The 53,864-nt window shown below is 37.2% G+C and overlaps 3 protein-coding genes across 9 annotated transcripts; 2 read left to right on the top strand and 1 right to left on the bottom strand.

The window, feature by feature from the left end:
• Positions 1-7,332: 7,332 nt before the first annotated feature.
• Positions 7,333-26,762, top strand: LRRCC1 (leucine rich repeat and coiled-coil centrosomal protein 1). 7 transcript variants are annotated; one of them, XM_039345473.1, is made up of 19 exons: positions 7,333-7,471; positions 10,762-10,967; positions 12,894-12,959; positions 13,874-14,041; positions 14,165-14,331; positions 14,430-14,630; positions 15,046-15,230; positions 15,700-15,874; positions 16,053-16,201; positions 16,961-17,165; positions 17,623-17,762; positions 18,545-18,746; positions 19,908-20,093; positions 21,010-21,184; positions 22,769-22,932; positions 23,666-23,874; positions 24,090-24,227; positions 25,345-25,480; positions 26,501-26,762. In XM_039345473.1, exons 1-19 carry the CDS (start codon positions 7,413-7,415, stop codon positions 26,621-26,623), a joined length of 3,054 nt encoding a protein of 1,017 aa, XP_039201407.1. In that variant the 5' UTR covers positions 7,333-7,412; the 3' UTR covers positions 26,624-26,762. The 7 variants fall into 7 exon arrangements, with proteins under 7 accessions (XP_039201407.1, XP_039201408.1, XP_039201409.1 ...); XM_039345479.1 differs by lacking the exon at positions 7,333-7,471 and adding an exon at positions 11,589-11,968 and having other exon boundaries at positions 10,830-10,967; XM_039345474.1 differs by lacking the exon at positions 12,894-12,959.
• Positions 26,763-30,530: 3,768 nt separating this feature from the next.
• On the top strand, positions 30,531-48,448 carry E2F5 (E2F transcription factor 5). Its single transcript, XM_039345470.1, has 9 exons — positions 30,531-30,886; positions 34,189-34,298; positions 35,292-35,453; positions 36,378-36,421; positions 36,940-37,004; positions 41,235-41,460; positions 43,321-43,512; positions 45,051-45,095; positions 47,741-48,448. The coding sequence occupies exons 1-9, from the start codon at positions 30,710-30,712 to the stop codon at positions 47,848-47,850; spliced, it is 1,131 nt and encodes a 376-aa protein (XP_039201404.1). The 5' UTR covers positions 30,531-30,709; the 3' UTR covers positions 47,851-48,448.
• On the bottom strand, positions 45,795-53,147 carry RBIS (ribosomal biogenesis factor). The gene is made up of 5 exons (XM_039345471.1): positions 52,529-53,147; positions 51,348-51,475; positions 49,384-49,500; positions 48,454-48,560; positions 45,795-46,652 (listed from the first exon to the last, which is right to left on the bottom strand). The coding sequence occupies exons 2-4, from the start codon at positions 51,459-51,461 to the stop codon at positions 48,492-48,494; spliced, it is 300 nt and encodes a 99-aa protein (XP_039201405.1). The 5' UTR covers positions 51,462-51,475; positions 52,529-53,147; the 3' UTR covers positions 45,795-46,652; positions 48,454-48,491.
• Between the last annotated feature and the right edge of the window lie 717 nt (positions 53,148-53,864).

The following is a 53,864-nucleotide window of genomic DNA, read 5'->3' as shown; positions in this document are numbered from 1 at the left end:
CTGCTTTAACTCTGGTCCAGTGAATCCAAGATTTAGATTCTGCAATCTTTATTGCTAAAGGAGAGGCCATTATTACTTCATAAGGTCCTTTTCATCTCCCCTCCAGTTGTTCATGTTTCCAATGTTTTACCCACACCTTATCCCCTGGTTTAAAGGGATGACATCTTGTTATTAGTTTAGAAGGTGTTTGTTCAACAACATAGTCCCTAAGTTTTTCCACTTGCTTATTCAGTTCCCCCATACTCCCCCCTGATGGCCCTTTACAATGCATAACTGAAACCTTTGCTGGCTTTTGTACTGCATCGAGAAGATGCTTTATCAAGTGTCCATGTAACCCATGTTTGCCAGCCGAATCCCTGAATCCCCTCTCCTTATACACAGCACCATGAGCATGCAGAGTTAGAAAAGCATATTTACTATCAGTCCAAACATTCAAAGTTTCCCCTTCAGCTCTTTCCAATGCTCTAATTAATGCCCACAATTCTGCCACTTGAGCACTGCAGTTTGCTCCTAGCGGACTACTTTCCACCACTTCCTCATCATTCACAATCGCATATCCAGAAACCCTCCTCCCATCCTGCATGTAACTCGAGCCGTCTGTATACCAATTTAGGGCAGCATCCTGAAGAGGAATATCAGATAAATCCGGATGGCTTGAATATACAGTTTCCAAAACTTGCAAGCAGTTGTGTTCTGAATCCACTTCTGTGGGCAATAGGGTGGCAGGGTTTAGCCGGTTAGACACCACTAATTTCACTTGAGGATTTTCAATCATCATCGCCTGATACTTAAAAAACCTTTGACTGCTGATCCACAAATGCCCTTTATTATCCAAGATAGAATGAACTGCATGAGGGGGTGGACACTTATGGGACATGAGAAGGTCAATTTATTACAGTCCTGTAAAAGGACTGCTATAGCAGCAAGAACCTTCAGGCAATGTGGCCAGCCTTGGGCAACCCCATCTAATTGCTTAGATAAGTAAGCCACCAGGCATTGCCACTGTCCTAATTGTTGAGTTAACACCCCCAAGGCAACATTCTTCCTGGTATCAATATACAAATTGAAAGGCTTTTCTAAGTTAGGCAAGGCTAAAGCTGGAGCTGCCCTAAAGGCATTCTTTTGTTCTCCCTCCCATTCAAAAGGTTCTCTATCACCTCCTTTTGTAGCTGAATAAAGAGGTGTTGATAATAGAGCAAAATTTGGTATCCATATCCTGCAAAACCCTGACAAACTCAAAAAGCCCCTCAGTTGCCGCCTATTAAGGGGTTCAGCAATAGCTAGCACAGCTTGTTTCCTCTCCCAGCCTAAAGCCCTATGCCCCTCCTCAATCTCATACCCCAAATACTTCACTTTCCGTCTGACTAATGCACAAAATGCTGTAAATCTTCTGCTAAGGCTGTTCCAAACAGGGTAGGTGAATTTTTAAAGCCCTGTGGCAGCCTGGTCCAGGTATACTGTGCTTTTTGCCCTGTATTTGGATTTTCCCACTCAAAAGCAAACAATGGCTGGCTAGCCTTGTGAATAGGAATCGTGAAAAAAGCATCTTTCAAATCCACAACTGAAAACCACTTTGCTGAAAAAAGCATGAAAACCACTTTGCTATGAACAAGTGTATACCTCCTTTAGGTTTCCTGATTAAAATTGTCCACACTTGATAAGAAATGCTAACCACCAAGATGTCCCCAAATGTCAATTTTAGATAAAAATGCCACTGGCTGCCTTTCCCCCCCCTACGCACACACTTCTGGGCCAAAACCTCCTCCAACCTTTGTCCTTGTTTATAAATAAATTACCTAGCAAAGAACCAACAAAGGAGAGCTCACCAAACCCTGTTTGCATTTATTAACACAAGCTCTTTTTCTAACAGTTTTGCATACAAATCTTTACTCAAAACAGCATAGCTATTTATAATCCCAAAATTTTTCTCAACTTCGTTCTAACTTCACACAAAAAATAAACAAGTTTAATAAGATATTCTGAGTTACTGAAAGTTTTTTTTTTCTTCTAAACTCTAGTATTGCTTTTAATATAAAATTAGTCAAATTCCAATTTAATCAAATTCCATTCAGATGGAAACAGATTTCCATTAAATTTCCATTAAATAGGGAGAACATTTACAAATCTAAGCAAACTCTTTTGGTTGATATTAAACAATTTAAACTCAAAAATTTCCCAAAAAAGTTGTCCAACAATTACTGACTCCTCTTTTGAATAAAAAAAAATTGCAAAAGTGGGCATTAAATTTTCACAGCCACCCAACCTTTCTCAAACCTGAATTCTAAGCAGAGAAAAAGTTAAAAAGATCAACCCCCCCCTTTCTCCTTTCTCTCTCTATCTCTCTCCCTCTCAAAGCAACACAGCCAGAAAAAAAACAGGGGGGTTAGGGGTTGTGTCTGCAGATAGAGTTTGAAAAGGGCATTAACACACTAACATTTGCAAAAGGGAGAGAGCAGAATGGGCAAGAAAATGGTATAGGATTTCCTGCCTGAGCAGGTAACTTTGGGCTGTTCTTAAGAGGGAGAGAAAAAAATAAATAAATAAACAAACACATCTTTCTTCACCTTGTTTGTTGGCCAGACAAACAGAGTGAGGTTATATATATATATATATTTTTCTTTTCTCTTGAGGTTAGTAACAGTCATATTTACTTCACACACAAAGACTCTGCTTTCAAATCCACAACTGATCTTCCTGCTCCAGTATCCACCAAAAACGTTGTCTGTTTGCCCCCTATATTTAAAGTAACCAATGGCTCAGGGGGGGCTTTCTCCAAGCCAGGTCCCCGTCAATCCGACCAGTTAGTTCCTGCCAATCCAATTCCTTCAATCTCCCTATTTCTATTTTCATCTGTCACATTCCTCAAACCATCTCCTACATTCCTCAGACCATCTCTTACCATCCCTGGAGCCCCTCTCTGCCCTCTACCCATGAAGGGGGAGTGCATGGGGGGCCCACTGCCAACACCTCCACATCCTCTGCCTTCTCTTCCTCTCCAACCTCTACCTCGCATCTGCCTTCTTGGACATTCTCTTTGCTAATGACCTCCCTCCTTGCAATTAGCACACTGGTTGGGTCCCAGCATGATCCCTCCTTGTAATGCCACCGCCAACAACTCAATTTTCTTATGCATTTTAGCATCTCTTTCCTGTTTTTCCACCTTATCCCTATTAACAAACACTTTCCTAGCCACCTCCAACAATTCTGTAGTGTTCTTTCCTAATGCTCCTTCTAACCTCTCCACTTCTTTCTTATATCTTCATAACTCTGTGCTATGAACCTCTCATTCAACATTCGCACATTGTCTGCACTCCTTGGATCAACCTGTGTATAAAGCTCATAAGCCTCAATCAGCCTTTGCAAAAAAAAAACTTTCCGGACTTTCATCTGCCTCCTGCATCACAAAAGACGGCTTTAACACATTCACTGAAGGCTTTCCAGCCTTGCAAAGAGCCTCTACTACTAAATTCTGATATTCCTTTAACAAAGTCATGTGTGCTGGGTTTTGTGTATTCCATTCAGGGTCCTTTTCTGGTGTCCTGGCTTCCATCTCTGGCTGTGTATCTCATACAGCCGGCAACCTATCCTTCAAACACTGCCTAACAGCAGCCTTCCCCTTCTCCCTTTCCTCGGGAGTCAACAAAATATTCAACAATTGCTCCTCTTTACTTGCTTCTCCCCTCACATTTACAGAGAGACCTTCCAAATCCCCTTCCTCCTTGGGGGCTGACAGCCTCCCCCTTTCTGTTTTCATCTCACAGCTGGCTGCCTTTCTTCGGACACAGCAGGGGCAATCAGCCCTTCCTCCGTCAGAGCGGCTGCTGCCACAGCCGGCACTGGGGGGGGGGGAGGGGGAGAAAGGTGGAACGTAGGGAGGAGGTCTGAGAATCAACTCCTCTACCTCCATCCTTATCTCCTTCTTAACATCTGACACCTTAGTTTCTGAAATCTTCACATCTTTCACTCTTTTAGTTTGTACTTGAAGCTTTTTTTTCCTTTGGGTCTAGCCACACACAAACGAACCATTTCAGCTTGACATTGCAATAACTCATCAGCTCGTCCTGCTACTGCATCCCCCCACTGATCTATATACTAAAATTGGTTAGGATAGTTTTCTTAAAAGTCCCCTCTGGGGGCCACCCCACACCCATATTACGCCCCCCCCATCCTAACACACTGCCAATGACCTACAGCGCCGGCGGTCATTCGTAGGGAATGCACTGGCTTAACCACCCACACAACCTAACACGGACTTCATTAGGATCGCCGTCCCGAGTCCAGGGGAGTGATCAGGCCCCCTCTTCTATCTTCAAGTGAGATAGGTACCATTACTTTAAACACATACTCGCCTGCCTTGTAGTTACACCCATCCTGGCCAGGAGTTGGTTCAGACTTCCTTTCCTTTCCCAAAGGGTTCTTGGACTGGCCTTCAGTACTGTCGGCTCTGCTGAGAAGCCACAGCTGTCTCCTGGAGGAAACACACCCCCATGGCGCCTGGAGAATTGTTCAGAGATGGCTTACCAGCAGGTCCGAAGGGTCCAGCCGTCCTCAGCGAAATATTGCCTCACTCAAGCTTTTCCCGGCCAATGCACCAGAAAATGTTGTAGAAATCAAAGACTTGAATCAGCTCTTTCAGGAAAGGGAAGTTTATTGCGTGCAGGTTCAGAGAGCCATCCTGGCTTAAACAGTCTGAACTCAGATTGTACATTGAAGACCATTTTTATAACCCTTTCTGGCGGGGGTTATTTTTAGGTCACATTACATTCTATAGGTCCTTATTCTAACATAGGAAAACTACTAGACAGATCTATAATCGATAGCTCCTCGTTTACATTGGAATGTTTTTAGCAATCAGCAATATATCAAGTGTTAAGCAATTTAGATATACCATGTGACAGGCAGTTAGTAATATATCATGTGCAGAGCTGGGAACAGGATGTCTGGCCATGCTAAATTTAAGAGTTGTCTTGTAAGCAAAACAAACCTCTCTTTTACCCACATTTTTGTTGGGCCATCTGCTTTTTATACACATCCTTTGTCGGACCATCAGTATTTTTCCAGGTACCACTTTATTGTCAATGTGATAGTTCTAGAACAGACATGTCAAACACAAGGCCCGGGGGCAGGATGCGGCCCACAAAGTGGTTTCATGTGGCCCGCGAAGCCATGCTGGAAACAGTGAGGGAACGGCCCCCGCTGCCTTGGTCCTGGTCCAGGCTGGCCGGGAGCCAATGTACAATTTCGTGGTGGCCATCTGTGTTGAAACGCATTCAGTCTTAGCTCCACAAGGCCGTCTGGAAACAGCGAAGAACCAGCCCCTGCCGCGTCGGCCCCGTCCCCTGGGTGCATGCTGGGGAGATGTCACCCTTTGTGAGGAATGAAGAAACGGACCATGCCTTGGCGCTTGCCTCGGTCCCACCCCCTTCGCCAGAGACCCTCAGATCTGTCCCACTCCTGCCCAGGTCCCCACAGGCACCCTTGACGCGAACAATGAACAATGTAGAGCTGGCCATGCCCACCCAGTAGGCCACATCCACTCCATCCACGCCCACCCAGTAGGCTGCACCCACCCTGGCCACACCCACCCGGCCCAAGGGCAACCGCAATGCTGATGCGGCCCTCAGTGAAATTGAGTTTGACACCCATTCTAGAAAAATTGTTCTCCTTAAAATAATGAAATAATCTCTCACCATTTGCAGAAGGTAAAAATGTCTCACTGAAAATATTCATTGAAGTTGTGTTTTGACTTGTAGAACATAATTTAATTTTAACCATCTGGTTAGAGTCCTAGCAATTACCAAGAGTAATTGGGAAGGAGGCTAAGGGTGGCAAAAGATGAAATACAGGAAGAAGAGGAAAACAGCCTCAACTGTATGTGACTGTAGCAGGAATTTAGGTACACAAATAAGGCATTTGTAATTTATGACATTACTACACATCTGCTATTTTGGCATTGCTGATGAAGTTTATTGTGGATTCTTCTGAGAAGTAGTTAATCCTATTTCTGCCATTTCCGGTTTGACAGGTACCCATTTCTCTCCAAATGCCACTTTAAATGATCCCCTTGAGCCATAGGATTCCCTTGTTTTGCAAGATTTTTCCAATTTTCACTGGCAACACAAATAGAATTCGCAAATATTATTACTGCAAGACAAGAATATCCAAGCTACTACCAACACATATATTGGATTGTATTAGAATTCCTCCCCCCACCCTATCAGCACTGCAAAGCTTATTGTATGTGCATTATGCAATGTTTATTTTAGCAATAGCACTTAAGAGTATATTTCGTATCTCCCCTCATTGCAGGTTGGGAGGGAGAGAACCCTAAAACAGTAAAAAAAAAGTATACCCCCACCTATGTAGTGCAGTACTATTAGCTTTTTACACATTAAATTCTAAAAAAAAAAAAGTTTGATCCTTGAGATTGTAGTTTGCATCGTAGCTATAAGCAATCCTCAGAACTGCGGTTTAAATAAATGCTCCCGCTCTTTCAGAGGTGGTTTGGACTTTGAATCAAGGAATCCTTCATTCGAAATACAAAATATTTGCACGAGCAAGTCAGGGCTATCGGATAGGGCTGCAAACCTTCCAGCGATCGCCAGACCACAACTAAGAGGTAACTTTCCGCTGCCATCTGGTGGTCGTATGAATCTCTGTCCAGTTCATACAATCCTAAACTTGTTCTCCAAAGTTCTCCCAAGCCCTTACCAGTTGTGTTTTACGCCTCTAGGAATGTACATTAGAGTATTCAAATCCAGTAACTCTTATTCGCCCTTTCAAGCGCTTAGATGTCCCTTCGACAAAATGGGAGGCACATCACTGACAGTTTCGATTTCAAACCCAATAGAGACGGGCTCCACCTGCAAAAACAGCGAGTCCTTCATATTTTCAACTTGGTGCCCTGCCTCTCTCCCCCCCCCCCCAAGAAATAAAAATAGCCAATCTTATCGCTCAACAATTTCGGGTTCATATCATGAAAATAACAGGCTGAAACTGCATTGCCAGACTGCGGTTTTACTTAAATAGTCAAGTACAGAGATTTTTTGCACGTGAAACTGTGGAATCAAAGGAACGGCAGGCGCTCTCTTGCTCATAACTTACTCTTTCCTATCATGCGTTCACAACTGCAAATCACTTTCTAAACTTTCTAGGGGATTTTTCTCACTTCCGCCTCTGGAGCAATGAGGGGATATCGAAATTTTTTTCCTACATCCGTTTCCAACCGCACTTCCTTCGGTTTGCAGCTACCGGGATCCTGTGCCGGAGCTGGAACAGCCCATTCCTCCCGTCATGCTCAGCGATGCCGTTGGCTCAGTCACAGCGAGGACGGCCTGGTGGGCGGGGGTTCAAAGCGGAGGGCGGCAAGCACCGCGGTTAAGGCTGGTTAGGAGGTCGCTAAGCGGAGCAGTATGGCGGCGGTCTGCGCAACTTCAGGGGAGCTCAGCCTAATGGATAAAGGCATTAAGAGGTGAGAACTGTAGGGAGGAAGTGGAAGCCCTGCAGAGGGGGTTTCGGAGCTTTTGTTATATCCTGTCCGAGGTGTTGCGACTGCGAGGCTGCATCATTTTTGCACACTTAGCGGTGCTTCCCCTTCATCTGGTTGTCATGCAGAAAAGTGCTGTGGTACATTTGGGAAAACAGCTCCACCTTTGAAGATTTCCCCCCTCCCATCCCCTGGCCATTTTAAAGTAGACTGGGAGATGATAAGCCTGAATTGTTGGCCAAATACTATTTCGCCTTTTAAACTATTGGAAGAAATTTAAAAGGGATGCTTCACAGAATGTGTGGTCTTATTTATGTGGAAGAAGATGGCAAGTAAGTTGAGGCCATCCTGTTTAACAAAAAGTCTTTCCATAATGTATAATTTAATATACATCTGCTATCATAATGTCACTACCATGGAATTGATAGCATAGAATTAGAATTCTTCACTTTGGTGGAGAAAAATTCATCAAGGGCTGCAAGTCATGGTATATTTTTATTCATTAATATATATTTGATAAAGTAGATCACAACCTACTCCTTGGTAAGCTAGAAAAAAATAGAATAGACAATATTACCACCAGATGGATCTGTAGCTGGCTGGCAAACCGTACTCAACGAGTAGTCCTCAATGGCACTACATTAACATGGAAAGAAGTAAGCTGTGGGGTACCACAAGGTTCTATCTTAGGCCCAGTACTCTTCAATATCATCATCAATGACTTAGATGAGGGAATTGAAGGGGAACTCATCAAATTTGCAGATGACGCCAAACTGGAAGGCATAGCCAACACGTCAGAATACAAACTCAGGATTCAAAAAAGATCTTGACAAACTTGAACAATGGGCCCTATCGAACAAAATGAGTTTCAGTGTGGAGAAAAGTAAAGTTTTACATTTAGGGAGGAAAAATCAAAGGTACAAATACAGATTGAGCAAGACCTGGCTCAAAAACAGTAACTGTGAGAGGGACTTTGGAGTCCTAGTGAACGATCACTTAGCATGAGCCAGCAGTATGCAGCAGCAGCCAAAAAAGCTAATACAATCCTGGGTTGTATAAACAGAGGCATAGAATCAAGATCGCGCAAGGTATTAGTACCGCTTTATAAAACCCTAGTAAGACCACACCTGGAATATTGTAGCCAATTTTAGTCACCATATCACAAAAAAGATGTTGAGAGTTTGGAAAAAATTCAGAGAAGAGCAACTAAGATGATCAAAGGCCTGGAAACTAAAACATACGAAGAACGGCTGCAGGACTTGGGTTTGGCTAGTCTAAAGAAAAGAAGAAATAGGGAGACATGATACCAGTATTCCAGTATTTGAGGGGCTATCACAAAGAAGAGGGGGGGGTCACGTTATTCATCAAAGCACCAGAGGGCAGAACAAGAAACAATGGTTGAAAACTGATCAAAGAGAGAAGCAACCTGGAATTAAGGAGAAACTTCCTGACAGTGAGGACAATTAACCAGTGGAATAGCTTGCCCCCAGAAATTGTGGGTGCTCCATCACAGGAGATTTTTAAAAAGAGGCTAGACAGTCAATTGTCTAGATGGTATAGGTCAGTGGTGGCAAACCTATGGCACGTGTTCCAGAGGCGGCACTCAGAGAATTCTCTGTGGGCACACGCACCGTTGTCCAGCTTCACCTCCCCCTTTGGTCTCCTCACCAGCAGCCCCCCAGAGGTGAGTCGCCCCTGGGCGTGGCCCATGCAGAGCAGCGCAACCAAGGACATGTCATCCAGGCAGCAGACTCCACCCTTGCGCTCCGTCGCATGCAGATGATGCTGCAGGGTGCAGGTGGAGGGTGTGGCCACCATGGTGCTGCAGGGCCCCCTGGGCGATCTGGGGCGGGCCATGGAGATGGTAGGTTGCCTGTGGGCAGGTGGGGTGGGGGTACAGTGAGTGGGGCGGGACGAGGGGCGGAGCGGGGAGTAGGGTGGGTTTGGGGCACTCGGCGTCTAAAAGGTTCACCATCACTGGTATAGGTTCTCCTGCTTAAGCAGAGGGCTGGACTAGAAGGCCTCTAAGGTCCCTTCCAATTCCTATTCTATTCTATTCTATTCTATTCTATTCAATACTAATTTGGATTACTGCAATGCCTTTGAAGATTACCTAAAACTTCAATTGATCCAGAATGTAACAGTTTGCACAGTAATTGGGACCCCTAGTTTGCTCTTGTAACACCTTTGTTACAAGCTGCACTAGCTTCCAGTTTCTTCCCAGGTGCAATTCAAAATGTTGATCATCATTTTAAAGTCCTATATGAAACAGAGCCAAGTTATTTGCTGGACTATCTCTCTTTAAGGACATCTACCCATCCTATCGGGTCAGATAGGGTTGGCACGTTCCTAATCCCGTCCCTTAAATGTTGCTATTTGAAAGGAACTAAGAGGCATGTCTTTCCCATGGCAGCCCTGTGGAACACTCTGCCTCATGAGGTTCAGCAGGCCTCTACCTTCCTAGCCCTGTGTAAAGCTTTGAACACTTGGCTTTTCCTCCAAGCACTGGGATAAGATTAGATGACTGCACAAAGAAATTTGACTTGGCACAATAAGTATTTGTTAATACTAAAAATTTTTTCCAGAGAATCCTGAAAATACTGGTGTATCTCGTATACAGTGTTGTTTGATGGGCTTGAACACTTGGTACTTGTTATAGATAGTCCTTGATTTATGAGCACAAAACTCCCCTTTTTACAATCTTGTAATCCCTTAATTCAGGGTAGAGTCATAGCAACTGGACAGAGCTGAATGTTTACTAGTTGGATGCCCTTCCTGACACTGCATGGAATTCGCATCAGATATTTTTTCTTTGCACCCTAAAGAGAAAAATCTGCCGCTACCAAGGATTGAACTTTTAACCTTCCAAGCCCAATTGAGCACCAAATTTCTGTTGCTAAGCGAATTTTGCCCCATTTTCTGACCTTTCTTGCCCAGTTGTTAAGTGCTGCTTTTAAGTTAATAACATGATTATTAAGTAAATCTGGTTTCCCCATTGACTTTGTTAGAGGGTCACAAAAGATGATCACATGATTCTGTGACACTGCAACCATCCTAAATATGAGTCAGTTGCCAAGCATCTGTATTTTGATCACATGACCATGGGAAAACTGAAACATTTGTAAGTGTGAAAAATGGTCATAAGGCACTTTTCCAGTGCCATTGTAAATTTGAATGGTCACTTAATGAACTGTTGTAAGTCAAGGACTACATGTATTTCAAAGTTTCTACATACTGTTAAAACTAATGTTTTGTCATATGTTCTTCATTTGTAGTTTAGCAGAGCTACCTTTAAGTTCAGAACTTCACACACTCAACTTGCACTGTAACCTGATCTCCAGAATTGAAAGTCTTGACCACCTCTTGAACTTACAACATCTAGATCTGTCATCAAATCGCATACATTGGATTGAAGGGTTAAGTTGCCTTGCAAACCTGCATACCTTAAATTTGGCTTGCAACTTGATAACCAAAGTTGAAGGTCAGTCCTTAGATCAAGGCTTGATGTTGCATTAATACAGGTTTCCTTCCTTTTGTGGGATGAACTCAGAAGCAGTGTTTCCCAAACTTGGCAACTACTGAAAGTGTTGACTTAAGGTCTGGAATAGCAATTCTAGGAAGTTCACACATCTTGATGTTACCATGATTGGGAAGCTCTGTGTAGAGGGATTCTTAACTGGGGTTCTTAACTGTGGTCTGTAGATAAATTTCAGGGAATCTGTGTACATGAATGGGAAAAAGCTGCAACTTTATTCACTTTTTTTCATTCAGTAATGTACGTTAGCAACAATCTGATTTATGATCTCTAAACTTCAAAAGTTTTCACTTTAATGAAACTCATCAAAAATTATACCTTAGAAAAGATATTGTTATAAATTTAATGGATTAATAAAGAAGCACCTATATTGCTATAATTGTTATTTTTTTAACATTTTGGTAGCCATACTTGGGCATAATTGATTTACATTGCATTTAAATACATTTTTCTGAAACAAGGTCTATAGATTTCACCTGGCTCTCAAAAGGATTCATGACAGAAAAAGGTTAAGAATTCTTAGAATAGAGAAACCTTGCTAAAGGATTCTTATTGATTCCCTTGCAGATATCAGTGCTGTCTCTCATACTGTTCTGAATGGCTTCTCAAGACCCTCAGACAAAAGAATTAATAGTGCAGATTCCCGCTTCCCAGAGCTTCTCCAATGGAAATGTCTAGACTAGTGTTTTGAAGATATGTTGACTGTACCTCACAGAATTCCCTCATCATACTGGCTAGGGAATTCCGAGAATTGAAGTCCATTTGTCTTCAAGTTGACAAGGTTGAGAAACACTGGTCTAGTACAATACGTAATACTACTTGTCGAAAAGCTGGATCAAGCCTGTTTGAACTTTCCAAAGCTTGAAGATTTATTTGAAAATGAATTCATTAGGAAAACCATTTTTAAAGTATTAGCTGGAATTTATATTTCTGAAACTTGAGAAATGGTAACTATTTGCTGCTTCATAGAAACCTGGTAGGATAAACCACAGAATATTCTGAATATACTGAAATATATTTACATGCCTAAAGAACTCTGCCACATCATTTAATAATGGAGGCTGAATAAGAAATGGCTCTTAAGACTTGTCACATTCCCATTCCCCTTTCCCCCTTTAATTAGAGTTTTTGAATGTTGGAGATTTACAGCATTTTTGTAACTTGACCCATTAAAAGGATGCTTGTAGAGATTTAGCATTTTTAATGGCCTGTGCCTATTTGATACTAATGGTTTAGCAATACTTTTTAATTGTACCTTGCCCAGAGTCACAAATCTGTGAGATGGGCAGCTATTTAAATATGTATAAAAATATGCAATGATATCAGAAGTACACTGCTGCTACAAGAAAACTGTGTGCATTCTGCAGCTCTCCCTCACTCCATCCTTCCCCTCCCCAAGATTTCTACTATGTTCTGAATTCTTTGGCAGCCTAATGCCAAACCAGCTGTAACTGAGTCAGAAGACTAAAATGGCTATGCTGAGGTTCACAATTAAAGTACATAATCAGATCAGGAATAAAAGAGATGAAGAGTTCAGGGAATCATAACCTTTGGCTTGGCTACCTAGGCTAGTCTAAATTAATGAACCTTCGTAAGTATCCTAATGTTAACTTATGATCCATTTATAAATGAAGAAGGGGGCAGCAGGCTTAGTCAGGATTTGTAAAGGATACATAAAATAAGGTAAAGCTATCAGAACAATAGCTCTTTTAAGAGTTAAGCACAGAATGCTGACTAATTGGATGTGGTAGTAGAATGCTCACAGAATGGCTAGAAATTTTGAAGTATTTCAAACTGAAATATTTGTAGGGCTCACTTCTGATTGTTTGCTTATACAATTGCTTTCATTTTAAAAAGTTGTCTCTTCCTTAGGGCTGGAAAATCTATATAATTTAACTAAACTGAATTTATCTTACAACCGTATAGATGACCTTTCAGGTAAGAGATTTTCGGTTCAATCCTGTGAACATCTACTCAAACCTAAATGTTACTAACTTTGAAGGAACTTATTTGGAAATACCTATGTGCAGAGCCTATCACAGTGATAGTCATTGGCTTCAAAATGTTAGGCACAGCCAATTGATGAAAGCCCTACCTTTTTTTATGTGCATGCAATGCATTTGAGGCATAATTTAAAGAGAGTAGGATTAGGATTACTGGATGCATGCACCATTTTGAGGCCAAAGATGCTGACACCCCTGAATATGTTTGTGCCACTGCGGTTTTGGAGGTTATTAGAACTGTTAGAAATAAAGGCAGTTTATCAGCAGCACTAGCTCAATACATTCTAGTGTCTATAGCTATCAGCTTATAAGGTATTCCAGCAAGAAACACACCAAGATGTACTAGCTCTATTTTATTGTAAGGTAACATTAACAGAATCTTGCAAGTCTGAAAGTACATTTCTCGTCCGTTGCCTTTACAGTCCAAGAAATTAGGAAGGGTCCCTTCTACGTTGCTTGCCATATCCACACTCCTTCTGACTGTTGCCCTGGCTGTGTCTCGTCCTGTCCCAAAACCATTCCCACATATTTTTACAATGGCTGAAAATCCAAATGGTGCCTGCTCTGTGATGATCTCATAACATATTGACAAATTGTCATTCTTGGTTCCTAAATCAATGCCCTCTTTGAATTAGTCTCTCTCCCCCCTATTCCTTGGTTTGGCAAAATCTGCTTTGCAATCATAATTGTTCTGTGGAGATATGCACAAGCCTTTTCCCAAAAAATAAATAAATAAATTTGGAATACTTTACAAAAGTAGAAGAACTTTTTTCCTATTTTAATTAAACTGTGCATAGACAGATGGTTTTTTGACATTTCATCGTTTATTATTGACTTTATTTTTTATAGGACTTCTACATCTTCGAGGACCCAACTATAAAATTAATCATATTGAACTTCACGGCAACTGTGTAAATAACATTAACCATTTACTTCAATGCCTTAGTGGATTGCAATACTTGACTAATCTTACTTTGGAGAAAAATGGAAAAAGTAACCCAGTGTGTGCCAAAATAGGTAAAAGTGTTGCAATTGTTCGGATGGATAGGATAAAATCTAGTGCAAATGAAACTAATTTGGAAAAGCATTTGGGGGCTTTTCAGAATGCAGTTATAAAGTAATTTCTTTTATTATCTGAAGGCTACAGAGAGATTCTCCTTCAGGCTTTACCTCAGCTATCCATCTTGGATGGGAAGAATATATTTGGTGAACCGGTCAGCTTAATGGAACCAAACTCATCTGATTTGAAGTGCTTGGAAGATCTCTTAAGCTGTTTAGTTTCATCCAGTTGTACAGATGAAGAAGAGGTGCTGTAAATTAATATATTTTTTCCTTTTATTTGAAGTTATAAAATTAGTTTGAATTTTTCTCTTTATGACTTAGAATTTTTAATTTTTCTTAATAGACTTATGTTAATTTGCCAATAATAACACCACGTATTGATCAAGTATTAGCCCAGTTTCGCCAGAGGGCAAAGATGTCAGCTTGGACTACCACTAGTTCTTCCACTGAAATAATGTCATCTTCTGAGCCAGAAAAAAATAAATTTGATAATGACTCAAGGATAAAAAAACTAGAAGAACAGATATCTCACCTCCTGCAAAAGGTAGTAACTTTTAATGTTTTTTTTTTTAGTTTAGCTTAATAAACGTTTGTTGGTATATTTTCATTTGCATCATATTATTCCAACAGAAGAAAATATATGTAGCTCAGGGTTGAACTGTATTTTTTTTATAACATTGCCTGGGTATCCATTTTGTTGGAAAATATTGTATAAGTAGTCTATTCCTTTTTCTGGTGTTCTGATTGCTTCAGTGTGTTTGTATTTGTCTGAATAATGTTTTTACTTGGCTCCTCTTGTGGGAGATCGGGTTGTTACTTTGGTAATGGAGTACTTTGTTAGTGTAGTTGTTTTTCAATGTGTTTTTTATTTCTAAAAACATACTACCGTTTCCTGGATTAGCAGAGGAAACAACAGCAAAAAAGGGAACAGGATCAGATCAACATATTCTTATTTTCAGGTTACTAATTTTTCAAAAGCTGATGTGACTGTCAAAGCCAAAAAAGAAACTGATTTTGCCTCAGAAAGTGGTAGTGAAAGTGGAAAAGAGAATAGAAAAACAATTAAAAGGAGCAAGTTGCCTAATTATCGGAAAAGCACTTTATCAACCAAGTTCCATTCTCAAAGGGGCAAACTGTCAGCCAGGTATGATATCTTAGTTTTAATTCAGTTATCACTGCTTTCATATTCACATGTAGTCTGTTACTCTTTTATGAAAATAAGTAATTTGCAGAATTGAATGTAACCTGATTTTCATGAAAATGAGACTAATTAATGGTGAAGCCTAATAGTGATAGATCTTATCTTTGACCCTTTCTATAAATAATTTCTATTTTCTCTTGTAACTTGGATAACAAAGCTAAAGTTCAAATGTAGCTGTTGAAAATTGCTGGTTTTGGATATATTTTATTTACTGCCTGAAAAGGTAATCCAGTGGTATATTTGCAGAAATTATAGAAAAGATACATTGTTTGGAGAAATTTACCTGTGGGATAGCTTTATAACTTTTAATCCCTTTCTAATTACTTTGTGTCCCTTTAAAAAATGCCCACTTGATATTCTGGAAAGCTTTTATCCATTCCAATATGCAAATTCAATTTCTATTTCACTTTAGAGAACAAGAGAAACATTTCATCAAGTCTAAGTTTCAAGAATCCCACATCAAAGAGGGAGAAAATTCAAGCCCAGCTTCCGAAATCGCAAGCTTGAAGAAATTGGGTGGGCAGAAAAGTCAAATGAAAAAATTAAAAAATGTGGATACTGGTATTCAAGAAGAATTCACTTACAGGGTAGATATATTTATTATTCTGAAATTATGTGAGCCTGAGAAATTTTCTTTTTTGCTTTGTAGAATTGATATAAACTTTAAATTAAAATAAAATTGGGGTAGCTTTTGTTGTAATAGAAGCAAGGGATTTTTGATACATTACTAGTGTGTTTCAAAAAAGGCATTTTGTTCTTATTTAGGCACTGATTCAAGAATTAGATCAGGAGAGAGAGAAGCGATGGAAAGCTGAACAAACTGAAAAGAAACTGAGTGAAAGCATCAAGCACCTGCAGAATCAGGCCAAAGAAGAAAAAGATATTCAAAGTTTAGCTGTTTACACTACAGATAGGTGAGTATTAGCATACTCTATAATTTCTTTTGAGTTGACAATATGTGGTTGCAATTCACTTGGAGAGAATTTATTCATTCCTATATTCTTAAGCCCTTGAGAGTAGTAAAATATGACCAGTTCTTGTAGATATATATAGATTAGCAAATTGTTGAACTCACTATATCTTTCAGATTACAGAGTTTCTAAGTTCTAAGGAGACATTACTTTTGGCATTTCTTTCAGTGAATTTGATGGATATTATTAGGTAAGAAAATGGCCTAGGAATGGCAGAGCGAGGTGATCCTGAGCCATAGAACTTCAATGAGTTATTTGATCTGCAAGTAACTCCCTGGCCAATTTGATCTTGCAGGGACAGTACGCACTCCAGGTGTCTTCAATTAAACCTTTGTAAGTTATTAAAACCCTGGAACTGCCCTTACACTATATTAATGCCTATCCTTTGGAATGAGGTTCTCTCCAAGATCTGGATGGTCCATGTTCTTCATATTACTAGCTGTCCAAGGTTTGATTCTCTTGCATCATGATTTAATCAAGAACATCTCAGTTCAGATATGCTTTGACCAGAATAGTTGTTCTGACATCTCTTCATTTGCTCAGTCAAGAGTTTAAATAGCTGTTTGAATTAAAATAATGAAGTTGTTGTGGGAAAGATAGGAGGAAGGTGTGTTGGATATGTTTATCACGTTGAATTATTTCTAAAATTAATAAGGTGGAATATAAATAAATAAATATACCATCTACATATATGTTTCTCAGGTTAAAGGAACTGATTCTGAGAGAACGAAGTGCAAAGAGAAGACTTCAGACTGATATTCAGCAACTGAAAGAAGAAGCTGAAAAACTTGGTAAGGAGCTAGAGCGGTCCAAGCACAAAGAAAAGGATCAACAAAAGACACTACAGACTTTAGAAGAAGCTCTCTCCATGCTGGAGTCACAAAAAGCACAGCAGCAAGCTTCAGAGGTATAATTGTTAGTTCTGAATATAAAAAAGATTGTGTTAATATTACAGTTAAACATTTCTTTGCTTTTTGAAAGAAAAAAAATTAATGTGATCATAGCTGTGCTTGATATATAAAGAATAACTCTGTTCTTCCTTGAATGTGGCCAGATGAATTGCTTATATAGATTTTTGGAGCATGTTTTAAGAAGTTCATCAGAATGATAAGAGTCAGTAGCATTTGTGTTTTGATATTGGATAAAAATAGCTCTGCTGATTCAATCCAAAAACTTTAAATTCTTGCTTCCACAGTGGCCAAGAGTTATAATAGGCTTGTGAAACCAGGTGATAATTTGTGAAAATTAAAAAAAAAATGTAACACTTATTAATTGTACTCTTGCTACTGTTCAAGAATATCTGCTTCTGCTATCAAACTTTGAAATTGTGATCGTTTCTCTTGCTGTTATTTCAAACACCACAGATGAAAAGGATTCAAAGTGTAGAACTTAAAGCATCAGCAGCCGAGAGAGAAGTACAGTTACTTCGAATATCTCTACAGCAACAAAAAGAAAAGGTGGAACAAGTCCACGAACTCCTAATGCTAAGAGAGCAGGAACACAGGTACATGTATCCTGATAATCCAGCAAAGATATGTAGCATTCTTGAGTAGGTGAGGAACAGCTCATTTTACATTTTTGAAACTTTGAATAAATTCTGGCTGTTTCCAACCTCTAGGAATAGCAATAGCCTACAAACCCACAGCTACACTCTGCCAGGAATTATCCAGAACCAAAACAAGATACAGAAGGACAAAAGAAACACTGTAATGTACAAAATCAACTGTAACAATTGCAGCCAATTCTACATGGGACAAACATTATGTCAATTAAAAAGCAGGATCCACAAACGCTGGCAGTTAAATGTCACAATTCCAAATCCTTAATCTCTACCAACACCAAACAACACCAGTTCAATTGGAGCAAACACAAAAATCATTGGCCATGCTACTACCCACCACACTCATGAGTTCATCGAAGCCTGGCACTCCGCAAGCAATTCCATCAACAGACACATTGACCTACAACCAGCCTACAATTGGTTTTTATACTGTTTTTTTGTTTTGACTCTACCTACTTTCTAGAACTCAATTCCCAGCACGCCAGCCAAAAACATATGTACCCTTCTGTTTTAAAAGGCTAGTGTGTAAGCTTGAAAGATAATAGAAAGTCCTTATGGCAGAAATGGTGGTTCTATAATGAAATTGTAATCCATCCAACTGGAATTTTTATGAAATCCTGGACTGTACTTTGTGTCTCCACATCAAGTGTGGGCTTCTTAGAAGTACAAAATTTTGCTGTTTGTAATTTCTGTTTATCTTAATGTGTTCTATCTTATTGTTCCAGAAAAGAACTGGAAACCAGAGTTACATTAAATGGCTCAGAATTTCAAGAAGCTCTGTCAAAAGAAGTAGCTAGAGAAGAACAGAGACATAACGATCATATTAAAGAACTACAGGAAAAACATCATCTATTAAACCAGAAATATAAGGATCTAGAGGATGAGTTCCGTGTAGCCTTAACTATAGAAGCCAAAAGATTTTCAGAGGTAAGAACAGGAAAATATATGGGGAAAGAAATCATAGGAGTTATTTTGGTCTTCAATTTCAGTAGATGCTGAATTGTCTAAGCTACATTGAAAACATATAAGGTTGAGGTCTCTGATTCTAATTCTGAAAATTGTATTTTATTTAAAAGCTTTCAAAACCTAAGGTCCTTATTAATAAGCTGCCAATATTATCACCAATCATGCAGATTTTAAAATGGCATTTGTACAAGTGACATATAATAAGACTGCATTTTTTTTCTAAAAGGTTAACAGATATTTAGAATGTTCTCTTGAAGGATCTCCCTTAACTGAGATAAATGTTTTTCAGTGTTCAAGCTGCAGGTGAAGGATGAAAAGAAAGTGGTTTGGGTTCTTCTGATACAGGCTATGTGTTCTTCTTCCTGGGGTTCCTTTCCTACACCCAGGTTTACAGTTCTAGATAGATTTTTGTATATTAATTCTTTCTAACCAGAATTAAAGTTCATTTAGTAGTAATGAAGTCATTGCCCATTCTGAGTTAAGAATACTGTAAATGTATCTGTACATCACAGTGATTCAAATGTATGAAAGACAGTCAATTGATTTAAGTCTCACTAAATTTTAAAACAATTTTGCTATTTGATCCAGTTCTTCAAATGTCCTTCAATTTTATAAACCTCTTAGCTTCATCCTTCTCATTCTAATAATACTTCTTAGAAACTTGGAGGAATCATTGAGGACCTAGCTATGAAGAATTAGTATAATCATTGAAAGAGCTTTCTGTAGATTAGTGGAATGGTTTTCTTTAAACACCTTGGCAAATGTATACTGCCTGCTTGGTCACCTCAGATCCTAAAAGTATTGTGACTGGGGTAATAATTTCTCAAAAATAGAACAAAACAAGCAAAAACCCCAGCCTTTTAGAAGAAAAACGTATTCATGAAACTTTAAAGCAGTGTATTTTTAAAAGAAATGTATTGCAAGTAAAAATTTAAAATACAATCAGTTTCATTTATTTAAATGTTTCTTATTCTGATACATTTTAAATTAACAGATGGCCTGAATTGTTTTTTCATGTGCAGGTTAATATTGCATGGTGGATGCATTTTTAAATTGAATGTCATTCATTAAAATGTTATGCTGAACACCTTATTTGAATCTTTTGTTTTCTTGCTAAAATAGGTTAAAGAAGGGTTTAATAGACTCACTGCTGAGCTGGCAGAGCATAAACAAGTTCTTCTCCATTCTCAGCAAAAGGAAAAGCAATCTTCTAATTTGATCCATGAGCTGACATCTGTGGTGAAAGAACAAAAAGATAAAATCACAGAATTAATCAGATCAAAGCAAGACATAGTGTACAACTTGAAAGTATGGTTTTTTAGATATAACTGTTATATATTGTGTTCTGTACGTTGTGTTTTCTGATGATGCAGAAACATACTTTAATAACAATAACAAAACATTTTATGATGCTGCACTTTAGTTTTAATTCCAGCTCAGTGCAATGAAAGCTATTTGTATGATCATTGAGTAAGTAGTGATGCTAAAAAGTTCAAGAAAATACATATTTATATGAAATAATTGAGAAAAATTAATAATTCAACCATTGTCATTCATGTGTGGCAAAAAATATGGTTTCTTACCATGTGGGTGAGCCATAAGAAAGTTAAAATTTACATGCTTCATTATCCCATCTCTCATTATTCATGATTCCAAGCTGGTGATGAAAAGCTTTTCCATGATGAAACATATCCTTGTGAATGGAGCACAGACAGTTAGAGAGAGCATGTAAAGTTCCTGTCTTGAAAGCAGATGCAGAAGAGAGAAGAAGGAAAAAGTGTGCTTGTGTTTCTGGGAGAAATGTCTAATTAATAAAGATGAATCTATTGTGTGGATGGAGGAGAATAGAGTAGGGTAAGATGGTATATGTTTCAAAACTTGGAAAATATTTACTTTTCAACCTGGGCAACAAAGGGTAGCTTTTTTATTCTTTAGGATTTCTTTTTATTCTTTAGCTTTCACCATTTCATTGCCCTTGATTAAATGCTTCATCGGGTTTCTGCTTTTCTAAATCTACAGTTAAGGTCATAGGAGCTCAACTAATAGATGCAAGAACTATTTTCCTTCAATGACATTGGTTTCTCCTAGAAATCACAACTAAAGGTCTTACTACTGTCAGTAATAAATGATTATAAATAAGCTGCAATATGTATTTGAAGAAGTTTGTTTTTAGAATATCAAGAGTTGTTTGTTCTATTATTTTTCTTTTTACTTTTGTGTAAAGAGTCGGATACAAACTCTTGAAAATATGGTAGAGGAAGACCAACAAAAGACAATTCAACTTGAGCTTCTTAAGCAGGAAAAATCAAAACTTATCTCCCAACTAACAGCTCAGGAGTCTGTAATTGATGGATTAAAAGCAGAAAGAAAAATATGGGGAGAGGAGCTGGCACAGCAAGGTAATTACTCATTTATCCTTTATCTAACCCTGCTAGAACCAAACAGGTTTATCTTTGTGTGCCTAATTCCCTGTAAAAGCCACAAAACTAAAGTCTAATACTGTACATAGAGAACTGCATATTCTCACCTTCCTGAAAGATCACCAAAGTAGAGAGAAGGCAACATGTCTCCTTACATTTGCTAGGAGAAAAAAGCATCTGCAAGAATCTTGCTTGGTGAACGGCTTTGAGAAATCAAAATTTTCTGAATATGGGATCAAAGTACAATAGTTGGCTATGTATCTCAATTATACAGCATATACACCTACTTGGAGGATAATTTCTCATGGATTGTGCTATTATGTTTGCAGTGCTCCACAAAGTTAAAATTATGCTTTCCTACGATGCATCTTCACACTAGAAGCAGGAGACTCTGTAAAATGAGTGGCTTTTATTTCTTAAATATCTCTAAGGCTGTGTTTCTCAGCCTTAGCAACTTTAAGATGTGTCAACTTTAACTCCCAGAATTCCCCAACCAGCATGCCAACTGAGGAATTCTGGGGATTGAAGTTCACACATCTTAAAGTTGCTGATCCTGAGAAACACTGATCTAAAGAGAACATTTAGAAATTCCATGATTCCCTAGATACTGCTTTCCAAGCCATTATTTGAAACACGACATAGTTCTTTTGACAAGAGTTGGATGTGTTTTGTCTCTGTCCAAAATAGGTTGGCATAAATAGTAACATTTGCTTCTCTTCAAATCCCAAAACAGCTTAGAGTAAATGAAGTAAATGACCTCAATGGCAATCAGTTTCCTAGCCACTACACACTAGGGAAAACAGTGCTAGCAACAATTATTATCCACTGCAGGAGGGGACTGGTCATATCATCAACTGCAATATCTAAGAAAGTGGCTGTTTTGTTTTTCAGCTACAGGGAGACAAAGTAATAATTGTATTTAGAGTTACTACATAGACCTGAACCCAAAAAAATCAGAGAAGGATCTAATCTGCTTAAGTCTACTATTTTCAAGGATAAAAATGGAATGATAATTTTTTATTTTTCTGCAGGATCCAGTCTAGGTCGGTCTCCGGGACCAGAAGTTTAATCTTCTAAGCTTTTAGACTTATGCTGGAATCCATCCTCAGGCAACTTGTCTCTAACAGAATGTCTCTCTCACACATTCTGCTAAAAAGAAATACCTTGAAAATGGGCTCCAGCATGAGTCCAAAAACTCAGAAGACTAAATCTCTGGTCCTGGTGACCAACCCAGATTGGATCCTGCAACATTATCCTGGGACACATACATTAACATTCATTCATTTTGGTTTTCTGTTTGCTTGATAGCTTATGAGGCATATATGTAGGCTTCTGGATGTTCCTGGCCTGTAGTCCAGTTATGATTACATTTCTAAGAAGATGGATTGCCTGTAAAAGCAGAAGGGCAGGCCACCACCTGAATAATAAATGAATCTGGTATTTAAAACCAGTCTGCCATTGCTGATCAAGCTGTAGATCTGCAGTGATCCCTCCTCCGTGATCTTTCTTATTTAATTTCAGTGTTTACTGTACCACAAGCACCAATGTCTTTGTTTTCCTCAGGAGCTTCCCTTGCTCAAGATCGCGGAAAATTGGAAGCCAAAATAGAAGTTCTAACTAGTGAGACTGAAACTTTGAAAAAACAAAACGAATCTCTCAATGATGTTTTGCAGATTAAGTCTAAAATTGTGGAAGATCAAACCGAAACCATTAGAAAGCTGAAAGAAGTAAGGGTGCTCTTCTTTTTTATAACTATCATAAATAAGTTTAGACTAGATCATACCTCAGTTTAAGCCTTGATTATTGAATAAGACACAGTTGGATCACAACATGCTAATCCAGAATGAAATTGATCAATGCACTGTGTGAACCCTGACAGTTCTAAAGCAGGGATATTGACACAACAGGGGCATTGGAAAGCTGCAGTGGACATGAACGGTATAGCTTCATGAACAGATTGAATCTGTTTTTATTTTTTATTTGTTATACTTTCTACTTGTGCATTGTCTTGTTACAGAGGGGAATTGGTGTAGATACCAGCACTTTTTTTTTAAGTTTGGTACCACTATTAATCTTATATTGTTTTAATTCATTGCAGTAATTAGTTTTAATGGCTTTTATTTTATTTTTATTTTTGTTAATTATAAAAGCTGCCCAATCATTAGGTGAATAAATAAATGCTGTTAAATAGAAAAGTCTTTATAAATATTGTTTGGAGTCAATCACATCATGATTAAAAATAATTTTGCTGAGTGCAAGGATAGGTATTAAATAGAAAAAGTAATTTAAAGATTTTGATTGGATTAAATCTCATGAATTTGTGAGATTGTGCTGGTAATAAGGTATTTTATAAAAAATACTGTTTTTCCTATTTGTTACTCCTTTTCAAAGTAGAAAGAATTATGAAAGTTATGTGATGAATAATAAATTTTAAATTCATTAAAACATTTTACTTTGAAGGCCTCACAGAACCGAGATGAGCAAATAAGAAAGCTTCATGAAGACAATATTGAAACACAGAAGAGACTTCAAGTACAACTACAGGAAAAAGATGCACAGTTAGATAATTTATTGGAAAAATTAGAAAGGCAAAATGAGAGAAAAGAGGAACTTAAACATCAATTGCAAGAAAAGGATGCTGAGCTGAATGATATCAAGGAATCCTATAGGTGCTTAAAACCAATATCATCTTCTACACACATTGAAATATTATGCACCATATTCATTCATGATAGGAAAAGAAACTAAGGTTAAACATTAAGCCCCTTTTCCCATTTGTAAACCTTGACATTGTCTGGTGGAAAGTCTGGCTTAATAAAGTAGGATTTTTCATGGACTATAGGCAATCTCTGAAGCCACTTAGAACATATTTATTATATTTCAGTGTGATGAATAAAAAATGGCAAGATAAAGGTGGATTGCTGAGCAAGTTGGAAGCACAAGTTAAACAAATGAAAGAAAACTTTGATATCAGGGAGCAGCAGTTGAGAGAGGAAAGAGATAAAAGTCTTCAAGCTCAGAAGTAAGTATTTTGATAAGGTCAACGCACAATGTTAAGGTAAGATTTTTCAAACCATGGGTGTGAATGAATAAGCATGCTTATAGACCATTTTATCTGAATACTAATTAGCCAAAATTCAAACTTAAGTCACAAACTCTGGTTAATTTTATTTAAGCCAAGATGCTAGTCAGTTGGCTAAGGTGCTGTGGTCAAAGCATTAAATGTCAGTTCTGGTTTACAGGGATGAGGAGTATTTTGAGGTTGTCTCTGTTTCAGTATGAAGGTCAGAAATATCTCTCTGTATGCAATTCATTCACATGATGGTTTAATAAACTAGAGCCTTTGTTTTATATGTGAATGAAGTGATTGTGTAGGCTTTTCTGCTTGTGTTATAGTGTCTTATTATGCCATACAGTTAACATTCAGAACTCATTAGATCTTGTATGCGATTTTAGAGAAAGGAATTGTTTGTAGTATAATTCATGAAGACTGCAACCATTTATTACTTTGGATTGCTGTCTATTTTTATATTTTTTGAAGCAGACGTTTTAAATGATCAGATTAAATTAGGAAGCAGATTTTGAACACAGCTTTTTTATATACTTTAGGAATAGTTACTTAGAGTTGCACCTATTGGTATACTTCTTGCTATTATCTTTGAAAAAACAGCATTTTCATGCATTACTTGAAGCAAAGCAGTTTCTGTATTTCTCATCCCTTCTTTAAAAAACTATTTAAATACATGTTATTCTTTTTACCAGCTTTCATATAAAATATACAAAATTAAGTTTTCTATTTTAATGTGATTTTAAATAATACATATGGATTTAAAAATGTATTTGTAAACAGTCTTAATAGAATGTTAATACTGTAGTGTAGACTAGATTTAATGACAGATATATATTCTTAGAATTATTCTTTATTGTAAGGAAGATGTTTATGTGTTATGTGTATTTTCTTTTCTGTAGTTTCCCAAATCTATTTCAAAAAGCCCTTACATGAGACACTGTAGAGGGAAATATAATTTTTTGCTTTCTGATACAGAGGCATCATTGGATTTCACTTAATAGATATATCCAATATCAGCAATTAAAAATTATGATGGGATAGAGGAAATTTAAGAATGTAACTTGTTTAGGATTATGATAGAAAAACTTCATTCTATGGATGATGCTTTCCGAAGACAGCATGAATCAACCATTGCAGCACATCAAGCAGAACTGCTACAACTAGCAAATGAAAAGCAGAAACAAATTGCAGCAGCCAATGAAAAGGTGACTGTGCTAAGCAGTTGAAATCAGTTATATGTTAGTCAAATGAGTTTGCTAGCAAAAGGGATCAAATGTTTACCTTTTTAAACTATTGCCTTCGCTTTTCTTTTGGAAAAAAGTTTAGGATTCAAGAATTGGATTCTTTACAAGGAAGAAGTACGAAGGAAAGAACTTGGTAGCTTTTTTCTCTGTGAAATTGTTCAGTTAGGTTAATAGAAAGGTTAGATGTTGACTAGGAAAAGCAAAAAGGTGGATAGGTTGGGTTGTGAAACTGATCAGAAAAGTCAGGACATGTATTTGCTAGAGTAAAATTAGTTCATGTTTCCAATACAAGAATGCATTTTTTTAAAAAAAAAAACCCCAAGGATAAAAGACTATGTGGGTAAGAGAGAGGGGGGGGCATGGCTTTTATCCAGGTAATCCTTGTTTAGCAACCACAGTTGGGACTGGCAAATCAGTTCTTAAGCGAACCGGTCGTTAACTAAAATGGTGACTGTGCTTATTATCTTACTTCATTCAGTTTTCCTTTGCTTTACAGCAGGACTCCCACTCCTGGGCCATGGCCTATTTGGAACTGGGCGAGCTATTGTGTATGCAGCTTCATCTGCGTGAACATCATGCAGATGGACATCCTCGTGTGTAGCTCCATATGTGCGAATGGTGGGTGCATGTGCCTACAGCTTGCACAAATGGAGCTGCAAGTACACACAACTGCCACTCACATGGAACCATCCCCTCCTCCCCCATTCTGCCAAGTCCCAAAGTTGGGGACCGCTGCTTTACAGGCCTGGATAGATTGTAAATGGGAAGACTGGTTACAAAGTTACTTTTTCATCACCATTGTTACTATGAATGATCACTGAAAGGGCCAATCAGTTGCCAAGTGAGGATTACCTATATGTGGTCTCTAGAAAATATGTTGTTGGCAATTCTATACTTTTCTGCCTCCATGGTATATCTTCAATTGATTTCAGACCTGGGTTTACTGATACGTAATAACCATATCAACAACTTTTATTTCAGGTTTACCAGGTTGAAGAAGAAATGCGTCAGTTACTACAAGAAACTGCAAAGAATAAAAAGGCTATGGAAGAGAAAATAAAATGGCTAACAGTTGCTTTGAGTGATATTCAGCAAGGACTCTGAGATACATCTATAGCACACTTGGCATTTGTAACCATCATTACGGATTGTTTGATGATAGGAAATGCTGCCTGTTGCCATAAGTTATATTTGTACTTTATGTAAATATTTTCAGAATAAAAGTTTCCTTTTGTTAAACTATCAGTGACCTTCTAGAAATTTCCATATGAAATTCACTACATCAAATACGAAAAAGTTTCCTTCCATTAAAGCTAAAAAGTATAATATATTAGAATTAGAAGATTGGAAGTGTAAAAGGATAGAATTTCATTCATTAAAGGTTATATAGCCTTAAAAATGACAATATTGCATCAATTGGATCTAGGTATTACAATCCTATGTTTGACTGATTATTCTGAAATTAGTTTTATGAAAGTCATTGGGACTTACCGTTAATAAGCTCAAAGAGCAAGGTTGGCAATCCCTGAAACTAAAGTGCCTAGATTTGCTCTGTGAGTAAAATGGGTGGTCTCTAAATTTGATATATAAATAAGTAAAATAAAGTAAAAAAATTACTTGTTTGTGGTATCTATCATTGCTATTTTATAATTCTAAGGATGAAATAATTTCTTTTTTACTATATGCCTGAATAGAAATTCTATATATAAATGTATAATTCTAGGTATAAATCTGAGATTTTGACTAGAGGAGATTTCAAAATATCAGTAGGTATATGTAATGGAAAAACAAAGTATGAATTTTGAGTTCTTTTTCTACAACTTCTTTTATTAAATATTGAAATATGGTTTTATTGCCTTATAAGAAGACGAAAAAAGACGGCAGAGTTGTACAAATATCTACAAGATACACTAAGTGTACCTTTGAAAGATGTGTGTAATGAACTTTTATTAGAGGCTAAACTCATAAATACATGGACAGAAGCAAATATTACTTTGATACCAAAAGAGGAACTCAGACCTGACACAGATAAAAAATTACAGACCAATATCCTTACTAAATGTGGACTATAAAATCTTCAATAATAATGGAGAGACTGAAAAGATTTCTAACTGAATTTATACATCCAGATCAAAATGGATTTCTACCAAAGAGACAAATAAAAAATAATTTAAGAGTTATAATGGACATATTGGAATATTATGAAATGCATCCAGGGAAACAATTGGCATTAGTATTAGATGCTCAAATGGCATTTGATAATGTTTCCTGGCAATTTATGACTTAACAATTAAAAACAATGGACCTTGGACAACATTTTTTAAATATGATTAAAACAATATATCACAAACAAACAGCAAAAGTGATTGTAAATGGAGATTATACAGAGAATTTTGACATAAGAAAAGGCATAAGACAAGGATGTCCACTATCTCCATTGTTGTTTATTTTTACTTTGGAAGTTTTAAAAAGAAATATCAGACAAGACCCAGAAATTAAAGGACTAGAATAAAAGGTGAAACTTATAAATTGCAAGCATTTGCAGATCACTTGGTATTCATCCTAGACTAGAGGAACATTTAGAGATGATTCCTAAATTATTGGAAAAGATAGAGCAGTTTGGAGAGATAGCAGGACTGAAGATAAACAGAAAAAACCAAAGTGATAGTTAAAAATCTTACAGACAAAAAAAAAATGTCAGAAAAAATAGAATTACAAATAGTCAAAAAGGTTAAAACTTGGGAATATACTTGATAGCAAGATGTTCAACGATAAAAGAAGTTATATATAAAATTACTGAATCAAATAAAACTTGAATTTGATGGGAAAACTTGCAACTGTCTATGTTAGGAAGAATTGCTACAGTGAAAATGAATATATTATCAAATTTTTTTTATTTCAAACATCTATAAAACGATAAATTCTTTGAAGATTTAAATTCTCTGATTTTAAAATTTATTTGGTAGGGAAGGAAAGCTAGAATTAAATTGAAAATGTTAAAAGTAGCTAAGGAAAATGAAGGTTTTGGCTTGGCAGAGTGGGTTTTATATTATCAAGCATCAGCATTAACATGGATAAAAGAATGGATAACTCTTAGAAATCAAAGGTTGTATTTGGAGGGACATGACTTACAACTTGGTTGGCACACTTTCCTATGATATGGGAAAAACAAAATTCATATTTTTAAAACCACTATAGATTAGAAATGCATTATTACTAACATGAGAAAAAATAGAATGTAACATATACTTGAAAATTCCAGGATGGCTTTCAACAATGGAAGCGTTTGTACATCCAAATTTAGTAAGTCTTGAGAAAATATGGACATATAAAGATATTCTAAACTCTGAAGGGAATTTAAAATCTAAACAGATGGAAAATTGGTATTAATCTATCACAGTGGGCGTATTTACAAATGCAAGTGAGATATGATAAACATGTTAAATTGTATGGATTTTATAAAGAGCAGGCCTTGTTTGATCAGATAGTATTAATCTCTGATGAGAAATTAAGAAAATTATAACTATTGAATTTGAAAATGGAAAATGAACAAGTAAAGAAACAATTATGAGTGAAGAATTTTGTATATAATATAGACTTAGAGAAATGGCAACACTTGTAGGAAAGAAATTATAAATTGACAATGTCAACCTCTTACAAAGAAAACTTATATAAAATGTTTTATAGATGGCACTTGCCACCAGGAAGACTAGTAAAAATATTTAAAAATATGTCAGATAGATGTTGGAACTGTAATCACAAGTCAGGTACTTATTACCATGTACAGTGGACATGTGTTAAAGCAAAGAGATATTGGTCAAAAACACATACTATTGGCTAGAAAATATATTGGGAAAACATGCAGATTTTTTTATTAGGTATAATGCCAAAAAAGATTGACAAAACAAAGTATATACTTGATTTTACACGTGATAACAGCGGCAAGAATTATATTCATGCAATATTGGAAAAATGAAGAAATACCACCAGAGGAAGAAATAATTAAAAAAATACTAGATTGTGTGGAAATGGACAGATTTACTCTGAGGTTGAAAGAAAAAGAAGAATATTTTCAAACTTGGGACTTATTTTATGAATGGCTGGAGAAAAGAATAAGGGGTTAGGAATTCAATTTGTATTGGTGAATGATAAACTCAGATAACATGTTTTTTGAATAAGTATTTTTGAATTGTATTAAAAAATAAAAAAAAATTCTCAAAAAAAGAGAAAGAAATATGGTTTTATTACCTATTCTTTCTCTACTGAAAGGATTATTCAGCTCAAGTACGTTTGCCATTATTTTTGGTATTCAATACCATTGTCAGGTCTTTGCCAAATTTACACAGTACTTAGAAACCACCTTCCATCTGCACCCTTAAAATAGCATTTTTTTAAAAAAACATGAGCATTTAAAGAACACTGAAAGGCCCAATTAGGTAATTAAATTCAATTGGTTGCTCATTATAAGAATCCACATAAAAGCATCACTGACAGATGACTCTAATCTCTGCTTGACTCATCCCTTGAAGGAGAGGTTGCTCATTTTCTAGATAATTGAACCAGGGCTGAATAGAAGTATACTGCTTACAATTTAAAACTTTCTATACCTATGTATGAAAATAGACACCTGAACAGCCCAGAACCCTAGACAGAATTAAGGGCCATCCTCTGCAAGGCTGGGAACGCTCAAGTTTTGTACACGCCTGCAAATCTAGGTATCGGTCATTTAATAGAAACAATTGATTTCTGGATCTTAAGATGAGCGTTCTTCAAGGGAGACCCAGAACTATACAATAGGTCCTAGCTGTTCAGCTAGATGGATGGGAGTTGTGGTTGCAGAAATTTACAGCACTGCCAATTAGAGAAAGTTTCATTTTTAACACAAGTGGGATCCGTCGGACTTTGGGGAGCTTGCTAAGCTGGAAAAGCGGGTTGCAAATGTTTCCTCCTCGAAAAAAAACTTCTTTTTTTTTCTTCCCTACACAAAACTTTGTCTCCCAGCAACTGAGAGCTAGCGTCACTTCCTCCTCCCCCACCCAGCAAGCAGGGCCGGGAGGCCCGGAGCTGCTTCATTCAGGGCCAGCTGTGCTCGCTGGCGGCCGGGGAGGAGAGAAGGCCGTCCGCGAGGGCCACGTGGGGCCGCCGCTGCCTGGGAAACCCCACTGGCCGAGGAGGCTGGGGCGATGCAGCATGGCCGCGGCGGCGCTGACTGAGGCGGTTTCTAGCAGCGGCGGGAGCCTCGACGGCAGCGGGGGCTCCGGCGGCAGCAACAGCAGCAGCCGGCACGAGAAGAGTCTGGGGCTTCTCACTACCAAGTTTGTATCGCTGCTGCAGGAAGCCAAGGACGGCGTGCTCGACCTCAAGGCGGTGAGCGGAGGAGGGCGGGCGGGTGAGGCGGAGAGGCTGGAAAGGGAAATAAGGGGGTCTGAGAGATCAAATGGAGAAGCCTCCCCTCCCCACGGGGAAATTTATCCTGCTCGGATGGAGCAGCAGCTTCCTACCTGGGTTCTGCAAGTAAAAAGAGGAACTCCAGAGGGGGAACTCGTGTTTCCAAAACTGAGGTTTCTTCACTCTTAACAACAAAGGTTCTTTAAAAAAAAAAAAAAAAAAGCAAGCAAGCATGCGTCCTGCATAGTTATCACACCCGTGTCACTAAATGCACCGGAAAGAACGTGTTCAGTAGGATGTTCGTGGCCACTTTTCTCCATCATGTCTATTTTATTTTTAAAACAGCCTTGTACAGTGGTTTGCCGAGAAGACTTCCTGATTTACACCTGGATTAACTTGCAATACCATCTCTGGGGCAAAGCCACCCTTTTCTCCTCAAGAGCTCATTTTTTTTCCTAGTCCCTCCTTCCCTTAATCCCTTTTCACTTATACAAACAAACCTGAGAGGTTAGTTAGCCTGTGATAAAATTTCTGGTGAAAAGACATAAAATACTTTTCTGTAGGTTGAGCAGAGATTTATAGACTGGAGAAAGGCCTGAATGTAAATCACCCTTCTCCATGCTGTGTGTGTTTGTGTGTGGTGAATGAAGATGCTAATGCTACACTTCTCTGAAAGCTTGTGTCCATGTTCAAGATAAACACGGTAAGAGATGCAAGGGTTGTTATACTATTAATTCTCCTTGAATAAGCAGTGGAACAATGAATGTTCCTTTGTTCCTGAGAAAATTTGCAGGTAAGATTGTGGCCTAAACATTTGTGGCTTTATCAAGAAATAGGTTTGAATGAATGCACCAGAACTTATTTTCAAATTAAAGTCATCCAGTTTCATTTGGTAAATTTATCTTGTGTTAAAGAGTGAAATTAGTTTCAAAGGGTAAAAGCCAGGCATCAATTGGCATTGATACTCAGCTTAGTAAAATCTTGATTACATCCTGTCTAAGGCAGAAATGAATAATAGAATAATAACTTAATTGTCACTAATCAGTATACATTAAAGTAAAATAATCTGTGGCCCCAACCAGCTGCTTTTTAAATCAGGATTGCTGAAAATTGGCATTCATCATTTTGAATTGGAGTACTGCAATACTTTCCTAAATAGGTATGTCATAGTTCCAATATAAAACCCCATCCCAATTTTCATATAAACCTGTCCTTTTCTCCAGCCTTAATTTAAGTGTGGGTCTGGCCATCAAAATGTCCATTGTTATTCAAGGGTAGGCTTACACACTTACTTAATGGTAGATCATCTTCACATGACAGTGTCTCTATGTATTAACCTTTTTTCCATTCAATTTTGCCCAATTCTCAGACTGCTTGAACAAGTTCTATTATTGGCAATGTTTTTCAGAAATAGTTTGCCATTGCCTCCTTCCTAGGGCTGACTGGTGCAATGTTACTCAGCTGGCTTTATGCCCATGTTTGGACTATATAATCTCCTGGTTTCTAACCTGATGCCCTAATCACTGCACCAGATTGGATGTCAGTTTAAACATGATGTAAAACAAGTTGATCAATTTTTAATTAGACAACATGATTTAGATCCAGTGATTTCAATACAAGTGGACTTAAACCTGACTTCAATTATATTAACAGAGGTGGGAAAAGATTAACATGTCCCATTCTACACAAGAAATGATCCTATCATGTACTAAATTAAGGAGTACTGAGGATATATGTATCTATTTTGACAAGGATAGAATGTTTTGACTAAGTGAATGTGTGATGTATATTGGATGTTTCTTAAGTTCCATTTTCTTCCCAATAAAAAGTATATATATGATTAGATAACATGCACCAGCAGTTTGTTTAGATGTTTCAGGCATCAAGCTGAAACTAGAAGATTGTAAGTTCTAATCCCACATTAGGCATGAATGCTGGTTGAGTGAGTTTGGCCTAGTCACTCACGCTCAATCTATGATTACAGCCTTGGGCAACAAACTGCTTGGTCAATTCTTGTCCCAACCAAAACACTTTGTCGATTAAAAATGAAACAAAACCCCAAAGTGGACCCTCTACTTGCAGGAAAATGTTAAGAAGTTATCATTTTATTGGAATAAAATAAGGCAGTCAACTTTTGAAGGTTAGAGCAGTAAAGGGGACTAGGCCAAAATATTTTCATTTGTACATATAAAATGGACATGGATGGACAGACAATCAGTAAGTCAAAGTGTTGACTTCTGGCAAAGGCCAGGACTAGTTGTTGCAATTTTCTAGGCAGGATTTTCAGAAGTGGCTGCCATTATTTTCTTCCTGGGGTTAAGAGAGAATGGCTGGCCTAAAGTACAAAGTCTCTTGGTTTCTACTCTGGTGTCAACCTCTACACCAAACTGACTCTCATTTTATATATGTTGGATACATTAAACCTGCTGGAGTCTAAATATATATCTTTTACTACTTATTTTGGTAAAAAAAATTAAATATTACACCATTTAAAAATATGTCATTAAAATAGTATTAAAATAAAATTTACTTTCCTTTTAGGAGAAAATTTAGGCAGCCTGATCTTTCAAGGGTTTACATTGGATCCATGCCAATAGAAAAATTACTGGCTTAAATCTTAGGCTGCTAATCACATTGACTGCTACTTGTAGACTGCCTTGCTTTTAGCATAACTGGAATAAAGTAAGATACCATGTGGCTAAGAATATCTCTAATCTCCCTGATAGCAGTTGAGTTATGTGATTTCATTTTTTTGCCCATAAGGTACATAATACTCATATGGGATTTAGCTAGTGAAATTCATATTCCTTTAAAATTTAGCAAAATAACAAGTGGAAATCCACAGTAAAATTTACACTTCCATAACAAGTATATCAGGATGGAGTTACCTGTCTTTGCAACAGGGACTTGCAATTTTCCCTTCTTTTCCAGCCTTCTTAGATGAAAATGATACATTATTCTTCTGAATCCCTCTTCAAGAGGGTTCCATCATCTTTTTGACTCTTTCGCTCTCTCTCACCCAGTGGACTCACGCATGGCTAACTCCAAAAGAATTCCTTTCCATGTGGGGAGTTCCATAGGCATGTTTTCAAGAGGTCACTTGTATAGGCATTTTTGTTTGATTGCCCCTGTTCCACAGACAGGGAGGGTGGTCCCCTAATTGTGCATCTGTCTCCTTGGAAAATTGTGATTAATATTCCCTAGGAGGCTTGTACAAATGCACAGCAGCTGCCTAATGAGCCTCCCCTTTTGCCCTTCTTTTTTCTCCCTTCTCTTCCCAGGCTGCTGATACATTGGCTGTACGGCAAAAAAGGCGGATCTATGACATCACCAATGTTTTGGAAGGGATAGACCTTATTGAAAAAAAGTCAAAAAATAGCATCCAGTGGAAGTAAGAGAAGCAATTTATGTATATTTTTATATGCACACTGAAAATTTGAAGGATAACTTTCTTCCATTGTGGTGATGAATGCATGACTTTTAAAGGAATTTGAATTTATTTTCTATATTTTATTTATTAGACTTCCAAGCTATGCTTTACAGACAAACTCAAGCAGTTTAAAGAGTTTACAATAGAAACTTTTTACTTTATCCTGTAATCTTGAAACCCATAACAATATGTAAATATTCTGACCAATCAGGATAGAAGACTCAACAATACAAATTAACCAAAGTCCTATGGAAGGATGGGCTTCAGTGATTTTTAAAGCTTACAAGTTTGGGCATCCACCATAAGTCACCTCGAAGCATGAGTGATTATGATTATGACGATTGTACTCAAGTAAAAATAAATAAATTAACTGGGAAAGAATCTATAAATAAATATGGAAGATGTCCTATTTCACTTTTCCACAATGCAAATTGCCTGCCAATAAAGCACATTAAATAGGCATTTCTGATAGACCTTAGTATTCAGTTCTCAATAATATCTACCAGCAATTACGAATTTGTGTATTTTTGGTAGACATTACACTTCAGATAATAGGAAACTTCAGCAGAAACAGGATATATGTTTTGTGCCAGTGCCCATAAAAAACTTCTTTTTCCTCATTATTAAGGCTTAGGTAATAGTTTTTTTTCAGTTTAGAATTTCAGTATAATATATGAAAATAGATAATTTCTTTAACATTTTTTCTTCCTTAGAATGAAACTTAACATGTTTATATTAAAGAGTCTTCTGTACAGCAATGTTAAACTCTTTGTCTCCCATGTTAAAATCAGATGAAAACACTATTTTACCATTCTTTCTGTCACTTGGGCTAGAAGGGGAAACTGCCAAAACTTTTGTCACTTTCAGGTACAGCTGAACAGCTTGAAAGATTGAAAACCTGCTTTTTTCCCTTCTACTTGTCACTTCATAATATCATTAATTTTTTTCTTTAAGAGGTGTAGGAGCTGGTTGTAATACAAAGGAGGTCATCCAGAGACTGAGATATCTTGAAGCAGAAATTGAAGAGCTAGAAATAAAAGAAAAGGAACTGGATCAGCAGAAACTGTGGTTACAACAAAGTATCAAAAATGTTAAGGAAGATTCGATCAATAAACAATATCCTTTGATATATAATATAATTTGTTAGAGTAAAACAAGCCTCCCCTAAGCCTTTCTGTACTGTTAACATTGATTCTAGAGCAGAGGTCCCCAACCTTTTGAGCACCAGGGACCAGATCCATGGAGAGAGCTTTTTCTGCAGACCGGAGGGGGCCTGGTTTCATGTACTGCTTGCATCCTGCGGATGGGCTTTGCTTGTTTGCGTGGACTGGTTTCTGGCATGCTGCAGACTGGTGTGCCGGTCCACAGATGGGGGGTTGGGGACCCCTGTTCTAGAGATTAGAGATGAGATTGGGGCAGAAGACAGAGGAATTGGAATAGAATGCCCCAGTTCACAAATAGGTTTCTGTTCCTGTTGCATTGCCTGTATATTAATTTCATACTCATTGCCTCCCTATCCCGGGTTATGTTAGTCTAGAGCAGTGGTTCTCAACTTTTTCTTCACCATGGACTCCCTTTAAATAATTTTTGTGGCCACAGACCATGGCCATGGACCCCCAAGACTTAAGATTTAAATCATAATATTTCTTGAAGCCTTCACGGACCCTCTGTAATGACATCATGGGCCCCCAGAGGTCTGCAAACCACAAGTTGCAAACCATTGATCTAGAAGATCTGTAGGATATTCATGTTGCATTGAATTTGAATGGTTTGCAGATTTTTTCTCCAGAGTTATAAAACTACAGAATGGCACATTTGCTTGAGACTTAGTCCCTTGTTAAAAAGTCATCACTTTTAGTTTGGTGGCTCTCAAAGTCGTATTAAAATGAAACAAACCATTATTTTTGAATGATGCAATTTCACTCATTGGTGATGAATGCCACAAAAAATATTTGAACTACTTTTTATACCTCTTTTAAAATCTCATCAACGATACTTATGTAATCAATTTATTTTGAACAATGCCTTGACAAGATCCACTTTTTCATATATCACTCATGAAGACATTTGTGACTGCTTCAAGGGTAAGAGTGAGAAAAGATTTAAGTCTGCTTTAAAATTATGTTTCCTACATGAGACAAACAGGCTGTGTGATTAGTGTTAATTTAAGCATATAGCAGTTGTTTTTCAGAGATCTTACCTCATGAAATCCTCAGGAGCCTTTTATCTAATGACATAGATCTGCTATTCACAGTGCAATGTGCTATCATTTATACTGTAATATATAATCTGCTTTGTATCCTTAATTCTTGCTCAGAGAGTAGAGCACAATATGTTTCTGTCTAAAAATCAACAGTATCAAATAGCACCCAGATGGGACAGTAAATAAAACTTGAAGAACACACAGGAAAGTAAAATGGCCAGTATAGACTGTCTTCTCCTTAAAGCATGACTTGTGGTTTACAGAGTTGTTGCCATGTTTTATTTGCTATGTGCATTAAAACATGGAGTTTCAGACTGAACTGAGATTGAATTGAGATAATTCATATAAAAATATAAACAGATGGATTCAATTAAGAGTTGACTGTTTCTCCATAAACAGGAGATACACTACTAGCAGTTCAAGCACCTTCTGGTACACAATTAGAAGTTCCTGTACCTCATGTGGTATGTAGAAATAACCATTTTGATTTCATTGGGGAACAGATAATTTGTTGAACATCCATCGAACAAAACATATAATAACTTTAAAAATGTATCTGTTTTATTTCAGTTTTATAAAGTTTAATACTATTGGTGAGTCTCAGAAATAGTTTTACAATTGCATCATGGTGATATGGTGGTGAAAATAATGTTGCTTCCAGTAGAATAGTATTTGTCTTTATTAATCATCTTCAGTTCTGAAGAAGTGATATATGAGTGATTATATTGTACTTAATTATAAAATGTTAAAATGGTATATCATTGCACTTCTGATGTTTAATGTCTATAAATTGATCAGCTTGAAACCATGATTTGCAATGATTTGAAGTAGCACACATTTAGTATTCAAAATCACATATTAGGATTGACTTATTTATCAGTCAGAATAGAGCCTTGTGATTCAAATAAAATCACAGGATTCAAATAAAAAAATGGATCATAGAATCTAATAATCAGAAGGGACCAATTAGGTTCTTATGTTCAAGCTAATGGTTAGTGCAATAATCTTCACATATTCTGCAAAGGAGAATTCTTTGGAGAACATTACCAAAATGTTTGTAGTGTTAGGGCCGTTTTGCTAACATTCAATTGAAATCTTCTGCATTTTAATTTTTTTATTCTATATATGATAGTCAGCAACAGTGGAAAATAATTCCATATTCTGTATTTATTTTAAAAAGAGCAAGCTTGTTTATCCTTTCCTCAAGCAGGAGTTCATAAATAACCTAAACAGCTATTGAACCAGAGTTGTTCTCAGGGATGGGGTTGAATGGGTTTGCCTGATGAAAGCAGTATTGTACCACCCCAATGTAAGTCCCAACCCTTTGCATGTGCATGGTGATGTTGCATGCATGTTTAAAAAGAATACAGCTTGCAACACAATGATAGGGTGTTCCTTTTGTCATTTTGTGAAAGTAGAATAAATGGATGCCCATATATTAAACACAGAAAACTGCATACCGTATATGCCGGCGTACAAGGCGACCCGGCGTATAAGACGACCCCCGTCTTTGTCGCCGATTTTAGCGCTTGCGGAAGTCGCCTTATATGCCAGCATATATGGTAGCTTATTTGTTAATGAAGATTCTCAATCATCCAGGTAGAGTTGCCTGAAAGTTGAGTCACGGCAATTGAAAAGAAGTCCAGTTGTCATAATTCAACTTGCATGGCTTATTAATCCTCAAAATATTTCATATATGGTTCTTTTGTTAAATAATGCCAACAAGACAAGCTGCCCAGCCTTGTTATTTATTAGTGCCTGATCAGTGTATTCAGTCTTATTTTGGCACAGAGGATATGCACAATATATTTCTTTTCTAGCTTAATATAAGCATTTCTGTCAGGCATTGTTCTACCTTTCCTTTCAAAAGTGGTCTTGAGGAAGTAGAATAGACTGTGTTCTGTTCTGCTTCGTTTCCTGAATACAGTTTTGTTTTTTTTTTTGTCTTCTATTTTGTCTTGATTATTATGTAGCTGCAAATACATGGGAGATGGAGAAGTGAGTTTTATTTCTCATGCATCTCTCTTACACCCATATCTTATTCACCCTCATACATTTAAAAGGAGGACAGATTCATAATGGTAATTGCTGAGGGCTAGTTAAGTTGGAAATAAAATCCTTACTTTTATCTCACTTCTAAATAGACATATATCTGATTTTGTTCATTTTGTAGTCTAAAACCTTTAAAAGCAATTATTTAATATAAATACTAAATATGAAAAAACATTTGAAGGACTAAAAAATTATCTATTGACAGATTACAGAGTGGGGTTAGTAAGGATGTGATTGATTGGTTGACTGATTATGTGCCATCATATCAGTGCCCATTCTTAGCAACCACCTACATAGACTGTCCCAAATCTGATCTTCCAAGTATTCCAATGGAGCACCTATTGCCATTATAACTGAGTCCATCCACCTTACTGCTGGTCATCCTTTTCTCTTTTTTTCCACTTATCCCAGCATTAAAGCCTTCTCCAGAGAGCCAGATTTTCACATAATGTGTCCACAGTAGGATAATTTGAGCCTGGTCATTTGTGCTTTGAGTGAAAATTCTGGGTTGATTTGTTCAATGATCTAGTTCTTTGTTTTTCTTGGCTGTCTGGGATAGTTTCAGAAATCTTTGTCCACAATTTAAAAATAAAAAAATGGATCCAGGAAATTACAGACCTATCAGCCTGACCTCAATACCTGGGAAGATCCTGGAAAAGATAATCAAACAACGAATCAATGAACACCTAGAGGCAAACAAAGTCATTACTAAAAGCCAACATGGGTTTGTCAAAAATAGATCATGCCAGACAAATCTTATTGCATTCTTTGACCAAGTGACAAAATTAGTGGATCAGAGGAATGCTGTGGACATAATTTACTTGGACTTCAGTAAGGCATTTGATAAAGTAGATCACAACCTACTACTTGACAAGATAGAAAAATGTGGGGTAGACAGAACCACCACCAGATGGATCCGTAGCTGGCTGACCGGCCGTACTCAGCGAGTGGTCCTCAATGGAACTGCATCTATATGGAAGGAAGTGTGTAGTGGGGTGCTCCAGGGCTCTGTTCTGGGCCCAGTACTCTTCAACATCTTCATCAACGATTTGGATGAAGGGATAGATGGGGAACTCATCAAATTTGCAGATGACACCAAGCTGGCAGGAATAGCCAACACTCCAGAAGACAAGCTTCAGATACAGAAGGATCTGGACAGACTTGAACACTGGGCACTAACTAACAAAATGAAATTCAATGGTGAAAAAAGCAAGGTTCTACATTTAGGCAAGAAAAACCAAATGCACAAGTACAGCATAGGTGGCACCATGCTCAATAGTAGTAACTGTGAGAGGGACCTCGGAGTCCTAGTAGACAATCACTTAAATATGAGCCAGCAGTGTGCTGCAGCTGCCAAAAAGGCCAACACAGTGCTAGGCTGCATTAACAGAGGGATAGAATCAAGATCACGTGAAGTATTAATACCACTCTTCAATGCCTTGGTAAGGCCACACTTGGAATACTGCATCCAGTTTTGGTCACCACGATGTAAAAAAGATGTTGAGACTCTAGAAAGAGTACAGAGAAGAGCAACAAAGATGATTAGGGGACTGGAGGCTAAAACATATAAGGAACGGTTGCTAGAATTGGGTATGTCTAGTTTAACGAAGAGAAGGACAAGGGGGGACATGATAGCAGTATTCCAATATCTCAGGGGCTGCCATAAAGAAGAGGGAATTAAGCTATTTTCCAAAGCACCTGAAGGCAGGACAAGAAGCAACGGGTGGAAACTAATCAAGGAGAGAAGCAACCTAGAACTAAGGAGAAACTTCCTGACAGTGAGAACAATTAATCAGTGGAACAGCCTGCCTCCAGAAGCAGTAAATGCTCCAACACTGGAAGTTTTTAAGAAGAGACTGGACAGCCATTTGTCCGAAATGGTGTAGGGTTTCCTGCCCGAGCAGGGGGTTGGACTAGATGACCTCCAAGGTCCCTTCCAACTTTACTACTATTATTACTTGTTCAAAGTCCCAAGTTTCATATGATAATGATGATGATGATGTTGTTGTTGGAAGGCACCAACTAGATATCTTGGTCTTCTAGTCCAACCCCTACTATTCTGATTTTGAGGAGGATTTGGATATGGTAATACTAATACTCCATTTTTTAAAAACAACAACAACAACAACTGTTTTCTGAATTCTCAGTTGCATATCAGCTGAACTTGTGTTTTTCATTTGGTCTAAGATAATTGCCTTAGGATGAATTTTTAAAATCAATAATTTGTCTGGAATCCTGCTCCAATTCCTTATTCAGAATAAATTCCATATCTGTATTCACTGCCAGAGAGTTCTCTCTTTGCCTCCCTATAAAAATATTAGATATGTAAATATAAAATACCTTTATTATTGAAGAATTTTGCTTTGTGGTTGTACATTTTACTTGTCTGCAATATTTTACTCCATTAAACTGCTAAATATGTAAATGTTATGTAAAGATAATTTTATTAAAAAAATGCCAATTTCATATTGAACAGAAACAAGATGTTAAGTATGGTAGCCAACTGATCCCCTACTATTGCAGTTCAAAACTTTCATTTATAATTTTGAATGCAATCAGTTTTGATTGACTATTGATTAGTACGTCTGTTTTCATATAAAGCATGTTAAGACTTTCATTTTATCTTACCACTCTCTCTAAAGGGACAAAAGAAATACCAGATCAATCTAAAGAGCAGTCTGGGACCTATCCATGTATTGCTCATTAACAAAGAGTCCAGTTCTTCCAAGCCGGTTGTTTTCCCAGTACCTCCACCAGATGATCTCCTTCAATCTGCAGTTCCATTAACTTCTCCTAAACCAAATGCAGATCCCCAGAGATTACAAGAGCAATCCCTTCCACAGACCCCAGTGACAGATATGCCAACAGGTGGGTATAGAAACTCTTTTCCCTCTCAGAAATTTGCCCAGAAAGTTTAACACCATTGTTATTTGGATTTTTTGTAATGTCTTCTCAAGGGATGTGGTTGTATCCTGTATAATTTTTTAGACTACCTTACTAGGTTACTTACAGACTAGATTTCTGAAATTTATGTTTGTGTCTTATCTAAGTAAATGATTAGGATGATCATCTTAATATATTTATTTAATATATTTGCTAAGGAGAGAATTCTAAACTAAGCTAGTACTATTAGAAAAGATATTTTAATTCCCAGTGCTAGTGGAGCGTGGTGGCTTACGTGGTTAGGACGCTGGGCTGACGATTGGCAGACTTGTGTTCAAGACCTAGTTATTGCCGTGGGACAGGGTGAGCCCCCATCACTCATTCCAGCTCCTGCTGACTCAGTTCAAAAGCAGGTGACTGTGAATAGATAATAGGTACTACTTTGATGGGCAGCTTAACAGGGACCCCCAACAGGACATCCCCCAGGCAATGATGATGTCATTGGCTAATCCTTTCAACCCAGAAATGCTTCAGTGCGGTTGACAAAACTGTAGTAGCAATATTCAAAAGTGCTATTTATTAAAACTGGCCAGCACTTTGGATTCAGTTCCAAGAAGCTGTTTCAGATTGCAGCTGCCCAAGATTAGCCTCTGTATTTAGCTCTTTAAAAGGTGTTTTCTCCAGGATTCTGTGCAAGATACAGCTGCTTTGTAACCTTACATTCATTTCCCTACATACTCCAGAATATCAGATCTGAACCACTGGGAGCTTAACTGTCAAATCATCTACACCAACAGTCCCCAATCTTTTTGGCATCTGGGACTGGTTCCTTGGAAGATAATTTTTCCATGGATCAGAGGGGGCAGAGGGAGGAGTGTGCAACCTAGATCCTGCACATGTGCAGTTTTGCTCGCCCACCGCCCACCTCCAGCTGTGCAGACCAATTCCTAACAGGCCATGGACGGGTACCAGTCTGTGGTCCAGGGGTTGGAGACCCCTGATCTACACTGTTTTATAATGAGAAAACTATTGAGACCCAAGTACACAATTTACAGGTTGTGCATTTAGGTCTCAATGGTATTCTCATTATAAAAACAGTATTGAGAGTCACCTCAAATCAAAATTCTCTAATCATGTGTGTGAGAATATCTTCATATACAAAGAAGTTTAAGCATGGTATTCTATTTGATCTGCACTGAAATGAAATAAGACTATTCCTAATTACCCATGGCTTTGCATTCTACCCAAGCTGAGATACCATAGTTTCCAGTTTTAGAATTGGTGACCTTAAACCAGCCTTTCAAATTTGTTTTAAAATTCCAACTTGTTCTGAACAAAATGTGAAAAATAGCTAAATAGAAACATAATTTGATTGTTGTCCATCATTAAGAAAACGACAAAAGGGGTCTGTATAAATAAAAAGGTTGTGATACTGAGTATGGTCTCTGCCTTGCATTATTTATAAAACAATAATGGTGGGAAATAAACTTTTTTGAACTACTAGGTAGTGCAATTAGCTAGCTAGTTATTTATTTATGTACTAACTGATGTGAAAAAAATGTTTCTTGTCTCTTTTATTGTGTGTCTTTTTATGCTGATACTGGTAATTAACTGGTGGCACAGATCACATACAAAAAAATGAAAATTTAAACAACACTCCAAATCTTGCAAAAATGCCAAATTAGGTGAGATTTTGGGTTTTGACTGAAATATAAGAGCATGCTGAAATCTTGCAGTATTTCATTAAAAAAATAGAGGTTATCAACCTGTGCTCTTTATCAATATTTGTTTATTGCACTGAACTACGATGTTGGATTTTAACTTGAAAAATTTCCACTACTCTAGATATCAATTTACAAGGAAGCCCAGCTCCTGAAACATTGTGTGCTAGTATTCCAGATTCTGAATTATATGATACGCTTGTAACCGAAACCACGCCTAGCTCAACAACCCTCCCCTCTTCCTTCCTTCCACTGGATGTCAATAGTATTCTAAAGTCGAACACATTTGACATAACAAAGATGGATGAACCTGGAGGTAAAGATCATATTACCTTTATTTATTTGATTTTTAATTTTGCCTTTATTATGTTTATAAATAACTGAAGGTGGCAAGCATACCTAATACTCCTTCCTCCTATTTTCCCCAACAACAACCCTGTGAAATAGATTGGGCTGAAGGAGAGTGACTAACCCAAAATCACCAGGCGAGCTTTCAAGCCTAAAGTTAGACTAGAACTCTGGCTCCTGGTTTCTAGTCTGGTGCCTTAACCATAAATCAAACTAAATCTAACCATTTAATGTTATTTGGCAATATCTAGAAATCTAAAACTTGAATTACACTTTTCTTGTTTAGTAAAAATGCTTAGCTGTTTTATTTTAAAAAATGTAGAAGTCTTATAATTGATTTTACTTCTGGGGTCAAGCCTTTTCATCTGTACCTATTTTATAATTACTGCATATGGTACTGAGCCAAAAGTCCATATCTGACTAGATGTAGGATAATATAGCCAATTTCTTGCATCTACAGTGCAATATATTACATCTGAGGGATAATTCTTACTGCCAATATCTGCTTGACCAGCTTTTCCTTTATGACACTGCAGAGATACTCAGATTGGCTAACAGCTATTGTAGTGGTCCAGATAGATTACACCAATGCTTGCCCTCATCCTGGGAGCAATACAATGAAGAACTTCTATCTGTTTCAACAACATCTTGCTTTCTGCTTCTCTCCAAATCTTTACTTAAGCTTTATAGATAAATCTTTGGAAAGGGAAGTACAGAGAAAAGGAAGATTGTGGCTAAGAATGAGACCTCCATAGTTTAGGTTAGCCCTGTATCTAGGCGGATATAGCATGAAGAGAATACAGTATTCTAAATAATCTTAATACTCATTTGTTAGGATCAATATTAAAAAACTATACCACTTGCATATTTGTTTTTCCCACAATTTTTGAAAACATAAGGATTGCTAATATCCCCATTTTTGATAAAGTACTTCTCAAACTCTATGCGCATTATGAAAATGTTTTAAAGCAGTTTTTTATTGTCTCCTAGTTGATCCTTCTAGCTGCTGGCAAAGGCCTTAGTTTTGCTCTTCTTAATTGCTATGTGGTTAGTGTTTTTTTTATCCTGATCTTTGTAACTTGAGATCACAGTATTGGGTGTGGGACAGCTTTGTGTTTATTTCACCAAGAGTAGCTTACATAAAGTATTTAAATCCAAAATAAAGCTTTGAAGAAATTAATTGAAGCTAGATTTCCTGGTTACTATATTTTACTAAAAATAGATCATAATCTTGTAACTTTTATTCATTAGCTAAATTTGTAATATCACATATGTTGAGGCAGGTTATCTTTTTGAAAGTGAAAAATGCTTTGTGGGAGTTTGAAGGTTAATGAGTTTGTTTAATAAAATATGTGTGTTAGATTTGTCAGGCTCAACATACTCTTTCATGTTTTCACTTTTTTGGCATTACAGTAGAAATTAGGGGAGGTTAAATGAGATCTTCTGATTTTGTTTTGGTTTCCCATTTCTGCATATGCCTAGTTGTGAATTTTCCTTTGTCAACAGGTGTAATTAACAGTGATATCATTGATGAACTGATGTCCTCTGATGGTAAGTTTCTTATTATTATAAAATCTGATTTAAAATTACACTAGTTTGCACAAGTATTAGTTAAGGATTCCATTTTTTGGATGGATGTGCACCAGTAAAAATCAATTTCATTCTTATGGTGTAAAAGATTTGGGCACTGAATTTTCCACCTAACTAGTAGCATCTATATTTACTACTTCCATTAAAACAATGCAATGGTGACATTTGCTAGGGAGCACCTATAGTCCAATCAACCTGTGGTAGTCTTTAACAGAATGCAAATTTGTAGAACACTTCTCAGCAATAAATATAGAAACACTACAGAAGCACTGCGCTGAAGGTCATTAGCAGCCATTCTGCCTAGAACCAACAGGAATCCATGAAGACTTGTTATCTCTTTTGAAACAACCTCAGCAGGTTCCTGTTGGAGCAAACTGCTGGTCTCACCTAGATCCAGCAGTTTTTTCTCACAATGGCCAATTAATGGTAAATGGACGCCCAGCAGAAGGCTTTCAGAGCCAGTCAGACTTCCATCAAAGCTAATAGTCTTTGATCTTCATGACTTTCATGAATTAGCCCATTTTTTTGAAGGCAGCCAGGCTGTAGCTAGCACATCTGTAACAGAAAACCATTTATCACTTTGACAGGACATCCATTGCATTGAACTGGAATACCACTTGCATGTTGAGTATGTGTGACTAAAGTAACATAAGCAAAAAGTACCAGTGAATGTTTTTATTTTTTTAAATACGAAACTCTATTTTGGAGGAGAGTGGAAATGAAAACAGCTATTACTTTAACATAGTTAATCAAAATCTAAGCCAAAATTTTCATGTTGCCCAAATTTAAAGAGTAATTCCATATTTTGGGCCAAACTAAAGTAAGGGATTTACTAATTAATTCAGTGTTAAATTACATATTTTTGTTTTCCTATTATTTTTCCACCCATTACTGTATATGCCGGCGTATTAGGCGACCCGGCGTATAAGACGACCCGCATCTTTGTCGCTGAGCCGCATTCCTAGAACGTCGTCTTATACGCCGGAAAACTACCAGTATTTCTGGCGTATAAGACGACCCCTGTCTTTGGCGCCGAGTTTAGCGCTTCCAGAAGTCGTCTTATACGCCAGCATATACGGTATATAAAATTTTGAATTAGTCATAAGTTTATTCTGTCTACAGCAAAGAAATATAATAATGTATAAAATCCTTTTATCTTACATTTTTAATGTCCTGAAAGAAACTTTACCAATAACATTAGACAGTAGAGATTTAAGTTTTTAAATCACAATTTCACTTTAAATTATAATTCAGCTAGTAAGTGTAGACCAATGTCTCAAATCCAGCTCTCTGTTGATAAATAATTTGGCTCCTAGCTATGCGTAGACTAAAAGGTTGAAAATTTTCTTTGTTTTAAAGACATCTTGGAATATTTCCTCAATTGCTTGACTACTGCCACTTTGGGGAGGATTAGTTTCCCAATTCATTATATAAAATCCAGGTATTCCTTCCATCATTATTGTATCCTCTTAGGTAAATAGATTTCCAGTGTTGAAAGCTATGCCTTCCATTCTGTATCTGGAACAAAAAAAAGACAAAGGAAAACTATTTTTACTATAAAGATATCCAAATCCCATTCTTACTATTACTTCAAAGGTTATGCATAAAAATCGCATTTTAAAATGATACAGGTAAAAACATACCAAAAAATAGCCAACAATTCCTTAATGCTTTGTATTACCTATGAGTATTATGTGCCTTGCACACAATGCAACTTTTGGTTGGAAATTACTATAAAGTATCTAAAAATCCCAATCACAGAGAAATAAAAGCCTTTGGAGGCCTGGCCAAACTTCAGCCTCATCCTTTACTTTTTTATTTGTTACTTAAATTCTGCCTACAGAAAATATTGGCTTAATAATTTAGCATTTCTATTTCATTAAATACTTGGTAGTACTAAACTGCATTGTGAAGAACTTATTTGCTTTGAAAAATATTTGTTTTGTCTGAATTTAAAGTTAAAAAACTAGAACTGAAACAACTCAATAGTAGTATTTATTCATCACAGAAAATTTGTGAACTATGAAAAGATCTTTATTATTTTTAAGAAAAGGAAAAGATATACAAAAAGAAGCAAGAGAAAAAAGCATTTAATAGTAGAATAATATACCAGTGATAAATATCTTACACTAGTTTTCTTTAATATTACATATGAATTTAATGTTTTTCTATCACTGACATTCCCATTGTTGTTAATCATTACATCTGCATTCTGCATACAGAATGTTGTACTTTTGTTTGGTTTCTGAATCATTTCTCACCATTTATAAATAAGGCAAATTCTCTGAATTTTGTGTTAAGGTTTATTAAGTCTGTCAAGTCTGTGAACTCCGTTTCTAAATACATTAGCCTGATAGAAAGGCATATGAACAACATAAATATTCGAGGAGCTAGTGGCATAAGACTCTCCAAATTCTAGAATAGGAGTAAGATTTGTATTTTAAAACCTGGAACTAGATAAGGAACTATGTAGTATTAGTGGTGCTGGGACCAGAAAGGAGAATGGGAATAATCCACTTGCATTCACACATATAGTGAATCAATATAATGATGCTTACTGTGCTTGAATATTAACCAAGTAAATAACTTAAGATACCGTCTTACAGTTTTTCCTCTGCTACGACTGTCTCCAACACCTGGAGATGACTACAGCTTCAACCTTGATGATAATGAAGGAGTCTGTGATCTCTTCGATGTTCAGATCTTGAACTACTAGATTTGATGCAACCAGATTTCCTTATCTACCTCTAACGATGTAATACAGTAGATGCAATTTTATAATTCAAGTATTTAAAATAATGAATGCAAAACTCCATGATTACCAATGCTGGACATACATTTTTTAAAAAATAGTTTCTAAATGTAATGAAATTTAGAGTTGATATTCAAAGAACTGTTAGAGTATCTCAGTGCAGTTACTTACAGGCCTATTTTTTCATTTTTTTAATTATTTTTTTTTAGGAAGCAGAATTTATAATTCTACTTCTCTGCTTCTATTAAAGCTAGCAAATCTGGTGTCTTAGGAACTCCCTATAATCATTGTGAAATTTTGGCCATATGTTTCAAACTTCCACTGCCATTTGTAAAGTAAAAGATGGTTTCTTAGGTTATGTTCTCTCCCAATTCCCTGGGGTGAACCCCAAAAACATTCCGTGGCGTGCCTTCTTTATTAGCACTTTAAATGTCTTTTTTCCTTTATTTCTCACATTCCTAGATTAAGGAAAGCACTATTTGTAGTTCATATTAAAGAACACCAATACTTGTATATTAACAAGATTTTTTAAAAATAAAAACTGTACAAAGATTGCTTGTGACATACCAAAAGATGTAATTTTCACATCAGTATATTGTTTTGTGCTACAACTGAGAAAGTAAGTTAGCAGCAGCATCCACATTGGCCGGTTCGTCTTCCTGAGACATTGGAATCTGAAGAAGGGAAACACATACAGCTTGAAATGTTCTGAGTGCTAAAGATTTCATCAGCTAATATGGGCTTTTCTTAGGGATACAGTCATCAAAACATTTACTTAAGATATTTCAAAAGAAGTAACCAATGCTGCTGCTGCTCAGACTTGCAGAAATGCACCATGTCATTTTTTTTAATGTCTTCTAGTCTGTCTTCATTGGGTTGGGTGGGGAGACATTACAGTTGGCAGAAACACGTTTCAGATATTGCTACAGCAAAATAGACTGTGTGAATACCATAAGAACAGCACCAGATGATCTTTGCAGTTGGAAAATCTGTTTATCAATCTCAGGGTTATAGAATATTTCAGGATGCTTTCCTCCTCCTGCCTAAGTAATAATAACTTGTTCTGAGGTGCAATATACACATTTTGGCAAGGATAGGGACAAAACCATAGCGACAAGATGCCCTGACCCTCTGCAATATATCATGACCTCAAATGGGATTGGTCAGATTTTCATCTTCTGGAAATTAGAAAGCTCAAGAACTACTGTACAAAGTGCTCCCTAGCCACCTGACTCTCAGACATAGGATCAGGAAGAGTGAAGATTCACAGAATCTCTCCAAAAGGTAACGGAATGTATTTGCCTTTGTTTGCAAAAACATCTTACTCTTGGGTAAAAATGAAAGCAAAAAACATCACTCCTCTCTGCCACTTTTGCTGTGTTGACTATTTTTATCAGAAAGGATCAGTAATGTGTTCAAACAACCAACCTTTGGTTAGATCATTCCCCAAAAAAGATACAAGGATCAGAATTTGTTTCCATATGAACGAACTCTTACCTTAAGTTTCTTTGAAGAATTTGATGGAACAGTTTTGGACAATTGTTTAACATTTTTCTGTATTTCTGTAAATACCTTATCTATCTTGTGAACTTTTTCATCATTCACAATATTTATCTTTTGAGAAAAAAGAAACAATTTAGTCTTTTTTATATCAAGGCAAAACTAAAGCACAAAAGTACAACTCCTCTAATGAATCTGTTTAATTTTCATTAACTTACAATAAATCATAAATGTTTTTGACAAAAAGAAGCCAATCAAGATAAGCATTTCATAAAGTTTTTCAGTTTTCTTTAGCAGAAACAGTTAAATATTTGATCTTTAAAACCTAGGATCCTAAGTAGTCAAAGGAATTAATACATCAAATCCATAATACTTTTGCTACACGTGTGCGACCACTGAAATCCAAATTACTGAATTCCCACGTTGCATGCGTATATCATGACTTCTGATAAACCGACTCCATAATTCTTCTTTTAAACATTAGCTGTGGCTGGGACTCTAAATATCAGTTGCAGGGAAACTGATCAGTTGTAGGAAAGACTGTCTTATTGACCAATTAAACTTGTATTAATTACCAATATGAAAAAGAAGCAATTTGAGGAAACTGATCATTTACAAAAGGCTTAAAAGAATGGAGGAAAAACAGGATTGTACTTGCTTATCATAATCCTGACTTTAGTTCATTCAATAAAAAATGTCTATATGTTGAGATATTTTAGCATAATTATCTTTCATAGTGGAAATTCCCAATTGCATATACCAAACCTATGTATAACCTATATCTTCCCAACATACTTTCTCTAATCCTCTCAACTGCTAAAATCTGATTTTCTACCATTTGGAAACAGGTAAGTTCTAAACTACAATTAAGAAGTTATCAAAAAAGCCTAAACTCCTTTAAAGCTTATGTCCAAATGCCACTGTGTTTCAGCTCCACCTTCATGATAACTTTAGCTGTCAAGATTGTTTAATCCTGTCCTGTACTGATGTTACTTGTAAAATAAATCCTGTTAGATCCATTCAAAATGCTCACAGTATTTAATTGAACATTCTATTCTGATGGTTGCTAAGCAAGCAGAACGTGTTTATTAGCACATTCTTGCTTGGGTTCCCTAGGACTGGTGTTGAGAAATATACAGTATTTGGCAATAGAGATAATAAATAGCGGTCTTTGTGAGTTTGGCCAATTTCTCTTGGCATTCATAACAATATTCTGGTAATAAATTCATTATTTAAATATGCAAGTAGATTTATTTCTACTTACCTTGTAATTCCCACCAGTGAACAACCTTGAGTTAATCCCTTATTCTAGTATTTGGAGGTCCAAAGTGTCACCTTTTATCCAAGATCTCTTCAAGTATTTCTATCATGTCTCCCTTTGCATTTTTTCTAAATTAAAATTGCCAAGCTATAATACTTCATTTTCTATAGTGCTACACCTATTGGTCATTTAGGCTGCTTATTCTGTAGGTACTCTGCATTTTTTTCCAACTCTGCGATATTTTTTAACAAATGTGACAAGAACACAGCAATTTTTTTCAAATACTGATTGAATTGGATAGCCTTATAATTGCATAAATAAATGTAGCAGTTTTGTATACAATTGTAGGCAATGCAATTTCTATTTGTTTGGCTAAGAAATTCCAACACAAAATTTCCCACCTACCATATCGGGTTCAACATCATAGCAACCTTATAAATCACACATAAAGCTCCATTCTAGAAAAAGCATGGAGCATGTATTTTATTACTTTGGGGGCATTCCCATAGCTTAAGTGTTCTTGATGCATGAGACTTAAATTGTCAGAATTCCTATAAAAAGCATCCCACCATATAAATATAGACCTGGGAGCACAGCTTGTGTAGCTAGATAACCAAAGTCTTGTGGTTGTTCAACTCAACAATTTAACGTGTACAGTGCAGGTACAGATTTTTTAAAAGTATCACAATCATCTACATACCTTTTTTAGGTTGGTTGCCACTGGCTTTCCTTTACTTTTAGCCTTTAGTATTTTTTTATTGGCTATATGGAATACATTGGCCTGTTTCAGTCCTTTTACCTTATTCTTGCCCATGACCTAAGTAAATACTTTAAAATTTTGAAATAATTAGTCAAAGACTCAAGTTAATGATTTAAGTAACACCTACTTCACTAGTTGGAAAAATATTATTTCTGGTATATGAATTATTGAATGATGCATTTTCAGAAGGAAACTTCTTCCATCAATTGCTTCTTGTGATCAATTTTTAATTACAAATATATTATTTACTGTGCCTGTTTCTGCATGGTGAGGCTCCTTTTTTCTAGCTCTGGGCAATTTGCTAGATCTTTTGGCATCTTTAATAATAATGCTGATATTGACTTTATTCACTAACTTAATTAAAGAGACTTCCTAAATTAATTGTAGGAAAAATTAAAACCTGCAAAAAAGAAAAGGGATGGGCTATATGGGCAGAGCATTCTATAATGTTGATACCATCACACCTTTTTAAGACACAATAAAGCCATTTGAGCACATGACTGACATTCCCCTGTATTCATGGCATCTTTCCCTATGACTAGTTAAACAGGGAAGTCATTTCTGTTGACTTCCCATCCACCAAGCGCAACCATGACCTTGTGTTTCTCTCCACCAGAGAGGGGTATGTATGGGGACTTTAAAAAGTAATCAGCATATCAGAATCAGCATATCAACAGGAGTGGTTAGGGCTTACCCATCCCTACCCTTCTTTGCTCCTTGTTTATCCCTTCTCTGGCTGTGGGAAGGGCACAAATGTTTAAAAATAATATAGACGTGGGAATATACAGAATACAGTAATCTCATTTCTGCAAAGCTGCTCTACTTTGCTGCAAGAGATGGCAAAGTTAACCTAGAAACTTATCAACTTTCTAGATAATACAGAGGTGACTGGAAAAGGTAACTCTCACTCTTCCTGCTGACTGGCTTTAGTAACAAGCTGGGGCAACTCACAAGTAGGGAGTGAATTAAGAGCCGGGTGAAATGAGAGACAAACAGGACACGACATACAATATACAGATTCCCCAAGGGTTGGAAGGCACATTTCCCAAGAGTTGACACCCCCTCCCCCCCCAAGTCCTCACCGTTGCCATAAAACGGAATTTACGATCTAGCAAACTTACTTTTTATTCTGTCTGAGGAGAAGGGGAGCTGCAGGCGAGCGCCTCAACAAAAACCCAAGCAGGGGACAGTGTCCAAATCGAGTGCCTCCTAGATTTTAGCTCTTTTTCGCAACGGCGTGCGCAACCCAAAACCTTCCATCCGGAAGTCGGTCACATGAATGCGAAGTTCCTTCTCTTTGGACTCAGCCAAGAGCTGCTGCGCAACCGGTCCGTCATTGGAGTGCGACAGGATTGTTCTCCTTTCGCCCCTGTCCACTCCCAGCCTGGATTTGAACCGCTTCAGGGCGGCTTTGTCGCCCTTCGACGGGGCTGGGGAACGTAATCCTCAGCCCCGACTGCGAGAGAGGGAAAGGGCGCGGATGTTACTGGAGCAGCTGCCAGCCGTATCCATTTGGGCTCGCAGGCGCTTCGTTTTGAATAAGTCCAGCTGGTACAAGTAGACCTCGACTTACAACAGTTCACTTAGTGACCACACTGAAAAGAGTGACTTGAGACCATTTTTCACATTTATGACCATTGCAGCATCCCCATGGTCACGTGATTTACATTCGGGAAATGGTGAAAATTCAACTTAATAAATTTCTCAACAACATATATTTGGGCTCAATTGTGGGTGTAAGGTGAGGACTACTGAAGGGATTTTATTGTGCTTATGATTTTAGTATATTTAAGTTTGACATTAGCATTTATTTTATATATAGTAACCATTTTATATTGATATTTATAGTGTTATCATGTAATCATTGTTTTGTTATTTTGTAATCATTTTGTAGTTAATTGCTTGATCAGATGCTTTATATCAGTGGTTCTCAACCTTTTTAATGCTGTGACCCCAACCGGTCGTAAGTTGAGGACTACCCAACCGGTTGTAAGTCGAGGACTTTCCCTGCCAGGAGCGCCGCGCATGCATGGTGCCGTCCCCTGTGCTGGCCAAGGCGTAGCTGGCAAGCGGCAGAGATGGCGCAGGCCGACCACCGGCTGGGCCACCAGCTGGCCCAGCCCAAGGGAGGTAAAGCACCCACTGGGCCTCACGCGCGCCAGCAACCATCCCTGCGCCCGCCGGCCTCCCAACCCTGGCCCTCTTTTACTTACATTTTTACTAGTTGCTCAGCAGGGAGGGGTGGAAACTTCCAGACAGCTCGCCTTCGCTGCAGACCACTTGCAGCACCGTTTGCAGAATGGGACTTTTGGCGGGCTCAGCAGGGCAGAAACAGCCTGGACAATTCCTATTGGCTTTTGAAAGCCAATAGAATTAGACTCTATTCAAGAGAGTCTATACTATTAGCTTTCAAAAGCCAATAGAATAAAAGGGAGTAGCACAGCTAAGGAAAAGGGG

This window comes from Crotalus tigris, unplaced genomic scaffold, assembly GCF_016545835.1.
Source record: "Crotalus tigris isolate CLP2741 ecotype Arizona unplaced genomic scaffold, ASM1654583v1 scf7180000017952.28453644438:3035480, whole genome shotgun sequence".
NCBI classification, from domain to species: Eukaryota; Metazoa; Chordata; class Lepidosauria; order Squamata; family Viperidae; genus Crotalus; species Crotalus tigris.
This window is presented reverse-complemented; position numbering and strand designations above follow the sequence as displayed.

Coding starts and splice junctions, on each gene's coding strand:
- E2F5 (XM_039345470.1), top strand. CDS start 30,710: ATGGCCGCGGCGGCGCTGACTGAGGCGGTTTCTAGCAGCGGCGGGAGC. Junction 37,005..41,234: donor AAGTTCCTGTACCTCATGTG/GTATGTAGAAAT, acceptor CTCTCTCTAAAG/GGACAAAAGAAATACCAGAT. Junction 45,096..47,740: donor TGAACTGATGTCCTCTGATG/GTAAGTTTCTTA, acceptor ACCGTCTTACAG/TTTTTCCTCTGCTACGACTG.
- LRRCC1 (XM_039345473.1), top strand. CDS start 7,413: ATGGCGGCGGTCTGCGCAACTTCAGGGGAGCTCAGCCTAATGGATAAA. Junction 23,875..24,089: donor GATATCAAGGAATCCTATAG/GTGCTTAAAACC, acceptor ATTATATTTCAG/TGTGATGAATAAAAAATGGC. Junction 24,228..25,344: donor AAAAGTCTTCAAGCTCAGAA/GTAAGTATTTTG, acceptor TAACTTGTTTAG/GATTATGATAGAAAAACTTC.
- RBIS (XM_039345471.1), bottom strand. CDS start 51,461: ATGGGCAAGAATAAGGTAAAAGGACTGAAACAGGCCAATGTATTCCAT. Junction 49,501..51,347: donor TGGCAACCAACCTAAAAAAG/GTATGTAGATGA, acceptor TTTTCTCAAAAG/ATAAATATTGTGAATGATGA. Junction 48,561..49,383: donor ATTCTTCAAAGAAACTTAAG/GTAAGAGTTCGT, acceptor TCCCTTCTTCAG/ATTCCAATGTCTCAGGAAGA.